The sequence below is a fragment of the Brachypodium distachyon genome, chromosome 1, assembly GCF_000005505.3.
Source record: "Brachypodium distachyon strain Bd21 chromosome 1, Brachypodium_distachyon_v3.0, whole genome shotgun sequence".
NCBI lineage: Eukaryota > Viridiplantae > Streptophyta > Magnoliopsida > Poales > Poaceae > Brachypodium > Brachypodium distachyon.
Genome location: NC_016131.3, coordinates 57,845,192 through 57,909,818, shown reverse-complemented (window position 1 = coordinate 57,909,818; position 64,627 = coordinate 57,845,192). Strand labels below are relative to the sequence as shown.

The window sequence follows — 64,627 nt, the reverse complement described above, 5'->3', positions numbered from 1 at the left end:
ACCTTGTTCTCCACCTTCTTCACTTCCTTATTCTCAACTACACAAGGTGTGAGGCAAGGGCCTCTATTTATAGGACTACATGGCCATTGGATCTTTGACATGTGTCAAAATCTTAGCCATTGATACAAACTATTTAAAGCCTTCCACACACTTCTACATAAATATCTAGATACTAGAAGGTTTCCTATTTATCTATTTTAAACTCCTATTCTAGAGTATTCCAAAGCTTCTTCATGCATATCTAAACACTAGAAGGTTCCCTCTTTTATTTATTTTATATTCTAGAGTATTCCATAGTAATGTCTTCTTTCTTGTAATATTGAGAACACTCTAGAAGCTTGCATTGTATTCTCCAACACTCCCCCTCAATGCAAAGCTTCTTTGGTGACCATGCCAAGAGCTTTTCGAAACTTCTCGAACTTTGATTTGTTGAGACTCTTGGTGAGGATATCTGCAGTCTGGTCTTCTGTCTTTGTTGGCACCATCTCAATTTCCCCCTTAAGGACATTTTCTCTGATGTAGTGGTAGTGCACCTCTATGTGCTTTGTCCTTGCATGGAAGACAGGATTTTCTGCTAGCCTTATGGTGGTTAAGTTATCACAGAAAATCCATACCTGATCTTTTGGAGTTTGATGAAGGTCTTCCATCAATTGTTTAAGCCAGGTGCTTTCTTGTGCTGCCGCTGCCGCTGATCGATATTCTGCTTCAGTACTTGATAGTGCCACTGTAGGTTGCCTTTTGCTGCACCATGTTATGGCTCCCGATCCAAGACTGAAGAGATATCCAGTGGTTGATCTCCGTGTATCACAATCTCCGGCATAGTCGGCGTCACAGTAACCAATAACCTGGCATTCTTTTGTTTTCTTATATAGGATGCCATAATTTAAGGTGCCTTTGACATACCTGAGTATTCGCCTTATTGCATCAAGGTGAGGCTTCTTTGGTGTGCTCATGTATCGGCTTGCCACTCCAACGGCATAGGAAATATCTGGCCGACTAAGTGTCAGATAGATAAGACTCCCGACCAGTTGCCGATACATGGTTGCATCCTCCAAGTTCTTTCCTTTGTCTTCTTGAAGTCTTGCGTTAGGATCCATAGGAGTGGAAATAGGTTTGCAGTCAAGCATCCCATACCTCTTAAGAAGGTCCTTCGCATACTTTTGTTGGCCTAAGAATATCCCATTCTTAGTGTGCTCCACCTCAAGTCCAAGGAAGTGTCTTAACTCACCAAGTTCCTTCATTTGAAATCTCACGGAGAGATTTTCCCTTGTCCTTTCTATCTCCTCGGAGTAATCTCCCGTGATGATCAAGTCATCAACATAGACTAGAACTATTGCTAGTCTTCCTTCCTTGGCCATCACAAATAAACTAGAGTCTGATGGAGCAACTTTAAAGCCATTGTGTACTAGGAACTCACCGATCTTTCCGTACCATGCTCTTGGTGCTTGCTTTAGCCCGTAGAGTGCCTTCTTTAGTTTGCAGACATGCTCGGGGTATTTCTTGCTCTCAAACCCCTTTGGCTGCTCCATGTAAATCTCCTTGTCAAGTTCTCCATGTAGAAAGGCATTCTTGACATCCATCTGCCACAATTCCCAAGACTTGCTGGCAGCCAATGCAAGCAAGACTCGAACTGTTGTGATTTTTGCCACCGGACTGAATGTTTCTTCGTAATCCAGTCCATACTCCTGCGAGAAACCTCGTGCCACAAGTCGAGCTTTATACCTTTCAATTGAGCCATCTGTTCGGGTTTTCACTTTGTAGACCCATTTGCAGGATATTGGCTTCACGTCCTTTGGCTTTGGCACTAAGTCCCATGTTTGGTTTTCCTTTAGTGCCTTAATCTCTTCTTCCATCGCCTTCTGCCACTCAGGGCCTCGTGCTGCTTCTTCATAGGAAGATGGCTCAATAGGTAAAGACTCATCGGCAAGAGCAGCATTAGCGTACCTTGGATTGGGCTTCCTGGGTCTTGTTGATCTTCGAAGTTCTTGATCATGCTCCTCGGTTTGTGGCTCTTCAGGTTGGTGTATGCCAGTCTTCCACGGACTCTTGGTCTTACTTGGTGAGCTCCTTTCTCCTTCACTTGGGGTTTCTAGCTTCTGATCTCTTTCTTCTTCTATAACCTCCTCCACGTCAGGTGATTCAGGAATCTCTTCTTTCTTAGGGGACCACCATGAAGAAGCTTCATCGAACACAATGTTCCTTGAGGTGTGACATTTACCTGTGGTTGGATCACAACACCTCCATCCTTTTTGAGCATCATCGTAACCAACGAAGATGCACCTCTTCGCCTTCTTTTCAAACTTGGTTCTTAGGTGATCTGGCACAAAGATATAGCATACGCAACCAAATACCTTGAGGTGGCTGATGGCTGGTTTCATCCTCCAAAGCTTCTCATGTGGTGATTTGAACCCCAACCTCACTTGTGGTAGCTTATTAATCACATGAGCTGCAGTCCTCATACACTCGGCCCAGAATCTTCCAGGAACATTTTTGGCGTGCAACATACTCCGACAAGTTTCCGCAAGGTGACGATTCTTGCGCTCCGCTACTCCATTTTGTTGTGGAGTATTAGGGCAAGTTAACTGCCTTTTTATCTTATTTTTCTTGAGATAGATGGTGAACTCATTGGATAAATATTCTCTCCCATTGTCAGTGCGTAGGCACCGTATCTTATACTCGAGTTCACCTTCTATCATATCCTTAAATTCCTTAAATTTCATAAAGGTCTCAGACTTCTCCTTCATAAAGTATACCCAAACGTACCTTGAGAAGTCGTCGATGAAGGTCACCATGTATCTCATGCCTCCAAGTGATATTTGCTTGACTGGGCCAAAGACATCTGAGTGTATGAGCTCTAGAGGTACCTTTGACTGATGCTGCGACTCCTTGTATGGCAATTGGTGGGCCTTGCCATACTGACATCCAGCACAGACCATGTCTGTACGGATATCAAGATCAGGAAGCCCCTTCACTACGTGCTTCTCCATCATCTCCTTCAACTTGTGGTAGCTGACGTGTCCAAGCCGCGCATGCCAAAGATCAGCCGTCTCATTCTTTCGAGTCTTGTCTACGTATGCTGACTCAGCAGAGAGCACAAAGAGTGAGTCTCTCTTTTTCCCTTCCATGATGGGTGTGCCGATCACCTTGAGCCTTCTGAAGATTGCTACTTCTTGTGGACCAAACAGAACATACTTCCCTTCTGCTGTCAGTTGAGGTACTGACAACAGATTCTTCTTCAAGCCTGGAACGTGATAGACTCTCTCAAGTTGGAGTTGTTGAGGACCATACCTTGGAACGGCTGTCTTTCCAACATGGGAAATCGATAGCTTGGAGTTGTTGGCTGTCAGCACCATTTTTCCTCCCTTGTACTCGGTCATATCTTGCAGCTTGTTGTCATCATTAGTCATATGGTTGGAGCACCCAGAATCAACGATCCAATCATCTTTATAGTTGATTTTTGGATCCTTGATTGCTGCAAGGGCTGACGCCTCCATGTCCTTCTCCAACTCTTCTTCATCCGTTGCAAAGACTGGTGGCTCCATGTCTTCCTCCAACTCTTCTTCATCCATTGCAAGGGCTGGCACCTCCATGTCTTCCTCCAAATCTTCTATGTCAACCTCTTGAGAGTATCCAGCTTCGGCGTCCCATTCTTCTTCGCTCATGGATACTTCTAGAGTGATCTCCTCTTTCTCCTTTGTGGTGGCCACATTCCCTTCATAACGCCTTCTTGGATATCGACATTCTCGAGTAAGGTGACCTTTCTTATCACAATTGGAGCATCCATCATTTGACCTCCTTGGAAATCGGCATTCTCGAGCAAAGTGACCTGCCTTGCCACAATTGAAGCATCCATCACTTGGTCTCCTTGCATTCTTCTCGTACCATTTTGGTCCTTGTCTTTCTCGTTGGTCTCCCCCTGAAGAGTTGCTTCTCTCCTTTGGATGTTCTTTCCCACCTTCTGTCCACTTAGGCTTGGGCTTCCATTGTTTTTGGTGTGGGCTCTTCTTCTTAGTGAAAAGTGCCTCCTCTTCTTCCTTTATGGTTATGCTCCCCATCTTCTTAGCTAACTCCTCTTGATTTACCAATAAATTCTCCAACTCCACTACTGAAGGTGGAGTAGGCCATCCCATCACCGCAGCCATAAACCCATTGTATTCGGGTCTAAGACCGTGGATGATGATTCTCTTCATTCGAGCCTCGCTCACCTTCTCATCCGGGGCAAGTTGGGATATCTCACGGCAAATAAACTTCACCTTCGAAAAATATTGACTGATGGATAGATTGCCTTGTGAGATACCTGCGAGCTCATTTTCCAAGAGCTGGAGCCGTGCTTCATTTTTCCTTGAGAATAGCTTCGCCAAAGTCTCCCATGCCTCCTTAGGTGTCTTCTCATCACGGATGTGCTCCAATAGGTCCTCTTCGATGGTCGTCTTCAATACAAACATGGCCTTCCCTGACTTGATCTTCCATTTCCGCAAGGCATCAGCATTCTCTGGAGGAAATGCTTCGGTGCCCGCAACGACCTCCCATAGGTCCTGACCTTGTAGGTAGGACTCCATGCAGGTCTGCCAATAGCCATAGTTGTGGCTATTAAGCTTCCTGATCCCGCTGCTTGAGCTAGCAAGATCCGCCATGGTGACTTGCGCCCAGCGTCAAGTAAGCTTTGGTCCCGGACCAGCTTCACAGTCCTAGACTGTGCACCAGCAGAGTCTCCCCTCAGCGCCTTCTTGTTGCACCGAACAAAGCAAGCACCCCGTGCTTACAACTCTTCCTCCAAATGACGGTCCCGGACCGCCTGCTCTGATACCAACTGTAGAGAATTCGAGGTGGACCTAACACACTACGAGAGGGCCTATTCACCTATACCAACTACTTTGGTGTAGTTGATTAGTCCCTTTTTATTTCTACTTACTTAGTGCAAGCTTCCGGGCGGCAGAGCCACTCACGTTAAAGCAAGTCTTGAATCCGGGCGGCTATGCCACTCACGTTGAAACAAGACCGTTGTGATTCCGGGCGAATCCGCTCACGTTAAATCACAACTTATATGCACCAAGTACTTAGAAATAACAAGGCCTAACCGGGAGACACATATGAACAAAGTAGTACTATATTGCTTTAGGAATATTAGTACAAGAGAGAGCATACACACCTTACACTTGCTCACACCTTGTTCTCCACCTTCTTCACTTCCTTATTCTCAACTACACAAGGTGTGAGGCAAGGGCCTCTATTTATAGGACTACATGGCCATTGGATCTTTGACATGTGTCAAAATCTTAGCCATTGATACAAACTATTTAAAGCCTTCCACACACTTCTACATAAATATCTAGATACTAGAAGGTTTCCTATTTATCTATTTTAAACTCCTATTCTAGAGTATTCCAAAGCTTCTTCATGCATATCTAAACACTAGAAGGTTCCCTCTTTTATTTATTTTATATTCTAGAGTATTCCATAGTAATGTCTTCTTTCTTGTAATATTGAGAACACTCTAGAAGCTTGCATTGTATTCTCCAACATGTGTATTGCGTATTTCTTCAATATCTGTTTTTATTCCGATGTAGCTTTATTTAGTTTATCTTTGAAGAATTTTGAAGCACCTGTTTACTGTTTTCGGTAGAAATTTTGATAATCTTTCAACTTTCTGTGTTGTAGTTTCAAAGATCCTACCTGTGAGAGGCAGGGGTAAGGGCAGGATGTGGAGTTACCTTACTGCAAGTGGGAGGAAGTATAGGTAATTGCTTACTTGATGTTGGCGTTGAACTATGTACCTGTGTGAATTTCCTTCTGTGATGAAGGTGAACTATCATGCTTTTCAACTATGTAATGCTGTCAAATTGGTTGTACTCAGGAATTTGAATGATGTCATATGTTAGAACTTGCTTGTACTCTATGTATGGAGTACATTCTTGTGGGTTGTAGTCTGAATTATCTGCTCTATGCAGCACATGCAACTTGGTTTGCCAACTGATTCTGAAATACTACTGCTTATCAATATGATGATGCAGACTGGTGGAAATGTTGTTTGCTGGGACTGAAATAAACTCCATTCACATTATATTCATTCAAAGTACTCAGGATTCAAACATTCATAGTAGAGAGTGTCAGGCATTAGTTGATCCATTACAAACCTAGTCCACACCTCTTGGCATTATGCCACACTGGAGCTTACAGATTACATGGCATTATGCCACACGACACATTACAACATTGGCATGGCATTATTCCACACTGGAGTACTGATTACAGAATACTGGATAGTACTTCCTCCGTTCCTAAATACTTGTCGCTGTTTTAGTTCAAGTTTGCACGTATTTAGGAACGGAGGGAGTACATATCAACTACAGATTATTACATTACATAGAAGGGCAACATGCCAATGCTGGAGTACAGATCAGTTGGCAGAGTTTCACATGGATTAATATTCCGCAGAAACTTCGCGACGCCAGTTTGTTGCTGGATGCCCGTCCTCGCGGGTGCTACAGCCATTCCCTCCGCGTTTAGCCAGCTACAGTCTTTCCACCGCCATTACGGATAGTCTAAGTCTAGTATCCGGAATTGCAACGAAATTTCAAAATTTCAAATTGGCATATATAGGAGTACATCCATCTGGCTATCTCCACCAAAAAAAAATTCTTCCGAAAAGGTGGTTGAAATCCTTGGCCTCTGCACCGATGCACACAGCCACACAATTTAAACTCTTTGTCTTCAAAAACTCGTAGATATCAGCCACCTCCTGATATTGCGACGTGAACCTTGCAAGATAGAGTTGGTGGCGGCGCCATCCCCGTGCTGCCGTAGTCGACAGGGGTGTTCAGTGTTATTAATAATTACCTTTGTTTCTAGATATCAGAAGTTCTACCTTTGTCGTGAGTCAAGTGTCGTAAAGTTTAACCAAGTGTTATAAAAAAATACTATGAATATATATATATATATATATATACATAAAAATGATCTAGAGTCGTAAATACTATTGATATCATTTTTATAAACTTGATCAAAGTTCAAGAAATTTGACTTGGAACAAAGCTATCACTTCTTTACGGTTAGGGACAGAGGCAGCAATACTGACCAGTGACCACCACAAATAAATGGAGCGATTTTATCATCTATATACCTACTGTCCTACTGCGTACTCCTAGAAAAATCAGAGCATGGTGCCTTCCGGGTCCGGCCATCATCATTCTCAAGCTAAGTGTCAATATCATGGAGATCAATCAGTGTCGTCCTTCCTCGCTATTTCGTCCCAACCTCCCTCCGCGTCTACTGTAGTACATTGACCCACTCCTTCTCTTCGCCAATAAGTACCCGGCCGAGCATAGCATTGCGTTATACTCTTTCCAAGTTTCTATCATCATCCATTCTCTTCTCCATCTAGCTGGCTACGTCCACGACATCGATTCTCTACCAGAGCATTTTCCACTACCCACAACGAGTAAAAGGTGAACTGATTTCTGCTTGCCCGAGCTTATTTCATTTTCTAATCCATCTCTAATTTCTTTCATGTGTCTGTGTGCATCAGTGACTGACACAGCGGCCAAATCCAAAGATGGCGTTGGCGACGGTGGGGGGATTCCTGGGTCAGGCCATCACCCAGGATGGGGTGACCAGAGGAGTCTCCTACATGGTCTCCAGGCATCAGGAGAGGGCCTCCATGGATGACACCTACAGCAGGCTGGAGATGGCGCATGCCCAGCTGAAGTTCGCGCTCGAGAGATCCGGCAAGCTGCCCATCACCGATTTGTCCTTGCTGGGCCAACGGAGGACCATCAACCGCGTCTTCCAAGAGTGTGATGTGCTCTTGAGAAGCAAGCAGCCGCCGGTTCGGGTTCTTCTGTGTGATGACCAACAAGCCAGGCAAGGGGTAATAGCAGCAGCAACAGCAGCAGCAGAAGAAGCAGCAACAGGAGTAGCAGCAGCAGAAGTAGCAGCAACAGCAACAGAAGCAGCAGCAGCAGCAGCAGCAGCAGCAACAGAAGTAGCAGGAGAAGTAGCAGAGTTCTTATGTTCATCCTTTTCCCCTATTGTCAACATTGCTCTTGATGCGGTACGTTCCATCTCGTCTTCCCTCGGCATCAACACAGACGACGAGATGAGCCTGAGCCGCGCCGATGTTCAAAGGTTTGAGCGGTTTGCTGAGATGGCTGATAGGTTCATCAGGAATGTGGAGTCTGGCTGTTCGCTTGCACACTACAGGTTTTTCAGCCCTCTCATCACGCAGCTTCTGCAAGGATTTACGTTGGAGTACAACATGGTGCAAGCAGGTCGAAGCCAACAACTTTGGATAAACCCCGTACACACCGAAGAGCACGGTGTAGTTGCACTGCTAGTGTTCAGTAGCTTTGATGAGAAGATACCTGCAAAGTGTTTTGAGACAGTAGTGTGTCTACAACTATCGGAAGACATGGACATAGTCGGGATTGCCATTCAATGCGTGCAATCACTCGGACCGCAGTTCAAATCTTTGGGCCAGGTTGCCATCGGAGAGCTCTCCCAGTTGCCTATACAAGACATGTGCGTTTCAGCTTATTCGTCCGAGACTGACACTTGTGAATCGCGTTTGTTCATCAATGAAATCAGGCCAGACCCGTTATGTTGCGAAGAAAATGATGTGCTGCGAAGGGCTTGTGCAAACAACGCCATGTCATCCAAACGGGAGTCATACAGATTTCCAGAACAGCTTCTCTTCATGGGATTTAGATGCACCGTTTCAGCTTTTGATCAGGACAACGTGCAAAGTTTAGCTGACAAAGAGGACACAAATGTCGTGAATGGCTGGCCACTTCTAAATGTGTTAGCTACATTTGCCCCTCATTATCGTAAAGGGAGCGGGGAGAAGTGTGCGTGGCAGACATTTGGTGAGCAGGACGAAGATTTGGATGCAATAACTAGCATAGAACAAATGGGAGAGATGCTACTGACAAATGCAATCAGTTGCTTCATGCGTGAACCTGAGCTAACTGCGTATAACATGATTTGGCAGTCGCCTCATGGTGCTGCAGTCTTCGTTGTTAACAAGATCAAAGAGAAGTCCGCCCAGAACCAACACCAGGTCCAAGATGTAACAGCCCAAGGAGAGCAGCAAAGGGAGGCCTGACGCCAATTAGGTGTTTAGTAAGTGTAAGAGTCAAGTCCAGATTTAGTTAATATATTTTATATATATATATATGCTTAATCAGCCTATGTGAGATGAAGATGTTAAAGTTCAATCAAGGAAGGTCCTCCTAGCTATGTCAGATTTAGTTAACTACTCCAGTAGATGTGAAGGACTTGTGTGCGGTCTGCTCTTTTAATTGAGTCTTGTAGTTTGGATGGTCTCCCATGTGTAATGCACTTGTTGCTTGATTGAATAAAGTGAATTTAGCATGCGCCGCTTCCTCCTGCACAAAACCGACGCCACCACCTGTGGCACCTAAATATATAATCACTTAATTGCAGTCGCCGTCCTCCCCGAGCACCAGCCGCCGACGTGTCTTGTGGGAGCATTTCTAGGCCGCTGATCAGGCCTCCGATGAGCACATGCCAATGTAAGTAGAGCAGATAGATACCTCGTGAATTCATCCGCTTCTGTGGTGTGGTGGGGATCATATTACGGAGTGCTTCATTTTGATTGATGCCGTTAGTACAGTCTAGGGCCACTTCAATTGATTATGTAGGTGATATTGTGTTACCAACCACTTATTTTCATTGGGAGGATTGTGACGATCAGCAAACAATGGCTCTGAAATGTTTGGAGATATTTTGTTTTTCTTTTTAAAATTCCGTGAGCTTATTTCGTTTGTGAAAAGAAGTAGATTTCTTTTTCAAATTCGTATCACTCGGATCCAAGTCCGAGTTGACGGGGCTAATCGGTGAAGCCACGGGCGAAAGAATGAAAAGAACTCAATGACAAATGCTATCCGATTTTCACAAGGTATTGTTATCTATTTTTGAGAGAGAGAAGTATGGTTGTCTTTTGAGAAGTATTGCGTCGTTTGGATGTTGGAATTGAGAGCCTGGAATTGAATTGCAATGGAATACCAAATCAGCTTGGTATTGAAATGGGCTATAATTCCAATTTCAGTGTTTGGTTGTACAGAACATTGCACTTGGAATCAAAACAACACGCAATTCCCAATTCTTGTTCGGATGTTCTGAGCGTTGAAGGTCTTCTTCATCCCCTTACTGCGTAGCAGCTCCTCATATCCCCCATTCCCCCAGTCTCGCTCGCTCTCTCCGCTGCTGCACGCCGCACGCCGCCGACCCCCAGGAGAAGTACGGAACCATGGTGTCTTCCGGTGGCCGACCACCTCCTCGACGACGCTGCAGCTCCGGCCATGGTGTTTGCCCGGCGGCCGACCTCCTCCCTGGCTGCCGACGGCCGACCTCCTCCCCAATGCGGAGTTTGAGAAGATGAGTTTGAGGGCGGCGGAGGCGGCCTCCGACGGCGACTGAACTCCGGCAGCGATGGTGGTAGGTGAAGAGGCCGGCAGCGGTGGCGGACCTGGCGGTGAAGAACGAAGGTAGGAGACGAAGCCGATTCAGCCCAATTCGGAGGGGCAGTGCTCGGTTTTGGGAACAAGCTATTTTAGTCGTGCTTCAATCCCGTGGAATTCCCTCTAAATTCCATCTCCCAATTCTTGAAACAACCAAACAGCAGAATTGGAAAAACCCAATTCCAATTCCCAATTCCGTCCTCCAATGTCAACATCCAAACACACTGACATTTTGACATTTTCAAGAAACCTTTATTAAAAGGACGTTTGTCGATTGTCAAAGAAAATCAAAAGGAATTTTTTTTGATGCAATGTCATCAAGTGTATCATTTTATTTTGTCGTCCCGTTGCAATACACGGACATTTCGGCTAGTTAATTTTGATGCGACTCACGGTTGATTTGCCAAGCTTCGAATTATAGGTGGCTATCCGGCCGACTCCGGCCCGGCCCGGTGAAGCCCGGCAATAGAGGGCCCGGGTTGGGCCGAAATCGCAACATCTAGGCCCAGGCGCGGCACCGAGCCCGGATGAGCCTACCTCGGTACGTGGGCCAAATTACTGGAAAAAAAGAACATGCTGGGTTGGGCCAGATTAAAGAAAAAACAGAAAACTAAAATGGCTTGGCCAAAAAAAATAGTGGGCTAAAATAGAAAAAATAGTGGGCTGGACTAGAATTGAGAAGGCTTATGTGCCAAATATGTAATCCTAAAGGAAATAAAAAATATATAAACGGGCCTTGCCGGGCCGGCCCGAGGGCCTGAGGCTGAAGAGCAGGCGTGGCCTCGGCCGGTCCAGCCCGATTAATTATGTGCCAGACCAGCCACAAATGGGACAAGCCCGCCGGGCTACCGAGCTTTTAAAAAAAGCCCGGTCCGATGCCCACCAATACTTCCAATCGATCGAGCAGAGTTTGTGTTCTAACCTTCTCGCCGAATAAGCGTATTTTATGATTCCCGCTTTGACGAGGAGATTGCAACTTAATTAAGTGCGTGGGAGTCTGAAAGATTCGCGCTCCGTCTACCACGAAATCTCCAAAACCCTGTTGCTTCTGGCGCCGACAGCCGACGAGACCACGCCGCCGCCGCCGCCGCCATGGCCTCCTCGTCGGATTACATCGACGCATCAGGGAGAGGAGGGCCAAGACCTGCTGGGAGACGGGGCGCCGTCGACGCCCGCGACGTCAGGTTAGGGTTCCTCCCACCCGCCCCTTCCTGCGGAATCGTCCGTACTGATGGTGAAGAACCCAGTAGGGCTCAAATGGATTCTGCAGTGAAGTGAAGTGGCTATCACATTAGCGTGTTGGAAGAGTTGGGGTTGAAATTTTGACTCCTTAGGAAACATCCTCTGCATTTCTCACCGATTTCCAACCGATTCCCAAGTACCAACTGTTACTGCACAGACAGCACAGTGTAACAGGATTAGCAGCTTAGCACCCTGGCTAAAACAGCTAGTATCTAATCCACCCGGCGACAATTCAAGTAGCGCAAAAAAAGACTACATCTTCAGATAATTAAACAAAAAGAGTGGTTCACAACATGCTTGAGCTCACCAAGATGATGAGGACTAGCTAGAGAGTTATCAATTGGATTCAGAATAGACACACGATGTTCTCATCATGTAACCGAAAGCTAATCCCATCTGTGATACTATTAATTATACTGTTTGTCAGCTGAAAAGCATTTCGGGCCATCCGCGTAACTTCTGAAAACGTGTCACCACCTTCAGAAGCAACGCAGCAGCTTCTGGCAGGCACATCATAATTAAATGCCGTGTAAAAACAAGCACCAGGTTTATTATCTCATTGGACTATTGGTAACCGGTGGGGACTGGCAGCCCTCAGCCATAACTAGCTGGTCATAGGTTAAGAACCACACATGAACTTACCCAGTTGAATAGGTCGATGCGGAGAACAACCAGCTAAGAGACGAGCTTACAAGTTGAGGGTGATATATCACACACATTGTTTTTCTATCTCGTTCAGTCTACTAATACCTGAGTAGAGCATTGTATTATACTCCCTTTATCATCTTCAACCATACTTTTTTTCGACAAGACCTGTTCTGCTACCTCAACGCACGCACTCCGGGTTAATTAGGAGAAGGTGACACACAACTACTTGGATTAATTTTTCTCTGTGTCCGTCTCTCTGCTATGCATTAGTGAAACTTCACTTAATCAATCTTGTTTTTGTTCCTCCAAATTGCTTTGCATCAGAGTCAGAGATGGACCAATCGCAATCGATGGGCTCCATGTTAGCGGGGATTGTGGCAACGGCTGTTGTACAGGAGGTGGTGAGTAGAGGATTCTCTTATGTGCTGGGCAAACGCAAGGAGAGGGCGTCCATGGGGATGGGGGACGCCTTGGAGAAGCTGGAGCTGGCGCACTCCCAGCTAGAGTTTGTGCTCGAGAGATCCAGCAAGCTGCCCATCACCAATGTGTCTTTGCTGCGTCGACGGATGATGATCAAACATGTCTACCACGAGTGCGATGTGCTCTTGAGAAGCAAGCGGCATGCTCTGAACGACCACCACTCCTCATCCTTTCCTTTGATTCTTGGTGCGGTACGTTCTTCCGCCTCGTCTTTCTTTGGCTTTGGCATGAACAAACTTGAGCTGAGCCACTCCGCTGTTCAAAGATTCGAGTCGTTCGCTGACAAGGCTGGCGAGTTCATGAGGGACGTGGAGTGTGGCTGTACACTTGTGCACTACAGGTTTTTCAACCCTCTCATCACACAGCTTTTCCAAGGACATAAGTTGCATTATGAAATGGTACAAGCAAGCCGAATCCACGTGGACCTTCGTATCAGTCCCCTACGTTCTGAAGAGCATGGTGTAGTGGCATTCCTAGTGTTTAGTGGCTTTGATGCCAAAGTACCAGCAAACTGTTTTGATGTAGAATTGGTGCTACGACTATCGGAAGACATGGACATAGTTGGGATTGCCATTCAATGCCTAGAGTCACTAGGACCTCGGTTCAAATCTTTGGCCCAAGTTGCCATCCGAGAGCTCTCCCAGCTACCTACACAAGACATGTCCGACACTTGTTTGTCAGATATTGATAATCGTACAATGACCTCGTGCCTGTATCGTGCGAGGCCAGACCCGTTATGTTGCAAAGCAAATGTGTTGCAAAGGGCTTGTGCCGACAAGGTGATCCCGTACGAACTGCTGTCATACAGATTTGCGGAGCAACTTCTCTTCATGCGATTTGAATGCGAAGTTTCAGCTTTTGATCAGTACAATGTGCAGAGCTCAGCTGACAAAGCCGATAGAAATGCTGTGAATGGTTGGCCACTTCTAAAGGTGCAAGCTATCTTTCTCCCTCATTCGCCTAAAGGGGGTGGGGAGATACGTGGGTGGCAAACAATTGGTGAGCAGAGGGAAGATATGAATGGAACTAGCGTGCAACAAATGGGAGAGATGGTACTGACAAATGCAATCACCTGCTTCATCCGTCAACCTGAGCTAACAGACTATCGGTTGGATTGGGTTTCGCCTCATGGCGCCGCAAGATTCGTTGTTGAAAAGCCCCTAACGGAGGTTCAGAGCCAAGACTTATTGGTGAAGCGTATTAGATTACTTTTTCTGAGCGAAGATGTTTAGGTTCAATCAAGGGCCTCCTATCCTACCTGTATGTAGTACTAATTAAGATGCGCCGTGGTGTCTGCTCCTGTAGTTCATACGTTTCCCCAACTGTATGCACTGTGCATGTGCTTGTCTTGCTTGATTGAATAAAGTTAATTTAATCAATCTTCTTGCTATGTGGAATTTCATGTGTTGTGAACTCGTTCTCTCACAGCAGGCCATTTCGGCGGTGGAGATCGATGTCGTCGGGCTGCCAGGCAGGAGGCACAGACGATGCAATCCAGACTTCCGGCCGGACCGGCTGGCCGGCTGGGTGAGGAGGAGGCGGTCATCTGATAACTGCGAGGCGAATAAATGGATTGTGCAGGTACGATCGATGCCGAGACCCATTATCTTCTGAATCTTAAAAGACTGCGATCGTTGCTGCTTTCGCTGGCTGGGCTTCTCTGTTTTACTAAATCTTTTCTGCTCTAGCTGGACTGCTCCGGTCACTATCTCTTCCTTCATTTAGCAGCTCCCATTCAATTATGCGACGAGACAGACAAAGAGGCAGACATTGTCAAATCGTACATTGAGATTGAACAGCCTAGGCCATTCTGTAACCAACAAGTTAGGAAGCCATCCACTGTGCTCCTCGTCTCTTGATTAATCTGGAAGCAGAGCCAGTGGGCTGGCCTTGTATCGTAAGGGAAAGAAGGTCATTCCGCTTGGCAATATTGAGCCCAGATAGTAGAAAATCATTCTAATTATTTGCTCTTAAATGCACCAATATGTTGATCAATGGTGATCACATTATATTCATTAGTTTCCAGCATGTATTTAGTTATATGCATCTCATTGCTTACTTCTGACACCTGCTGGGCTTGTCCTCTGATTGGGGACGCAAGTCTTATCAGCCACTCCGGTCCCAATTTGTTTTCCGAAGCTTCAAGCTTTTCCTTCAGTATTGTGGTAAAATCATCCGAACCACGTCAAGAGTGAAAGAATAAGAGTAACACCGACAGTAAAAACGAGATCAAACTGCAGTCAATTTTGAAATCTTGATTCACCATATAAGTGGTGCAGCTACTCAAATTCCACATATCTGTGGATTCACCAGATGCTTTGAACCAAACTTCTTCCCTTGGCAAAGTTACAACGAGTGACCAGCAGGACACAAACTACTGTGAGTTCACCATCTGATCAACACAGTTTCTGCCGTTTAATTTTGACCCTGAGAAGGCGTCCTGGAAGGTCTTTGAGTTTGAAGCCTACCATACCACACCCACTCTGCTTGGACACTGGAGATTGCTCCAATTGACAAATTAATGATCAAACCTGGCAGGAGATAACAAGCTGACAGAGAGTTTGCACGATGTGGCTACTGTACCAGCCAAGCATTTCTCAATGGTGGACTAAATTCCACAAAATTTCTACACGCACCATTCACGCATGGCTTATAAAATGCGGCAGTGCACTCATCTTGTTCTTCACACACTAATTTTCCAAGAAGGCGAGAAAAGAAACAAACATGAATTCCAATAGGGCGTCCAAGATACTGGTTGTGTTATTCCTGATCCTGCAGGTATCTCTCATGTTCATAGCACAGGACGAACTTGCTGCAAGGGACCTTGCCCAAAAGAGCGGTACTTGTGCTTCAAACTCTTCATTATTCCTGGCCATATATATAATTTTTATTCTGCCTTTCTTTGGAATAGTTGGCATGCAGTTAGTCTGATTAGATGTGTATTACATATCCTTTTTGGTTGTGAACTCCTACTGCAGGTGCATCAGACCGTGTAGTTGTGGAGTCAGGTGGGGCCAATGCAATGGGTTCGTCATATACGGGTAATCCTAATAACAATTATGACCCGCCTCAGTAGGTCTGAGCTGGAGCATCTGCGTACTATGAACACAACTCCTTGGGCCTGAGCCGGACCATCTATGCACTGCTCTCTCCATTCCACGATACAACGTGTATATATTTTTCTCATTTGTTCCACAATACGTCTCATTTTTCACTTGGTACGCGCACAATGTGGAATACAACCGTCAACGTGTATAGTCAATCATCTTGCGCTAATACAAATTTTTTAATCATTTCCAAAAATAATACGCGTTTTTCAAAAATCTCAAAAATAATATGCCCTCGGTCTGGGCGAGGCCGATTGGGCCCAGTCAGCCTGGCCCAAGCCGAGTAGGCCCAGTCGGCCTGGGCGAAGCCAACTGGCCTGCAATCAGCCTGGCCCAGGCCGACTGAAGCCCAGTTGGCTTCGCCCAGGCCGACTGGCCCAGTTGGTTTGGGCCAGGCCGACTGGATTCTGGCCAGCCAATTCCATTTTTTCCGATCGAACTAATTCCATTTTTTCCTGCGCAAATTCGAAGTAATTCCATTTTTTTCTTCGGATCCTTCCAGTCTTTTGAACTAAAATACTCGACAACATGGATAAAAGTAACACGCCGAATCCGATTGGAAGTAATTAGTCTTCGCTGCTAGTTCGTTGCATGAGCAACGCATACACGGCTGAGTCCCATTTTTTGTCTCGAATCCTTGCGATTTTTTGAACTAAAAGACTTGACAACTTGGATAAAGAGTAACATATATCGATAATTTGCTGGACAATTTCCGTGTCGATTCTTTGCGGTTTGTTTGAACTGAAAGACTTGACATTTGGATAAATTAACATACATCGATAATGTGTTGGTTACGGAACCAAGGCACGACTAAATTAACATACATTGGTAATACCGCAATTGGACATAATTAAATATAGCAAATACATTAGAAACACAAGCACTACTGAGTCCACTTAGGCCATTTTCCACTCGTATCGCCACATTTTTCTGCAGCCTTTGCCACGGCGGTCCTTTCTCTTTTCCTCTCCCTTTCTGCCTCATGAGCATCCTTGCGCCTTCGTTCCTCCTCTTGCATCTCAAGCGCTTTCTCTCTGTTTTTCCTTAGTGCTTCGTCAATCCAACGACGTTGTTCCTCCCTATGCTCTTTCATCTCTCTCTCTTGCTCCTCCTTCTCCTGGGCTGCAGCTTTTTCCGCACGCTCCTCCGCGTGGAAACGCTGCCATGTATTTCGGGACCTTGTCTTGATCTCTTCCACCGCGCAATCCGGCATCTCCGTGTCAATCCAACGATACCACATGCATAGGGGCGGAGGAGACTACAAAAAAGCCTACTGTTACAAATCTGCTATGACACAGAAAACATGTTTTAGAACACCTAAATGTGCTTACCGGAGGCTTGTCGTACGGCGAAACCGGGACAGGTGGTTCATACTCATAGTTCGCGCACATGAAAAACCTCATGCCCAGCTTATCTGAAAAATCTGTCACCTCCTTCACCTTGCATAGATTGCCGCACCAACACCTGAGATATTCCACCCCCCGAGGCAACATCGCATCTTTCATCCTTCTCGGCCTCTCGCCCTGGTCCGAGCAAGGCAAACTCATTTGTGGACACTGGAATATTGGAAAAAACAATAGTGGGAAGGATGCTTGGATGACTACCGGAGATAAGGTATTTATAGGCTCTCAAACTCATTCTCCCGCCACCGTTTCCCTCCTCTTTTTCCCGCCTGGTTTTCCCGCCTCCTTTTTGCGCCACCGTTTCCCGCCTCCTTTTCCCGCCTCCTTTTACCGCCACTGTTTCCCGTCTATTTTAAGTTGTCGGTTTTAATTTCAGTCTTTCTATTGCATATGTATTTAAGTCATGCCGTTATTTATATGCAAATGTAACTTGAATAAGAATGCGAAAATTAGTAACATGTCTCTCTCATACATAGGACCTACATCCAAATATCAGGCACGACGTCTGGGACGGCGTTCCGAGGGTGCCTGTGGCGTGGTCCAGCCATACCTATGAGGTGGCAATACATTGCGCGGAGGAATCACGGACCCATCCTCACGATACTGTGTATCCTCCTGTGTGGGGTCTGGTGGCGGAGTACTGAACATCCAGCTCTGTTGGACAGAATAGTCCTCTCCTTGAGCGTGATCCTGCTCACTACCCCACGAGGGTTCGGACAATGACGACTGATGCCCGTAGGCTCCTGCATGTGGGAAAGTACTTAGCATTACAATTGCGTAGCAGTCACGGTAATGAACACAATAGATAGAAATATACATACCCTGTGGCTGGGTCTGTGGAGAAAACTCGAAGTTCATCCTGGGACTCTGCTGGTGCTGCCACGACGAACCTCCAGCCTCAAAAGAGGGCTGATGCTGGTGCCACGCCGAACCTCCAGCCTCAAAAGAGGGCTGCTGCTGGTGCCAATAGTCGAAAGAAGACTGCGGCTGGTGCCACGACGAACCTTCGGCCTGCTCAGGAGGTGGTGGCATGGGCGTCGACTGCTCTGGTAGACGTGGATGCGGGTGGTGTCGGGGGTGCGGTGCTTCCTGCTGACGTGGCCGCTGCTGGTGCGTGGAGTGACGAGGGGGCCGTACGGACGCCTGGTGGTGAACGACGTCCGAAGTGCGGGTGCACGTGATAGCCGTGTAAACAGAGCGTAGCTTCTCCTCCATTCGTCTAAGCCAGGACCGGTGTGGCTCCCGTGGTAGTAGAAGTGGACCGGTCAAAAGCGAACGTCCATACGCAGCGAACTCGGCCTGTAAATCCTGTGTCAACTGAGCCTGCAATTGGCACGAAGAGTATTACATATATATGGCAAAGTACGTAACAAACACATGCATTATGTTAAGAGAAGATACTTACCGCGTGCTGTCTAGAGCCTGAAGTAGACTGGCTAGGGTACATATCTTGCAAACTCGGCTCGGCTATCTCCTGGGGGTGAGAGTGTTGAATGATGGTCAATCGGGTAGCTGTCATGTACCTCTGCAAATATCCGTTGAATAGATCGAGACCAAAGGTCGCCAATGGCCAAACCTGTGTCGTCGCAGTCTCCCACTCTGTGACGTACGACCGAACCCTCTGCAGCCACTGAGTCTGGGTCCTGGTACTTCCCTTCCTGGTAAATCTGAGATCGCAATAAAAGTTGAACAATTAAATTATGGACAATTCTGGACGACAATCATAAATTGGACAACTGCACATACCTGTGGACGACCTGTGGAAGTGGATCCTCCGTCGGTGGAGGAACGACCAACTGGCGTGCCCCAACCTGCCTCATGACCCTCTGCTGGGCCATCTCCTCCACGCAGATGTCGAAGATGATCTTTGATTTTGTCATCCAGTAAGCGTAATCTCTCGTGCAGACCGTGGACATCCCGCCAGGGTATCTATCCTCGATGGTGTCCTGTGTGTATGGCTCCCAGACAACCGCCTTCGAGTGCAACACGTTGAACTGCTCGTTGAATGATGGGTAGCAATTCCTGACCTGATCGTGTGCAAAGCGTCTCTGTAAAAAAAAAGAAGTTAGCTTCATTCATGGTTTATGTAAACTAATGTATGAATTTCACATTCGACATACCTTGCTACGTGTCCAAATTGTCGCGAAAGTAGGCAGGTAGATGTGTTCTAAGTCAAACAACTCCTGCTCAGGGTTAGGGTGATCACCCGTAACGTCTGGTCGGCCGATAGAAAACCTCTCCCACGACCAGAGCTGCAACAATAAAGGACATCCAAGCAGGGCTGACTTGGGCGACGCAAGCTGGCAAGCGTTGCACATACCTCGGTACATAGCAGCTAAGACGGTCGAACCCCAACTCCTCTGTGTGATGTCGTCACCACAAGTTGCATTCGCGATCTCCACTGCAATAGGGATGTAGCGTGCGCTAATGGTGGTGACGTGGTTCTCGGTGAACATCACCTTCCCGAGAAGCCACATTATATATGCCTCAAGGCTCCGAGTGATCTGAGGCTCAGTCATTTGGGTCTCTGGATACCCAAACTTCTGAATCTGCATGCAACAAAAACCAAGTGTTAGTAAACCCATGCAAGTATATGAGCTATGCTCTTAGATATATTAACTTAAAACACATCGATCTAACCTGGTAATTGAGCAACCAATCTAGCTTAGGTCCGTGAGCCTCCGAGGTGAGTGGCCCAGCTCCGGCAAGAATACCTTGAAAACGTAGAGCACAAATTAACACATAGTTCCACATAGAGTACAAATTAAAACACAAGGCACGAATTAACACATACCTTGAAAGCGTAGTGCCATACCCTCGTGCCAATCAGCTGGTGCCTGCAACGGTACTATGGGCTCACCCACCAATGGTAGTCCCAACAGCATCGACACATCCTGGAGAGTAGGAGCCATCTCTCCCCAGTGAAAGTGAAACGTGTGTGTCTCGGGTCTCCATCTGTCCACTAAGCAGCTCAGCAGCGAGTGGTCAATTTGTACCTGTGTAGAGTTCAAGCCTCGTCGCTCGCCCTCTACCATTTCCGCACGAGTTGCCTCAACAAGTCGTGCGAAAGGTAAAAGGCCAGCCCACTTCAAACTGCATAAATAAAATGGACATGCAAGGGATGAATAAATGAAATGTAAATGCAAAAGATTATTGAACGAAATGTACATGCAAGGGATGAATAAATAAAATGGACATGCAAGGGATGATTGAATAAATACCGCTGAATCCAGGTAGGGTGTATCATCCAATTTTCCTTAGGAGTGCGCGTGACAAGGGGCTCGACACTCTCAGGATGCGCCACCAATCGAGCAGCCCAATGCTTACTCTCAATCTCTGGAGATAGCAATGATACTCTCTCCATTTTGTGCCTGTAACATTTATAAACATAGTTAGACATACAAATTAAAGTTAAGCATAGTTAAACCGAGAGTACATATTAAAACATAGTTGAACAAAGCGTAAAATTAACACACAGTTCCACACAGAGTACAAATTAAAACATAGGGCACAAATTAACACTTAGTTTCACAGAGTACTAAATAAAACTTAGTTCCACATAGAGTACAAATTAACACATAGTTTCATGGAGTACAAATTAACACAAAGTTTCACATATAGTACAAATTAAAACATAGGGTACAAATTAACACATAGTTTCACATATGCATGATAAGCCTAGTTTCTTCCTCTCCCTCGTCGTCCACGTCTCCCTCTTCCACGGGCAGTAGCTTCACCAGTACCGAAAGTTGGACAATAAGTGTCCCTGTGGCCAAAATGGTTGCATAGAAAACATTGTCATGACGGTCCTCCGGCTTCAGATTCATCCATATCATTTCGGATGCGCCTGGACGGGAGTCTGCCTGTGCCTGTCCGCAGTAGCCCGGGGTCAGGGATGTACCGCCTTTCACCAGGAGTTACCTTGTTGAAATTGCCCATTGCACAAAACCCTAGCATCTCACCCGTCCATGTGCTAAGCACAGACTCTTTCAGGTAATAGGGAGACACAAATGAGATTGCGTCCATCCCTAGCTGCCCGCAAGCAGCAAGTACATGTGAGCAAGGAAGGTGAAGCAACTTTGGTTTGTTGCAGGTGCACTCACACGTTGGTCACGCTTCATTTCCAATCTTCACCTCCTGTGTCCTCAATTCATTTCCAACGCCGAACTTGTTAGTTGGCAGGCACACCTCAAACCTGTGTTCTTGATTACCGATGGCGACGACAGTATGAGACCTAGCTTTTTCCATCTTCATATCCATATACTTCATAATCTTTTCACAGTACGGTGTATTTGGGTTGTTCATCATATGCATTTCAGCTCTCTGTCGTCTTTCTCTAAAATACTTCACCGTGCCATGGAAAATACCCTCGACGATGGCTGTAAGTGGTAAAGCCCTATTTCCCCTCAGGACAAAGTTGTATGTCTCTGCCAGGTTAGTAGTCATGACGCCGTACCTAGCGCCATGTGTGTCGTGCAGCAAAGACCACCGCTCCAGAGGCTCGTGCTCTATCCACTGCTGAAAGTTTTTAATCTACCTCCCAACCCTTCTCCTAGTGCCGGGTGGGTCAAACCCTGGCAAGTCACAAAGCCCAACCGGTTCTTCCTCAGATGGTCCTGTTTCAACTGCTGTCTATGCAGCCACTGCTGCTACATCTGCTGCTACCGCCGCGTTTCATGCCGCTGTCCTCTCCCTAACATGTTTCTTCGTGAACTCATCAAGCTAACCACGTATCCTAGTGTACTTCCATTGTTGGTTTTGTTTGCAGAGTTTCTTGAATAGATTCATAAGTGACTTGTTCCTGAACTGCGAGAAGAAGTTGGCCCCCAAATGCCGCATGCACCAACGACTCTGCATGTCCTGCCATGGAGTCTGTTCATCAGGCCCAGGGTTTGTCAGTGTTCTTATCGCACTGAGTATGCCTGCATGTCTATCATGAAGGATGCACACATTCGGCTTATCATGCACAACTTCTCTCTTGAGCTGCCTGAAAAACCATAACCAACTTTCAGTGTTCTCACCCTCCACGAAAGCAAATGCGAGCGGAACAATTTGATTGTTGTCGTCTTGACCAATGGGCGGTCAAGATCTGCCCCCTGTATTTGCCAGTGAGAAAAGTTCCATCTACGCATAACACCGGTTGACAATGATGGAAAGCTTGGATGCATACACCGAAAGTGAAGAACAGTCGTTGCAGCACCCTCACAGTTGGATACTCTGGGTGCAGGAAGTGTTGGATGTCGACATAGGTGCCTGGATTACGGGCTTGCAGTGTATGGAGGAGGCGGACAACAGAGTCATACGAGTCGAAAAACAAACCAAATCTTTCCTCAAGAGCCCTCTGCTTAGCCCTCCAAGCCTTGCCATACGAAATGTTGTACTTAAACCTTACCCTGACCTTATGCATGATGGCCTTCACTTCCATTGCTTTGCTCTCCACTATCTCCGTGTAAAGCAACCGAGCAAGAAGCGTCGACGAGAGGTTACGATGGGCTTGAGGGATACGGGGAATGACACATGTGTGCAACACCAAATCACTCACAACCCAATCTGTGTCATACTTAGGAACATAGCCATGCACCCTCCTGGGACAATCTATTTGTTCGCACTCCATTGTCAGATATTTTTGTGAAGAGACTGTTGTTTTGAAAACCCTTTGCGTGGACATTGCCCAAGCAACTATGGCATCCTGCAGATGTTTCTTGTCAGGAAATCTGGCACCCTTCGCAATGTTGTTCTGATGATATTGCCATGCAGAGTCATGCCCATCGTTCACGATCATAGCTGAAGAGAAGTGTTGATTCCATGATGCAGGAATCGGCACCTCCTCTTCGTCCGACTCATGAGACTCATCGTCATAAGAACTATGACCATCTGTATCTTCATCATCCATCTTGTTCTGCAAGTGACCATCTTCTTCGTCCGCATCTGCCTCGCCAGTGTACTCATCCTCTCCTACTGCCTCGGAGCTCTGGCCTGATTCATAACCACCACCTCCAGCATTCGACACAGACTTTGCATTGGACAAGTCATAACTTGATTCACCCTCGCCTTCAGCTGGATTGGTCTCATGAGCGACAACCTGGATTAAGGTGACAGGTGTAGTTCCCCTTTTCTCGCAACTTTCTAACCAGCGCACCCACTTTGATGTCCGGTCTATCAGCCTCAAAACCCAAAAAATATTTGAACTTGACTTGGTCCACAATGCTTGCACACGGACGGTGTATGTTTCAGCATTGAGCGCTAAACATCGTACCAACCATTCCTGTAGCTGACTAAACGTCCATGTTTGAGGGGCCGTTAGATCCAACTCCACATACTTAAACTGACTCAGATCAGCTCCGTGCTCGGTTGTTAAGACAGTACCGGAACCGTAGTAAAAAACAAACTTCACTACACCAGACATCTCTGATGCCTAAAAAAATGTTTAGACGCGTCAAATACTAAGCAATACGGCATATTACAAATATTAATACGTGTCAAATACTTAGCAGTACGGCATATAAAAAATGTTTATACGCGTCAAATACTAAGCAGTACGGCATATAAAAAATATTAATACGCATCAAATACTAAGCAGTACGGCATATAAAATATGTTAATACGCGTCAAATACTAAGCAGTACGGCATATAAAATATGTTAATACGCGTCAAATACTAAGCAGTACGGCATATAAAAAATATTAATACGCGTCAAATACTAATCAGTACGGCATATAAAAAATATTAATACGCGTCAAATACTAAGCAGTACGGTATATAAAAAATATTAATACGCGTCAAATACTAAGCAGTACGGCATATAAAAAATGTTAATACGCGTCAAATACTAAGCAGTACGGCATATAAAAAATATTAATACGCGTCAAATACTAAGCAGTACGGCATATTAAAAATGTTAATACGCGTCAAATACTAAGCAGTACGGCATATAAAAATTATTAATATGCGTCAAATACTAAGCAGTACGGCATCCAAAAAAAAAATATTAATACGCGTCACATAGTAAGCAGTACGGCATATAAAAAATATTAATACGCGTCAAATACTAAGCAGTACGGCATATAAAAAATATGAATACGCATCAAATACTAAGCAGTACGGCATATAAAATATGTTAATACGCGTCAAATACTAAGCAGTACGGCATATAAAAAATATTAATACGCATCAAATACTAAGCAGTACGGCATATAAAAAATATCAATACGCGTCAAATACTAATCAGTACGGCAAATAAAAAATATTAATACGCGTCAAATACTAAGCAGTACGGTATATAAAAAATATTAATACGTGTCAAATACTAAGCAGTACGGCATATAAAAAATGTTAATACGCGTCAAATACTAAGCAGTACGGCATATAAAAAATATTAATACGCGTCAAATACTAAGCTGTACGGCATATAAAAAATATTAATACGCGTCAAATACTAAGCAGTACGGCATATAAAAATTATTAATACGCGTCAAATACTAAGCAGTACGGCATCCAAAAAAAATATTAATACGCGTCACATAGTAAGCAGTACGGCATATAAAAAATATTAATACGCGTCATATAGTAAGCAGTACGGCATATTAAAAATATTAATACGCGTCAAATACTAAGTAGTATGGCATCAAAAAAAAATCTATTCTACCAAAACATATTACTCCCGGCCATAATATTTAGACGCATCAAATACTAAGCACTACGACATTAACAGTGGTCCAAAATAATGAGCACTACCAAATGCTAAAACATACTTCTATATATACGTACACACATATCCTCATAAACATATACATTATAGGATAAATACGTGAGAGATTAGGATTTACCCTTGAAGCGTGCGAACCCCAACCTCGAGCGGCCTCACGGTCACCGAATGAGCACCACCACCACCTCCAAACTCCTCCAAACCACCACCATTGCCCCAACTTAGGAACACGAAATTAGCTCAAAATGTTCAACGAAAAGAGTAGATCAAGGTGTCATTGGGTGCTAAATAGCAAGGGGATGCAGTTTTGTGGGTTAAACGGGAACAAAACTCACTAATTTTGGCTACAAATTGGGGGCATTAGCAAGGAAGGAAGAAGGGAAGAGGAAGAACAGAAGGGAGTTGGCGCTGGCGCTGGGCTGCTCGGGCTCGGCCTGGGGAGGAAGAAGGGAGGGAATAAAGGAAAAAGAGAAAGGCAGGCGGGCCCGCGGGCGGTCGGCTCCAGTCGGCCCAGGCGAAGCCGACTGGCCAGTCGGCCTGGCCCAAGCCGACTGGGGCGCCAGTCGGGCATCCCGGGAGCAAGCGGCCTGCACTCGACCTGGCCGAGGCCGACTGGGCCTAATCGGCTTGGGCCAGGCCGACTGCCGAGGCCGTATTATTTTTGAAAATGATTAAAAAAATCCTATTATTTAAAAAAATTAGCATCATCTTGCTATGTGGAATTTCATGTGTAGTGAACTTGTTCTCTCACAGCAGGCCATTTCGGCAGTGGAGATCAATATCGTCTGGCTGCCACTGCCAGGCAGGAGGCACAGACGATGAGATCCGGACTTCACACAAGTTCACTACACATGAACTGTGAGACGAATCAACCCTGCTTTGCTGAGGCAGGAAGGGGAATAAACCCTGCTTTGCTTGTGGCCCGGGGACGCTCTGAGAGCCGGCGATTTGGGTTGGATTGTGCAGGTGCAGGATTTTCTTCTGATTCTTAAAAGACTGCGATCGATGCTGCTTTCGCTGGCTGGGCTTCTCTGTTTTACTAGTATAAATCTTTTCTGCTCTAGCTGGACTGCTCCGGTCGCCGTTGAAGGACGCGAGCTGCTGCGACGAGGCTTTGGGCTGCCCAAGGACACGCCGCGGCGCCCGTGATGGCGTAGGTAGCAGGCAAAGTTGAGGTTGCCGTTGGGCTTGCCGTCGGGGTCGAGCAGCTGATGGCTCACTTGGATGCCATTATAATTTTCACCGGTTGGAGATATGTCATTACAAAATGTTGACTTGAAGAAATGCCACTCTAACTTTTTATACCTTTATTCATGCCATTGTCCAATACAATCACATATATTGTCTAAATACGTATATACATAGCTCTATACGAACAGTTTTTTTCATCCCAAGTCAAACAGTTTTTTTCTGTCTTGCGCGTCCGCCACATTCGAAGGTTTCGGCATCCGAGGCTCCGTCATGGGTGCCGGACTCCTATTTCAAACATTGGAGTCCCTTCCAACTAGGCTACGGTTCAAAACAATGTGCACATTGCCATCAATCTTTCTTGAAGCAAATAACTCAAGAGCCTTGTATTGTGATTCTGCGACCGTCTCTTTGTATGCTGTCCAACGTTGCTCAGAAGAGATGCGCATTGTCTTCCAACCGAGGTGAGACCCAAACCCAACATTGTGTTTTTCCTCCAACTCAACATCACTTGGATCCATCCATTTCAACTCAATCCTCAATTCTTCCAATAGCTCTGCATATGTAGGACTAGAATCGAACACCGAGTCTATCTCCTCCAAATCCACCTTCTCATTGCCACCCAAAAAAGCCTTTTTGTCCACGTGGTGAACATGAACTATTCTTGCCATATAGAAAAGTATTACAACGAAAAACTTGCATCAACGCCACTAGCATCAACAGAATACTACAAGCATTCTTTTGAAAAATATTTGCACTGTTAGGGTTCCCCTCCAAACTAAACCTACCAACCTTGGGTTTCTAACACAGTATGGTTCGAAACATAGAGATTTCCCGGTAAACATGGAGTTCTCCAGCACATGATGACTCAAACCAACAATATACAATCATACCTCAAATAACCCCTTTCCAAAAACCACCAAACCCAACGAAATCTGCGGATTCTATTCGGACATAACTAAAGGAATGGGGGAGGGTACCTTGATGCACTTAGGGGGGGGGGGCGAAATCCCACAACGTAGCAGCTGAATGCAAGGATTTTTTGGGGGCAGTCTTGAGGTGGCCGACAGAACACCACCCGTGTTCTTCGGACTGGACGTGGGGAAGAAGAGCTCTAGGGTTTCGGCTCAGGCAGGATTTAAGCCACGGGTTATGTAGCGCCCATGTGCTACATGACCACCCTAGTGGGTCCTTGAGTGGCCACGCTGGCATCTCCTGCCAAGCTGGCTGGGTGTAACGCCTTGTTGTTGGGCGCTGAGAAAAAGGGTTACCGGCGTGAAATAGTTCCGCACCAAGTCTTTGAATTCTTTTCAGCACGAGGTCAGTTTTGTCGAAATCGACACTAGCAGGTAGTACATGATGTGTACATGATGCGACGCCTGTAGCTGGATAGGCAAGTCAGTGCTGCCCACCTGAGAACCTGAGCACATGCATGCTCGTAGGCGCCTAGCAGTGAGAGTGAACCCCTTGCCTAGCAGTGAGAGTGAACCCCTTGCCCGGTCGGTGCGAATCGCATGGAGATCGGACGGTGGGGGATGTACGTGCCAGTGAACGTACAGGAAAAATGCATTTCCCATTTCAGAAATGAACTATACAACTTCCACATGTAAACAACCTACAGTTAAGGCAAAGAAACCTGAGTCAACATTGTTCCACAAGCCTGAATACCAGGACTAGAAACACATATGAGATTGTAGTACACATTACTACAGTACTCCCAAGATATTTGGGCTAGATCATGTACCCGTCTGGGCAGCATAAAGGAGAAGGCGAGGTTTGCTGACAGGCCCTGCACCCAATAGGTGCAAATGGCATTTTTAATAGAAAGAACAACACCAGGTCCTAGAAGAATAATACCATCTTTTCCAAGAATAATTTAATCTTGTTTCCGGAAAGAAATCAGATGTGCCGTGTCATTTTTACCTCTCGGTTTCAAGACTTGCTTCTTAAAACAGTCATGATATATCTTCGGTTCCAAGTGGGATAAGGTATAGTCCAAACCCATGAAACATGAATTACAACTAAATCCTTACTATCACGAGTTTTAAAAATAATCCATACTATGCATGCTCATATTTTGCAGGTCAGCATCTGAGATTCGCACCTTAATGAAGACAGAAGCTCAAATAGGCAGCTTACCAATAAATTCCAGTTCCCCAATCCTGTCTTTTTCAAGATTTCCTTCATGTTTTGTTGTGTTGTCTAGCTGACTGAGGATGCGCATGCAGAAGCGATCCTAACTCTCAAATTTTCTACTCCAAATGAATGCCTTAAACTGTCAAAGTAATTATTCTTGGCAGCTTGTTTAAGAAACTAAACCAAACTACACAGAAACATAAACCTCAAGTTCCATGCAATGATGATCCTGAATGTGAAGGAAAGTATTTTGCTACTCCCTCCGATCCTAAATTGTTGTCAAAATATTACATGTATCTACACGCTTTTTAAGAATAGATACATCCATATTTGGGCAAATTTGAGTCAACAATTTAGGATGAGAGGGAATACAAATTAACAAGATCAACAGACATGGGAACCAATAATAAATAAGTGCATATATATTGTGCAGAAGATATAAACGAGCACCTGCACGTTACTAACAAACCACAGGTAGAGCAAATAAACCCCAAGTCCACATGGTTCCACAAATTATGCCTGAAGGCTTACCTAAAAGGCTAAAACGCAGCAGCAAACTCACATATTGCGCATCACTATTACCCATGTAATTCCGGCTTGGTTGGGAAGCCATTGCATAACCTCGAATTTTGCCATACACGGAATAATCTCCTCAGGGGTCGAAGTACATCAATCTTCTCCAATCTCAGAGTGTCCAGGAGGCAGCAGCTTCATGTCCCTACCAGAAAATAAACAGCTAGAAAATATGAGATTGTAGTGTCCAATTTAATTACTCCAAGTTTCCAGGCATATGTCCACTAACAGCATTAATTAATAATATTACTTACAGTTAGGCTAAATTGTTCACAAATTACAACAAAGCAAACGTATATATACCATCAGCACAAATTAAAAGATCAGAGCAATTAAGTATGGTACCTGGTGTGTAGAAGCTCATATAGGGAATGAGAGGCATTGGCTGGAGCACAGCCCTATGTTTGAGAAAACAAGGAATGATAGGATCGCCGGTGTTACCATTGTTGCACAGATTCCTGCCGGCTCGGCCTGACTTGAGCTCAACCGTGAAGATGCCGGTTTCCGTCCATAAGAAAACGACACCGACTCTCTCAGCGAAACCACACATCATGGGTTTGGTTGACAGGGGGCGAGGGGGAAGCAGAGTCTCGAGCTTGATGACTCTGGGCTGCACCCATGCCGCGGCTCCATCCTCATCTACTTCCCTCGACCAAAGATAGATGCTGGACTCCACTATGGCGGCCAATCCCAGTACGCCGTTCTCCACGACCATCTGGGCACTCAAACAGCCATCCGCTTGTGGCTTTTCGATCAGCGATAGTTCCCGGTCCGCCAAGTCATACCGTATTATTACGGGGCAATAATAACGGTCAAAATAGAGTGTGTTTCCCACAAGGATGCTGGGTGGAATATAATCTATGTTGGTGTCACGAGTCAGGTCCTCTCGATCATGGTCAACGTAGGTCTTGTCGCTCAAGGAGTCAGTCTCCGATGAGTAAAACTGGGTAGAGCACATGAACTCTTGGTCTCCGACTCCGACAGACACATAGGCCACTATAAATGGATGGCCATGGCAGTCAAGGTGGTCGCACCCCTCCTGGGCACAGAGCACAGCATACCAGCTTCCGCCCCATCGAGCGGGCAACGGAATAATGAATTATCCACTCTTGGAGCGTGACTGGGTCCCAGACGATTAATTCCGGGAGGACGTCCTCGTCCTCAGGATTCGTCAGGAAGAGGACGCGGCCGTGGCGGGCCTCGACTGCCTGCAGGTACCCGCGGCAAGGACCGGGCGGACAGAGCTTTACCGTTGGGACGAAGTGGGTATTGATTAGGAAATATGCTCCGGCTGTGGGCTGGTGAGGAAGCCGAGCACGAGCGGCGTCCGGTGGAGCTCGCAGTAGCGGCGGCGGAAGGCGGCGCCAGAGAGGCGACGGAGCAAGGACTCGCTGACGAGGGAGGCACGGAAGAGGCTCCTCGGTTCATCTGGCGGGAGGCGGAGGAAGATCCTCTCAACGAGGTCGTTCGAAAGCTCCGGCGGAGGCGAGGGCATGGCGGCCGCTCGCCGTGGATTTGGGGCTCGAGGGTTTTTGCCCTTTTTGGTGGGGATTGAATTTGCGGACGAAGAAGACGAAGTGAGTAGTGGGCTCCTTCTGAAGGTGCTTCTCGGCGTGGCTGTGAGTGCGTGGACCCGGTTCTGTACGGTTGTGGGGCTGACACGCGCAAAGGAAAAGCCGGTGCACGAGGACGCAGTCCACACGAGGAAGACGAAAGGGACGCAGCAGAGCGCAAGGCCGGTGAAGCTTCTGCTGGAAGGAAACGCCTGGGCCCCAGGTCTCATTGGGCTCGAAATCGAGCAAAGAAGGCCCGGAATTTGAAACGGTCCTTCCAAATTCCAACTACTCACACAAAAAAGGCCTTTTTTGGCACTAGTATTTTTAGAGTTTTATTTGTTCCACCCAAATTCAAAAAAACTAGAAACTCCAAATGAATTGTTTGGTATGAACCGATAACAGGGATATCCATAGATTTTTTTTCCACAAAACACCACATTTTTCTACCAATTAAAAACACTTCTCATACTATTGTCTCTGTTTCATAATTTTTGTCTCAAATTTGTCCAAAAATGGATATGTCTATTCCTAAAAACGTCTAGGTACATGTAATATTTTGATAAGAATTATGGAACGGAGAGAGTAGTGTTTTGTGGTGTAAAGGGTTTTTGAGAGTACTAGGTGAATACCCAATCCGCTCAAATACCTAATACACTAGTGACCGGAAAATATATTAGTGCCAAACAAGGCCTAAAGGACCTACTATCACAACTAGTACTCCCTTCAATCCTAAATTCTTGTCGTGGTTTTAGTTTAAAAGAGTGTACTCCAAAAGAATAAGATGACTTCCTACGTGACATTATTTTGAGACGCTTACAGTTTTACCCTCCTTTCCACAATATAAGGCACATAATTTTGTGTGCGGTCAACCTCTAATAATTTGGTCACTATTATATGACCGAGTATGTAAATTAAGTATGTGAGAGTAATATCATTGTATTTGTCTCGCAAAATATTTCCCTCTTTTTACAAAGTTTGGTGTATTTGGTTTCATTAAGACAAAACTTTGACCATTCGTGACTTTATAAATATGTAATTTATATCATGGTAAACCACAATTATTATCAAAAACTTTTGAAGACAAATCTATTGATATAAATCTCTAATGTCTTAGAAAACACATGTTGTTAGAGTAATTATTGGTCAAAGTTTTGTCTTAACGGAACCAAATACGTCAATCTTTGTGAAAAAGACAGAGTACTTATACGCCATATTTTTTTCCTGACTTATAAACATATACTCCCTCCGTCTTATATTAAGTGCTGAAATGTTATATGTATCTAGACGTTTTTTTAGGTATAGATACATCCGTATTTGGGTAAATTTGAATCACTAAATATGAGACCGAGAGAGTATAAGTTAAAATTATCATCTAAAATCAGAAAATTGGCTGCACGTAACATTATGTGTCTTCTATTTTGAAAAGACAGAGTATAGTGGGAAGCCATGAGATGGCGCCACCATGGCATCCAAGGTGGTTATTTAGGCGACGGTCATATTTCATCATAAACAGTGATGCTGTTGCAATTGTTGCCCAAGTTTTATCAGGCCAGCTCAACAATTTGGCCCAAATGCAGCCCACTGAACTTGGCTAATCTTACAGGCCATATTCCAGTTATTCCAGGCAAACAAAAGGCCCAGCCCAGTAAATAAACAGTATTTCCCTTAATAAAAAGTAAATAAACAATAATAACACGATTTACGTGCACAAGATTCATTTCGATTTATTTCCATCCAACAGCTACAGCTACAATAGTTCATCTCACAAATATTGACCTTGACTAATTCATCATTCACACGACCCTGGATGAATCAAAGTAGCTTAACATGGACACGACGATATATTTCTTGGTACATCTTGATTTCCTCGGATCTCTTCCTCACCTTAAGACCTGCAATTAGAGTACCAGAAACTGATTTAGTCTAATGGTAACACTCTTAGACATATATTTATATGCACCTTCAGTTTTATGTATGCTGTTCCGGACTGATGAAAAAAATCATACTCCAGTACACAAAACTGGCGATCACATGCAGAGAAAGACATAGACATATTTTGGTATTAATAATGGTACAGCACAATCTCATAAAAGAGATGGATGATTTTATTGACAATATTGTGACTAATAACCGCAAGCCATAACACCTGCTGTCATTGTGTTCACCACAACTCAGACTCTAAAAATACAATTGCATGAAAAATACAGCTAGCATGAGCTAAAAAAATATAGCAGTATATGCTTTGTCAAAAAGACACCATCAGATTTCACATGCATAAGCTCCACACAATATTACACTTCTACAAACAAATATGTCATGATTAAAAGTGACATGGACAACAAGCAAACAACATTCAAAATGTCAATCAACAACAGTTAACCGTCTAAAGTTCTAATGATCTACAGTGTTCTCTGAATTTGAATAAGAAAACTGTCTAAGCTGCCAATGCAGGTTGAAATACATGTCTATATATTTTGTAGGGTGTAAATATAATGTCTACTAACGATGGAAATCTTCTCTCCTTAAAAAACACAAATACCATAATGATGACAGAGCTTACAATGTCAGAGATCAAATGACAACAGGCTACTATACCAGAGGCATGCTCAAGAATAAAACCATGGTGCTGCTTGTACCTGACAAAAAATTAACGAGTACACGGATAAGAGTGTTAGGCCTGGATTATGATTAAAGAAAATAAGATCTTTTACTCTTTTCAGATGGCTAAAAGCCTAAAATCGACAACGCCAACAAAGCTTCTATTCTTCCTCTGGGCACTAAAGTTCCATGGAAGGTTGGAAAAAGTCATGTATGGAGTTTGACAACCAATGATAACTGACACTCTGACAGTGATCAAAGCACTTCTACTATTTTAGGATTTAACCGATGACACCGTTTAATCAAACAATCAGATCTAACAAACAAAGGGAACTGGGGGCCACCATGGTTTAATCAAACAATCAGATCCATGTTCATGAATATCTAGAGTCTACCAATAAGATGTAATTGCTAGAGCAGACTGCAAATTACTGTTGTTACCAAATTGGGTGCTCTGTCAAAAAATGGAGCATCACACTATATAACAGTGCATTGTCTAAAAACAGGGCATATAAGACCTAACTATCGGCTCGTACCTAGAACTGCGGACAGAGGCAGACACCAAGTATATTCACCTATGGCTTATATGATCACCAAAATGAGTGAAAATGGACAGCACTCCCAAGATACTTGAGATCCCAGCACAAGTTTAGCCACCCTTATTTGCAATTGGCATGGACTAGATCATGCATGCTTCAAGCCAGCATAATCATACAACCTTGGAGCTATGGTGCTCAGCAAATCACAGGAATCAATATAAGCACATAGGAGAATGTGAGATTAGCTGACAGGCCCTGCAACCAACAGGTGCAAACGGCATTTTCCAAGAATAGAAGAATAGAAATAACAAAACCAGGTGACCATCTGTGTAGAACAGCAGCATAAACGGTACTACCCCTGTTTCCATATATAAGATGTCCTGGCAGTTTAATTGGAACTACCAGAATGCTTTATATATGGGAACAGAGGTAGTATCATCTTTCTAATATGGGAACAGAGGTAGTATCATCTTCCTAGAAGAATACCCTATTTTTCCAAGAATAACTTAATCTTGTTTCTGAAAAGAAATCAGATGTGTTATGTCATTTTTACCTCTTGGTTCTAGACTTGCTTCCGAAAGACAATGATATATTTCTTGGTACGTCCTTGATTTCCTTGGGATCTCTTCCTTGCCTTAAGACCTGCAATTAGAGTACGAGAAACTGTTGAAGAAAGATCAATAAGAGAAAGGAGTTGGCACTGTGAAACTGAAAGAAGCATTTGAAGTCTAATTGAAATACCTCTAGACATATATTTATATACACATTCAAGTTTAGGTATGTTCTGGACTGATGAAAAAAAATCATACACAAAACTAATGATCACATGCAGAGAAAGACCTAGAAATATTTTGGTATTAATTGTACAGCACAATCTCATAAAAGAGGTGGATAATTTTATTGACAATATTGTGACTAGTAAGGACAATCCATCTGTGTAAGGCGACACCTGCTTTCTTTAAGTTTACCACAACCAAGACTCTGAAAACACAACTAGCATCAGCTAAAAACGAATAGCAGCATGGACAACAAGCAAACGACAGTTCAAGTGTCAATCGACAGCAATTAACTCTCTGAAGTTCTAATGATTTACAGTGTTCTCAGAATTTGAATAAGAAAAATGCAGACGCTTTCAAATGGAAATGGTTGCTTGCAAATCCATAAACAAAAGTTCTACTGGATCTTTCTTATGAATCAGTTTTTCAATCCATGTGGTGGGCATGGAGGAATTAGCTTTAAATCCATGTCACCGATAGTGAGATTGATCAGGCAACATGACGGCATCCTGCCGCTTCCGCTGTGAGCTGCTTCGGTATTGCTGCTGCTACTTTGTTCCTGCCAAGTCACATTATCCATTTCATAAATCTGGATTCCTAGCAGAGCAAGAAAATTATGTGAGAGAACTGTCTTAAAACAAATCATTATTTAGCTGATACGATGACAAGAGAATATGTATAGCCTCAGAAATTTGAGATGCTAATCTCCAAAGATACAACTGCGGTTAAAACTTAAACAAAATGCTCATGCTACTTATGGCCTTGCATCTAAAAGAGGACCAAATTTTGAGCGCCGCTTTCCATTAATTACGGGGTTTTACAGAGAATTAGGGCTCAGCCAAACTTAACAAAAGAAGAAAAACTCCAACAATCTTCAGTTCCAGGTGGGATAATCAAGCAGGACAAGAACACCAACTAGGATAAGCCATAGTACAAACCCTTGAAATATGAATATCAACTGAATGCTATGCAAGCTCATATTTTGCAGGTCACCACCTGACATTCATACCTTAATGGAGACAGCAGCACACATAGGCAGCTTACAACGATTGTCAGTTCCCTAGTCCCGCCTTTCTCAAGATTTCCTTCAGGTTTTGTTGTACCTGACTAAGGATGCGCATGCAGAAGTGATCATAACTCTCAAATTTTCTACTCCAAATGAACGCCTTAAAAGGTCAAAGTAACTACTCTTGACAGCCTTTTTAAGAAACAAGCTCAACGACACAGAAAGATTTTTCAGAAGAAGAAAAGGGTAGGTTGAGTATATAAAGTTGTATGCGATGATCCTGAACGAAGAGTGTGTCTACGATGACAGAGCAATTGATAATGGAGGTTGAGCTGTGGTGTTCAACCTTGTATTCTGAGAATATATATTATGACTTACACTCCATGAACCTTATGTAGCTACCATCTGGAGCTATGCTCCTTCCATTAATAAAAAAAGAAACTTGCATGCGATTATTCTTAATGAAGAGTATGTTTCCCATGACAGAGAAATGGAAAATGGACGTTGGGCAGATGCATGGAGCATTGGAAATGAGATAAGTGCTAAGATAGAAAAAGGAAAATATTTGGAAGACACAATCTGATTGCAATGATCTTCAAATTAACAGGATTAGTAGACATTGCCACCAATAGCAAATGAGTTTAAATTGTGCAGAAGATATATAAGTGCATTACTAACAAACCACAGGACAGGCAAATAAACCCCCAAATCCACATTGTTCCAAAAATTGTGCCCAAAGGCTAACACCAAAAGCACAGAAGCAAACTCATTTTGCCCACGAAGTAACACCTCTAGCATCACTATTGCCCATGTAATTCTGCCTTGGTCGGGAAGCCGTTGCAACGGCATCTTGAATTTTTTCCATACACTGAATGACCTCCGCAGAGGTTGAAGTGCATCAAAGTTCTTCAAATGCAGATGGTCCTGGAGGCAGCGGCATTATGTCCCTACCTGAAAATAAACAGCTAGAATATGAGATTGCAGTGTCCTATTTAATTACTCCAAGTTTCCAGGCATATATCCACTAACAGAATTAATAATATTACTTACAGTTAGGCTAAATTGTTCACAAATTACAACAAAGCAAACATATATATAACCAATTAAGTATGGTACCTGGTGTGTAGAAGCTCATATAGGGAATGAGATTATTTGGCTGGGGCACACCTCTTTTTTGGAAAAAAGAAGGAATGATAGGATCGCCGATGTTACCCTTGTTGCACAGATTCCTGGCTCGGGCCGACTTGAGCTCAACTGTGAAGATGCTGGCTTCTGTCCATAGGAAAACAACACCGACTCTCTTAGCGAAACCAATAATCATGGGTTCGGTTGACAGGGACAGAGCGGGGAGCAGCGGCTCGAGATTGATGATTCTGGGTTGCACCCATACCGCGCCTCCATACTCATCAACTTCCCTCGACCAAAGATGGATGCTGGATTCCACTATGGCGGCCAATCCGAGTAGGCCGTTCTCCACCACCACCTGGCCATTCATGCAGTCATCCGATTCTGGCTTTTCGATCAGCGATAGTTCCCGGTCCGCCAAGTCATACCGTATTATCATCTGGGGGGAAAAACAGTTGAAATAGAGTGTGCTTCCCAAAAGGACGTTGGGTGCAACACCATGAAGAGTGCTGCAATTAGCCAGGTCCTGATCATGGTGGTCAACATAGGTCTTGTCACTCCAGGAACCAGCCTGCGATGAGTAATGGAGGGCAGAGCACCTAAACTCATCGTATCTGACGGACACGTAGGCCCCAGGAATGGATGGCCATGGCAATCAAGGTGGTCGCACCCCTCCTTGGCACAGAGCACGGCGGCCCAGCTTCCGAACGAGTGATCGGGCATCTCAATTACCCACTCTTCGAGCGTGATTGGGTCCCAGACGATTAGTTCCGGGAAGTCGCAGTCCTCGTCCGCAGGGTCCGTCAGGAAGAGGACGCGGCCGTGGCGAGCGTCGAGCGGGCGCAGGTACCTGCGGCCAGGACCGGGCGGGCAGAGCTTTACCGTGGGGACGTAGCGGCTGTTGTGGTTGCCTGAATCTCCGACTGAGTCGCAGGTGAGGAAGCCGAGCATTGGTAGCGTCCGGTGGTGCTCACTGTAGCGGCGGCGGAAGGAGGGACCAGCGAGGCGGCGGAGCCAGGGCTTGCTGACGAGGGAGGCAAGGAAGAGGCACCTGGGTTCATCTGGCGGCAGGCGGAGGAAGATCTGCTCCACGAGGTCGGCCGGAAGCTCCAGGGGAGGCGGGGGCATGGCGGCTGCTCGCGGTGGTCGGTGTAAGGGGATTTTTTTTTAGATGAAAGGGGATTGGAATTGGGGCGAACCGGCGAAGAAGAAGAGGAAGCGAGTGGTGGGCTGGGCTTTTGTTTCCTGGTGCTTCTCGGCTATGGCTGGCCAATGGGCCGGCCCGGCCCGGCCCGCCACGGATACAGGGAGTTTTACCATCTGATCAATAAAATTCCTGCCTTGCGCTCAAAAAAATAAAAAAAATTCCTGCTGTTTAATTTCGGTCCTGAAGGCGCCCTGAAAAGTCTATCGAGTTTGAAGCCAATTGACAAAAAAAAAAAAACGACAGAAGTTTGCAAATGTGGCCCTTGCACTCTTGCAGATGCTGAAGGTGGCTACGATACCAGCCAAGCGTTTTCTCAACGGTGGACTAAATTCCACAGAATTTCTACACGCGCCACTCACACATGCCATATAAAATGCACCAGTGCACCCAGCTTGTTCTTCACACCAATTCCAAGATAAAACAAACATGAATTCCAATATGGCCTCCAAAATACTGCTTGTGTTCTTCCTGAATCCTGATCCTGCAGGCATCTCTCATGTTCACTGCACAGGACGTGCTTGCTGTAAGGCACCTTGCTAAAAAGAGCGGTACTGTTTTTTTTCTCTTTCCTTTGTTTGGAGTAGTTGGCAGTTCATCTGATTTGATGTATTATATATCCTGCTTGGATGTGAACTCTTGCTGCAGGTGCATTAGACTGTGTGGAGACATGCGAAAAGAGTACTCCCTCCGATCCTAAATTGTTGTCGAAATATTACATGTATTTAGACGCTTTTTAAAAATAGATACATCCATATTTGGACAAATTTAAGCCAAGAATTTAGGATCAGAGGGAGTACATGCCAAGGCCAATGGTCGCCAGGAGGTTATGGGAAACCAATCAAACCATAACCTTACCCAACTTATTAGGTCTGAGCCAGACCATCCATATATGTACTATGAGCACCTCCTTAGGTCCAAAAAAAACGGTCCGAGTCGGACCATCTATGTACTATGAAAAGTGTTGGGATGATGAATAAATTGGTGACTGTAATAGTTCTTGATTCCGGAGTACCAGAATTCAACAAATTAGGAATGTGAGTGGGAACCGCTTATCTTCCTCTTATATACCATTAGAAATTTGTTAGTTCAAAAAATTTGCTTCTCGCAATTTGAATGTTCGTCTAGAAGGTGAACATATGTAGGATCCGCTTGCATCCGTACAACCAAGCAGGAAGGAAGCAGCTCTATTCCAAATGCTGTAAAGTAGCACTACTAAAGACTTCTGTAGATTTGGATCTTTAATCTAGAGAAGAACATGTAACCAAAAGTTTGGCTATTTAGACTGTTGCAACAATTATACATCACAGAAACTCAACATGGAACATGTCTTGAAAAAAACAGTTTGAAATTTCAGAAATGACAAATACAAATTCCACATGTAAACAATCTACAGGTAAGGCAAAGAAACCCTAGCCAACATTGTTCCACAAATTAAGCCTGAAGGCCATGACTAGAAACACATACGAGATTGTAGTACATATTGCGAGAGTACTCCCAAGATATTTGAGATCCCAGCAAATATGTCTAGGTCTTTCTCTGCATGTCATCATCAGTTTTGTGTATTTTTTTTTTCATCAGTCCAGAAGAACAGCATAACTATAATTGAAGGTGCATATAAAATAACAGCTCAATCTCATAAGAGAGATGAATGATTTTATTGACAATATTGTGACTAATAAGCACAAGCCATCTGTGTAAGGTGACACCTGCTGCCATTGAGTTCACCACAACCAAGACTCTTAAAACACAATGGCATAAAAACACAACTAGCATGAGCTACAAAAATATAGCAGTGTACTATGCTTTGTCAAAACGACACCATCAGATTTCACATGCATAAGCTCCACACAATTTTACACCTCTACAAACAGCGTCTACAAACAAATATGTCATGATTACAAGTGACATGGACAACAAGCAAACCACAGTCAAAGTGTCAATCAACAAAAATTAACCGTCTAAACTTCTAATGATCTACAGCATCCTCTGAATTTGAATAAGAAAACTGTCTAAACTGCTGATGCAGGATGAAATACATGTCTATATTTTTTAGGTTTATAAATATAATGTCTACTAACAATGGAAATTTTCTCTCCTTAAAAAACAAAAATACCATAATGACGACAATGTTTGCAATGTAAGAGATCAAATGACAACAAGTTACTATACCAGAGGTATGCTCAAGAATAAAAACCATGGCGTTGCTCGTACATGGCAACAAATTAACGAGTACAAAGAAAATAAGATTTTCTACTCTTTCAGATGGCTAAAAGCCTAAAATCGACAACGCCAACAAAGCTTCTATTCTTCCTCTGGACACTAAAGTTCCATTGAAGGTTAAAAAAAGTCATGTATGGAGTTTGACAACCAATGATAACTGACAGCGATGAAAGCACTTTTATTATTTTAGGATTTAACCGATGACACGGTTTAATCAAACAATCAGATCCAAGAAACAAAGGGAACTGGGGGCCATGGTTTAATCAAACAATCAGATCCATGTTCACGACTCTCTAGAGTCTATTAACAAAATCAGAAGACATGATTCCTAGAGGAGACTGCAACCTTACTGATGTTACCAAATTGGGGGCTCTGTCCAAAGAATGTAGCACCACACTATGTAACAGGTCATCCGTCATTGTCTAAAAACAGGGCAGATAAGACCTAACTATCAGCTGGTAGTGGTTTACTACCTAGAACTGCGGACAGAGACAGACACCAAGTACATTCAGCTATGGCATGGAAGTGCCTTGTTCAAGGGAAACCAAAAGCACAGGCCCTTTTTTTCTTTTGACGAATGTAGCAGCACCACTCTGCATTGATTAAGTAGGGTTATTTACAGAGAATTAGGGCTCAGCCAACATAACAAAAGATGAAAAGCTCCAACAAGATATGACGACAGAAGCATGGGATAAGGTCTAGGGTAAACACAACTCAAGCAGGCGGATTGTGAGGTACGAACTACGAAGGAATGAGTCACTTTCGCAAATAGACCCCAAGTCCACATTGTTCTACAAATTAACACAAAAAATGCAGCAGCAAACTCACATATTACCCACCAAGGAACACCTGTAGCATCACTATTGACCATGTAATTCCGCCTTAGTCAGAAAGCCATTGCGACGTCATATCGATTTTTGCCACACACTGAATGATCTCCTCGGGGGTCGAAGTACATCAATCTTCTTCAATCTCAGAGTGTCCTGGAGGCAGCGGCTTCATGTCCCTACCTGAAAATAAACAGCTAGAAAATATGAGATTGTAGTGTCCAATTTAAATACTCCAAGTTTCCAGGCATATATGTCCACTAACAGCATTAATAATATTACTTACAGTTAGGCTAAATTGTTTGCAAATTACAACCAAGCAAACATATGTGTACCATCAGCACAAGTTAAAAGATCAGACCAATTATGTATGGTACCTGGTTTGTAGAAGCTCATATAGGGAATGACAGTTATTGGCTGTGGCACATCCCTTTCTTGGAAAAAAGAAGGAATGAGAGGATCACCGATGTTACCCTCGTGGCACAGGTTCCTGGCTCGGCCCGACTTGAGCTCAACTGTGAAGATGCCGGCTTCTGTCCTTAGGAAAACGACACCGACTCTCTCAGCGAAACCACACATCACAGGTTTGGTTGACAGGGACAGAGGAGGCAGCAGCGGCACGAGATTGATGACTCTGGGTTGCACCCATGCCGCGGCTCCATGCTCATCAACTTCCCTGGACCAAAGACAGATGCTGGACTCCACTATGGCGGCCATTCCAAGCACGCCGTTCTCCACCACCATCTTGCCATCCTTACAGTCGTCCGGTTTCTTGATGAGCGACAGTTCTGGTTCCGCCAAGTCATACCGTATTATCGCAGTGGTGGAACGGAAGTCAAAGTCGAGTGTGTTTCCCACAAGGACGCTGGGTGGCATAACACATATGGTGCTGCTAACAGCCAGTTTCTGATCACAGTGGACAAAATGGGTACTGGGCCTCCAGTAACCAGCCTCCGATGAGTAAAGGGTGGCCGAGCACAAAAACTCTTCCACGATCACGCAGGCCACTTGGAATGGATGGCCATGGCAGTCAAGGTGGTCGCACCCCGGCTTGGCACAGAGCACGGCGGGCCAGCCTCCCCACAACTGACCGGGCTTCTGAAATACCCATTCCTCATGCGTGATTGGGTCCCAGACGATGTACTCCGGCTCCGGATAGTAGCCTTCGTACAAGCAACCGGGCGGATCCGTCTGGAAGAGGACGCGGCCATGGCGGGCGTCGAGTGGGCGCAGGTACCCGCGGGCAGGCGCAGGACCAGGCGGGCGGAGCTTGAGGGTGGGGACGAAGAGGGTGGATACGTGGTCCTCTTCTTTGGGGGAGTGCCTGGTGAGGAAGCCGAGCATGGGTGGCGTCCCGTGGAGCTCGCAGTACTCGTGGCGGAAGTCGGGACCGGCGAGGCGACGGAGCCAGAACTTGCTGACGCGAGAGGCGCGGAAGAGGCATCCGGGTTCGTCTGGCGGCAGGCGGAGGAAGATCTGCTCGACGATGTCGGCCGGGAGCTCCGGAGGTGGCGGGGCCATGGCGGCTGCTCGCGGGATTTGGGCTCGAGGGTTTTGGTTGGGGATTGGATTGGGGAGGAAGAAGAAGCGAGTGCCTTTTGCTTTTGCTGGCGCTTCTCGGGCTCTCGACGCAAGGGGCGAGGGTGCGCGCGGACCCGGTGCTCGGCTGTTGTGGGGGCTGACATGGGGAAAGAAACAGCCGGTGCACGAGGACGAAGTCCACCAGGCCTAGGAAGGCCAAAGAGACGCAGCGCAAGGGTGAAGCTACTGCTGGGCCCCAGGTGTCATCGGGCCATGTCTCTATCTCTGCGCCGTTGGTAGGATTCGCGCCGAAAACAGGCGGGAAAACTTTTTTTTCTTCGAAAACAAGCGGGAAAAGTTTTACTCAAACGCTCCTTCCAAGTTCCAGACACATTGAAAGGATCTACAGTTACTCCTTCCGCTCCACTACGTCCAGGTTTTTTAAACGACTATTTCACTCTAGTTAACAAATCGGGATCATATTTTTTAACTGCGGGTGTTCAAACCTGTCAAGTACTCATTAAGAACTCAAGTTTAACATCTGATTTTAGCAGTTTTCAAGTACGATGTCTAATCTGCAAAAGCCTGCCAAATTCATATATCAACGGTGCATTTTCCTTTTTTTTGAAGACTCTCACTCGAAATGTGATATTAACAAACTAATGTCTCTTCGCATGCATTCACAAATCCAACATGGTATTCAGCCGGCGGTTAGATTTCATCATAAACAGTGCTTATGTGGCAATTCTGGCCCAAGTTTATCTGGCCAGCTCAACAATTTGGCCAAAATGCAGCGCACTGAAATGGGCCAATCATACGGTAAATATTCCACTTGTGCCAGACCCAATAAATAAACAGTAAAGGCACAAAAAAATTTGAACGGGAGAGCTCCATTACTTCATCACCCAAACACGATTACAGTGTTCATTACAAGAAAAATTGAGGCAACGAAGCAGAGCGCCAACAAGTGCACCACCTGCTTGGTTTGTACGGCTAACGCTAGCAAGGTCGTGAGCCAAACTATTACAATTTCTACCCACATGATTAACAGAAAAGTCAGGAAACCTCTTTAGCAGTTCCTTGATGTCATCATACAGACTTCCGAGCAAGGAGAGCCGCATGCCATTATCTTGCAGAGCCTTCACAAGCAACAAACAATCAGACTCCACTTCAATTGCTTTATCTGAACATAATACTACGATAGTTTATATTTATTTCCATCCAACAGCTACAGCTACGATAGTTTATCTCACATATCTTGACCTTAACTAATTCATCATTCACACGAAACCAAGATGAATGAAAGTAGGTTAACATGGACAACGATATATTTCTTGGTACATCTTGATTTCCTTAGTTGGATCTCTTCATTGCCTAAAGACCTGCAATTAGAGTAACTGACTGTTAAAGTCTAATGTAACACTTTTAGAATTTATATACCTTCAATTCTAGGTATGCTGTTCCTCTGGACTGATGAAATAGATCATACACAAAACTAGTAAGCACAAGCCATCTGCGTAGGGTGACACCTGCTGTCATTGAGTTCACCACAACCAAGACTCTGAAAATACAAATAGCATGAGCTAAAAAAAAATAGCAGTATACTATGCTTTGTCAAAACCGCACCATAAGATTTCACATGCATAAGCTCCACACAATTTTACACCTCTATAAACAAATATGTCATGACTAAAAGTAACATGGACAAAAAGCAAACAACAGTCAAAGTGTCAATAAACAACAATTAACTGTCTAAACTTCTAATGGTTTACACTGTTCTCTGAATATGAATAAGAAAACTGTCTAAACTGCCGATGCACATTGAAAATACAAGTATATTTTTTAGGATTATAAATATAATGTCGACCTAACGATGGAATTTATCTCCTTAAAAAACACAAACACCATAATGATGATAATGTTTGCAGTGTGAGAGATTAAATGACAGCAAGTTACTATGGCAGATGCATACTCAAGAATAGAACCATGGTGCTGCTCGTACATGGCAACAAATTAACTAGTACATGGATAAGGGTGTTAGGCCTGGATTATGATTAGAACAAAGAAAATAAGATTTTCAACTCTTTCAGATTGCTAAAATTGACAAGGCAGCAAAGTTTCTATTCTTACTGCAGTGTGGGCACTAAAGTTCCTTGCTACCTTCCAGGGAGATGACGTTGAAGGTTGGATAAAGGCATGTATCGAGTTTGACAACCAATGATAACTGACAGCGATCAAAGCACTTCTACAATTTAGGATTTAACTGATGACACGGTTTAATCAAACAATTAGATCCAACAAACTAAGGGAACTGGGGGGCATGATTTAATCAAACAATCAGATCCATGTTCACGACTATCTAGAGTCTAGCAACAAAATCAGGAGACCTGATTGCTAAAGCAGACTGCAACCTTACCGATGTTACCAAATTGGGGGCTCTCTCCAAAAGTAGCATCGTACTATATAACAGCTCGTTGTCTAAAAACAAGGCAGATAAGACCTAACAATCGGCTCGTAGTGGTCTACTACCCAGAACTCCGGACAGAGATAGACACCAAGTATATTCAGCTATGGCTGCTAAGTACCTTGTTCAAGGAAAACCAAAAGCAGAGACCTTATTTTCTTTTGACTAATGCAGCTAGCAGTGCCGCTTTCCATTAATGAAGTAGGGTTTTTTTACAGAGAATTAGGGCTCAGTCAGCATAACAAGGGTGCCAAACTGCTCCCTCTCTGCCTCAGACGAATATGATTCACAGTTTTTCTCCCACCATCAGAGAAGTGAGGGCTCATTGATATCAGGAGCAATCGTTAGCAACCTATACCGCAGCAGCAAACTGCTCTGAACCTGTTTGGAGTATGAGCAGGCGGCGAACAGGTGCAGAGCAGATTCTGGATGGCAGCGACAAAGTTGGCAAATAGTGTTATACCGAATATTTCTGAGAGCCAGCCTATCCACTGTGAGACATCTTCCCTGGACAGGCCTTTTTTTTTTGGGATTTTTGAAGATGTGCATTTGTGGTGTGGGGGTGACCAACTCAATTTATTTCCACTCTTCACTGTGTCAAACATGAATTTGGCAAAACCAAAAACAAGCTGAAGGTGAACTACAAGCCCAAAACATAGTTACCACAGTTGACGCATCAGGAAGTTGGATGGCAAGAAGTCAAGAGCCATAAATGACCGCTATAACTTAGTTTTTTCTAGGTAAACTGCCAGACAATAAACATAATACTTGAAAGCATAAGAAATAGTTACAGATAAATTGACAAATTTCAAAAGTTTCTAGATATCATCATCAAGCAGCTCATAAATAAATTACTGTCTCCTACCTAACAATGGCGATTTGCTCCACACACTATCAGAAAACAACCATGTAACAAAACTTACCGACAGATAGGGCCTACCAACAGAAACCAACAACAGCATGGAAAGTAACCAAGTGCAACCAAAACACCTTACTACTGAAATATATAATTCTGTACCGCATAGCACGAGACCTAATTGCCTCCAGGTGATCATCTTTCCTGTTGATGAGTCACACACATCATTAAGCTCTATTCGACGCCTTCATTTGTCACGCAAATGGAAAATGGAGGTTAGGCAGATGTGTGGAGCTTTAGGAGAGATACAAACAGTGTTATAAAAAAGGAAATAATTTGGATAAGATTTTCTGGTTGGAATAGTCTCTGAATTGACATGAACAACAAAAATGATTACCAAAATGAGTGAAAATGGGCAGAAAGGATCTATGTAGTACAAATTACTACAGTACTCCCAAGATATTTGAGATGCCAGCACAAGTTTAGCCATCCTTATTTGCAATTGGCATGGACAAGATCATGTATGCGTCAAGACAGCATAATCACACGACCGTGGAGGTATGGTGCTCAGTGAATAACACAGGAATCAATATATGCAGAAAGGAGAAGGTGAGGTTGACTGACAGGCCCTGCACCCAAGAGGTGCAAAAGGCATTTTCCAAGAATAGAAATAACAAAACCAGGTGACCATCTGTGTAGAACAGCAGCATAAAAGGGACTACCTCTGTTCCCATATATAAGACGTCCTGGCAGTTTAATTTGAACTACCAGAATGTCTTGTATATGGGAACAGAGGTTGTATCATCTTCCTAGAAGAATACCATCTTTTTCCAAGAATAATGTAATCTTGTTTCTGAAAAGAAATCAGATGTGTTGTGTCATTTTTACCTCTCGATTCAAGACTTGCTTCCAAAAAACAACGATATATTTCTTGGTACATCTTGATTTTCTTTGGATCTCTTCCTTGCCTTAAGACCTGTAATTAGAGTAATAGAAACTGTTAAGGAAGATCAATAAGAGAAAGGAGCTGGCACGGTGAAACTGAAAGAAAATCAATTTACACCTCTATAAGCAAATATGTCATGATTAAAAGTGACATGGACAACAAGCAAACGACAGTCAAAAGTGTCAATAAATAACTATTAACTGTGTAAAGTTCTAATGATTTACAGTGTTCCCTGAATTTGAGTAAGAAAAATGCAGACTCTGTTACCAGTACGTTAAATGAAGAATTATACTTATATTACATGGTCAAATGGACAATGGTTGCTTGCAAATCCATAAACAAAAAGTTCTACTGGATCTATCTTATGTGTCAGTTTTTCAATCCATGTGGTGGGCTGGGAGCACTTAGCTTTAAATCCATGTCGCTGATGGTGAGATTAATCAGGCAACATGACAGCATCCTGCCGCTTCGGCCGTGAGCTGCTTCGGTATTGCTGCTGCTGCTGCTTTGTTCCTGCCAAGTCATACATCCATTTCACAAATCCAGATTCCTGGCAGAGCAAGAAAAGTCTGTGAGATAACTATGTCTTAAAACAAGTTAGATTTTCTGCAATCATACAATGTTAAAAGGATATCAAATAACTGTGAAAAAAGACTCGCATGACACAGATATAAAATTCGAAGTCAAGGAAATTACAGTTCTATAGCACTTCATTTGGCTACTTTTTGCTACTTATACAAGTTTATAGTGCAACCAGGAAGCAAAAAGATAGACAGTCTGTGGAGACAAATTATTCAGTTTCTGAAAATAAGTCATGTTTACTGAAATAACTGCTTTCGAAATAGAGTAATTACTTTTGCATCATCCAAGTTGAAATGCATGTCAATATTCTTTAGGTGGTGTATAAATGTAATGTCTACCAAGTACAAACGACGTAAATTTTCTCTCCTTAATAAACACAAATACCATAATGATGTCAATGTTTGCAATGTTACCAAATTGGGGGCTATGTCCAAAAAACGTAGTATCATACTACATAACAGTTCTTGTCTAAAACCAGGGTCGATAAGACCTAAATATCGGCTCGTAGTGGTCTACTACCTAGAACTGCGGAAAAACACCAAGTATATTCAGCTCTGGCTTCCAAGTAAGCACATGCCTTTTTTTTTTCTTTTGGCAAATGCAGCAGCGCCGCCTTCCATTAATTAAGGGGGTTTACAGAGAATTAGGGCTCAGCCAACATAACAATAGAAGAAAAGCTCCAACAAGATATGAAGAAAGAAGCATGAGATAAAAGGTCTAGGGTAAAAACAACTCCAGCAGGTGGAAGGTGTGGTATGAAGGATCATTTTCGCAAAAAAAGAAAAAGAAAAAGTAGGACAATGGAGGTGCAAAGTCATCAGCTTGCCTAGCTCAGTTCTTAAAGACCCTCCGGTCCAGTTCCAACCAAATGAACCACCAAATGATCATCACAAGGGTGCCAAACTGCTCCTTCTCTAACTTTGACGAGTATGATCCACAGTTTTTCTCCCACCTCCCGAGAAGGGGCTTATTGATATCAGGGGCGAGGCTCGGTGATAACCCATACCGCGGCAGCAAACTGCTCTAAACCTGTCTGGAGTATGAGCAGGCGGTGAACACGTGCAGAGCAGATTCTGGATGGCAGCGACAAAGTTGGCAAATAGGGCTATGTTGAATTCTGAGAGCCGGCCTATCCCATGTGAGACATCTTCCCTGACAGGCCTTTTTTTTTGTCGGGATTTATGATGATGTGTATTTGTGGTTTTGCAGTGACCAACTCAATTTATCTCCACTCTTCACAGTGTCAAACGTGAATTTGACGAAACTGAAATCAAGTCGAACTGGTGAACTGTAAGCCCAAAACATAGTTACCAGAGTCACCATGTCAAGAACTTGGATGGCAAGAAGTCAAGAGCCATAAATTACCGCTATAACGTAGTTTTTTCTAGGTAAACTGCCAGACAGTAAATATAATACTTGAAAGCATAAGAAATAGTAACAGATAAATTGACAACTTCCTAAAATTTCTAGGTATCACGTCAAGCAGCTCATGAATGGATTACTGTCTCCTCCCTAACAATGGCTATTTTCTGAATGAAGAGTATGCCTCCCATGACAGAGAAATGGAAAATGGACGTTGGGCAGTAGAGATGAAAATGGGTCGCCATTAGGGTACCCTCCAACACTCTTTAGTTGAAACAAATGAACTTGTGACTTTGGAATTTTAGTTCTTTTGATTGAACTAAAGAGTGTTGGAGGGTACCCTAACGGTGACCCTTGCATCTCTATTGAGCAGATATGTGGAGCATTAGAGAAGACTATGATAGAACAAGGAAAGGATTTGGAAAACAGTTTCCGATTGCAATGGTCTCCAAAGTAGAAGGATCAGCAGACGAGTTTAAATTGTGCAGAAGATATAAACGTGCATGTGCACGTTACTAACAAACCACAGGTCAGGCAAATAGACTCCAAGTCTACATTATTCCACAAATAATGCCTGAATGCTAACACCGAAAGTGCAGCAGCAAACTCACTTATTGCCCACCAAGCAACACCTCTAGCATCACTCTTGCCCATGTAACACCAAGTTGGTTGGGAAGGCATTGCAACCGAGTATCGGATGCCTTACACTGAATGACCTCTTCAGGTCTCGAAGTAAATCAATGTTCTTCAAACGCGGAGGGTCCAATGGCATTATGCCCCTGCCTGAAAATAAACATCTAGAAAATATGAGATTGTAGTGTCCAATTTAATTACTCCAAGTTTCCAGGCATATGTCCACTAACAGAATTAATACTAGTATATTACTTACAATTGTTCGCAAATTACAACTCAAACATATATGTCGGCATATCCAGTGAAAACCCTCATTTGGTGCAAACTGTGCAAACTTCATAAAAATCATGTATAAAAGTTTCAAAAAATTCCTACAAAAATACCATATGTTGGAGGTGTATGTTGGAGGTGTGATGTTCTACAAACGTGCAAAATTTCAAGTTGAAAATCAAATATATTTGGAAGGAATTAAAAAGAGAAATACACAAATAAGTAGTTTCAAACAGTATAGGACCACTATTCATGCTGAATTTGTTTTTTTTTCAGTGCTACCAAACACAATTGAGTTTGGACTTGAAATTTAATTTTACACATATATAAACATCACTTCTCTAACATATGTAATTTTTTTAGAAGCTTTGAACTTTTTCGGTAAAGTTTGCACCGTGGAGGTGGTTTCCACCGGATACGCGGCCAAAGTATATATAACATCAGCACAAGTTAAAAGATCAGACCAATTAAGTGTGGTACCTGGAGTGTAGAAGCTCACATAGGGAGAGGATCGTGAGTGTAACCATCTTTGCGCAGGTTCCTGGCTCGGCCCGACTTGAGCTCAATCGTGAAGATGCCCGGCTTTGTACGTAGGAAAATGACACCAATTTCCTCAGCAAAACCACACATAGTGAGTTTGGTTGACAGGTACCTAGGGGGGAGCAACGTCTCGAGCTTGATGACTCTGGGTTGCACCCATGCCGCGGCTCCATGCTCATCAACTTCTCTCGACCAAATGTAGATGCTGAACCCCAGTATGGTGGCGAATCCCAGTATGCCGTTCTCCACCATCACCTGGCCAGACATATAGCGACACACATCTGGCTTTTCGATCAGCGATAGTTCCCGGTCCGCCAAGCCATACCGCATTATTACCGGGGACAGATCACAGTCAAAGTACAGAGCATTCCCCACAAGGACGTTGGTTGTAATCTCATGGAGGTTGCAGAAGTGATTCAGGTCCTTGTCCTCACCATCAAACTCAACAGAGGACCTGTCGCTCCAGTTACCATTCACGGACGAGTAAAGATACGCAGAGAAGGAGTTAAAATCGAACTCATCGACGAAGGCATGCGCCACTCGAAATGGATGGCCATGGCAATCCAGGTGGTCACACCCGTCCCTGGCACAGAGCACAGCAAACCAGCCTCCAATGGATCTGCTGGGCATGGGGATGGGGATCACCCACCCCTCGTGGGTGATCGGGTCCCAGACGAGGAAGTGCTCGTGAGGCGCAGGCTTCCTAGGGACATCCTCGGCAGGGTCGGCATCCATCTTGAAGAGGACGCGGCCGTGGCGGGCGTCGAGCGCGCGCAAGAAGGCGCTGCTGCCGAGGCGGGGCGGGGAGAGGTCTGCTAAGGTGCGGACGAACCGGGTGTGGTAGAAGGTCTTGCGATCGTTGTGGAAGATGCCGAGCATCGGGGGCGTACCGTGGTGGCACTCGCGGTAGGCCTTCCGGAACGCGTCGCCGGTGAGGATCCGGAGCCACAGCTTGCACACGAGCGTCGAGCGGAACAGCGACCTGGGTTCCTGCGGAGGGACGCGGAGGAGGATCTCCTCCACGAGCTCCGAAGGCAGCGCCGGTGGAAGCCGCGGCATGGCGTCGGTGGCTGCGCCCGCGCCGGTGGGAGATGGGTTTTGGATTCGGGGAAGACGAAGGAGCCTCTTGGAGCGCTGCGGAAGCCGCGGCATGGCGTCGCGTCGGCTGCGGCCGGTGGAAGAGGGGTTTTGAATTTTGGGGAAGACGAAGAAGCAGCCCCTTGGAGCGCTTTGTGGATTGGTCTTCTGACTTTGCTTCTCTGCCTTGTGAATTTTGGGTCGCTGCTCGCTGGCACTGCACACGTGATCTGTGTGCTCGAGTGACTGACACGTGGGACCCACCGCTGCACAGCCGGTTTCGGTGCTAGTACCGATGCGTGAGTAAATGTACCGTATTTAATTCGGCGAATTCGGTTCAAACAATTGAATGAGGTGGAATAAATGACAGAGCGTGCTGCCGTGCTTGCGGCCTGGAGACTAGCGTCTGGAACCAACTGCCAACCAATAGAAAATTCGTCGCCAATCACCTTGCACCGTTGCAGCAGAACCGTCCGTTTTGAGATCCGTATGCGGCACATCGCTCCAGGACGCTAACCTTCTGACCGCGAGTTGTGTCTTTTACCTTGTGGACACTGCCAGCCGACCACGGTGACTCTAACTCCGATCGCAAGAAAGCATACCATTATCTCATCAAGATATGGAAACAAGGAAGAATACTTGGATGAAAAGAAAAAGAATCTTCTTTGTTCATAAAGTTGTGAACAAAATTGTGAAACGATTCCTTAATCTACGAGGCCAAGAATGCATCTCCATGAGGTGCTATCCTGACATGACAACCCGGAGGAGCCAAATATTGCTCTTGCATACAGGGAGACCAAGGAAAATTGGGCATATTCCAGCCTATGATTTGAGGATGGGGAAAACGTGGAACCATGCGACAAGTACCACATCATAATTCAATGGCAGCTATACAGAAAATCCTTGGAATCCAAACCCAAGTCCGACCAAATAGCAATTTTGTTTGCAATTATGCGTCAGGATATCATGATCACACAAAATCCGTTTAGAAATGTCGAAGTTTAGGATGAAGATAAGGCGACGACTAGAGTCCTAGCGTGCCGTCAGACCAGTCGATGGTCACTGGATCAAGCAGCTGAGACCAGGTTAGAACAATATATCTCCAAAGAGCATCTCCGGCCGCGCCCCTCATTTGGCGTCCGGCGCAGCCGTTTTTTAGTCCCTTTGGGGGGCGCTAGCGGGTTTTTTTTTTTGGGTTCCGCCGTGATCCAGCCGCGTCCCCAATAAGAACCCTCCCAAAATTTGAAAATAGACAAAATTTAACTAAATTTGGCGGAAGTAGATGAAATTTAACTAAACATAAAGTTTTTCAGTATATTTACATAATTTAAAAAAATTAAACATAAAGCCAGGCCGCCTAGTGGTCGAGGTCGCTGAAGTAGGCGAGGTCCGCCTCGTCGGAATCGTCGGAGTCGATTTCGATCGGCTTCGTCTTCACCTCCGCCGCTGGCCTCTTCCCTGCCCTCTTCTTCTCGGCGGCCTCCCTCTCCGCCTCCTTGGCGCTCCACGCCGCCGCCTCCTCGTCCGTCATGGCGATGCCGAGGCGTCTTGCCTCCTCGCCCTCGCTCTCGCTGGCGCGCTCCGCCGCCGTCTGCCCCGGGAACTCCTCGGGGTCGCCGTCCTGCCGCCATTCGAGCGCCAGGCGCTCGTACTCCGGCGCCGGCGCCCACGGCTCCGGCTTTGGCCGGACTAGGCGGAGGAGGCCGCGAGGTGGCTCCGGCCCCCGTCGGCGGGAAGATGCCCCCGGCTCCTCCTTGATGCGCAGCACCGGCGAGGAGGCGCTGTGAGAAGATGCCGTACCGGGGGAGCGGGAGGCGCCGGAGTCGCCGTACCCGTACCGGTGCCGTCCTGCCGGAGGAGGTGGGGGCGTCTCCAGGCGGGGGTGATCGCCGGTGACGATGTGCGCTAGCACCGCCGCCACGCTGTGCCCTCTCCAGAACCGCAGTCGGGCTTCGATGTTGAATCGACCCGGCGGCGGGCGCTCGCCTTGGCCCTCGTACCAGGCGATGTCGACGGCGTGGCGGTCGGCGAAGAACGCCGCCCAGTTGGCCCCGGTGGGCGTGTGAACACGGCGATAAACGCTTCCGCGTGGCGCCTTGCCAGCGACCGCCATTAATTTTGACTCGGGGGCCGAGGAGGGGCCGGTGAGAAACCGGTGCGGACGATTAATTGGTCGCTGACAAGGCGGGCCCACCGCGATAACACGTTGCGCCGGCACCCCCGCTCGCCCCCCCCCCATGGGCTGGGTTCGGCCTGGGGGCGCCGGATAACTTTTTGGGCCGCACCGGATGAAAAAACAAATTGGGGAGGCCGGCTGGGTGGGTTTTTGGGCGCCGGCGCCCCCCAAGCCTGTTTAGGGGGCCTTTAGGGGGGCCGAGTGGAGATGCTCTAAATGTTCGGTCCTCAATCTGGCCAATCATGATTCAAAAAATGGACGTTTCTACCTGTTTCCATCATCATGATCTCCCATTCCCCGCAGCTCGAGCGTGTTAGGATCAGGAAGGACACTCTAGCAAATTCCCCACAAAAACAAAGTGTACGTTAGCCCTAATTCTGATTCATGGGGAACTATATATGTCGAACACTCTAACATTAACTGTGCTGCATAAAACTTGAGAGCCTTTCGTTGGTTCTAAAATTCCAGTTATTTGTAGCAAATAGAAACGATCACACAAGCCTGAAGCCTCCCTCAACAAGACATGGCTGTTAGAAGCACAATCCGTTTAAACTAGAGATAAGGAGATAAGATAGACTAGATTTAAACATAGCATTACTTGTCTTGTACTCCAAGTTTATCTTCCTTTGTACCTATATAAATATCCCATACGAGGGTCAGATCAATACAACAATATCAAAATATCGTGGAATTAATACAATTAGAGTTCCAATCATATTTCTACAATGGCCACGCTCTAGGTCGCTGATCGCGGCCGACCCGCACGGCGGCTCATCGGTGTTTTCGAGAAATCGAGCCAGAGACGAGCATGCATTGGACATGAGAATATAGATTTTTCATTGAAATCAACTTCACACTAAACATCCAAGTACAGTATAGCATTAAACATCCCGATTCAACCTTCAAACGGCACATTATATAGCAATAGGAGATGACAGCCTCAGGAACAATGTAATGCCTCGATCAATTTTCACATTTTCTCCGCTGCTTTGCATGCCTCCTACAATTTTGCATCTCAAAGTGTCAGCCCAGGAGAGACCACCTACAACACACGGTTCGTTTACCAGCTGAAACCAAAAATGAAGGCTTGGTTACATGCTGATTGAAAGGTTAGACCAACTCAAGATGAATAAACGCAATCATCCAAGGCTAGAGCTGATGCCTTCAAAGTGCATTTTTGTTGGCTATGGCAAGTCTACATGATTTTTATGAAGTTTAGTCAATGTAGACTAGAGCTTTTGCCTTCATCAAAGTGCATTTTTCTTGGCTATGGTTCTGATTGAAAGCTTAGAGTTGATGCCTTCACTTTGATTGAAAATATGGCATTACATTGTTCCTGAGGCTGTCATCTCCTATTGCTATATGATGTGCCGTTTGAAGGTTGAATCGGGATGTTTAATGCTATACTGTACTTGGATGTTTAGTGTGAAGTTGATTTCAATGAAAAATCTATATTCTCATGTCCAATGCATGCTCGTCTCTGGCTCGATTTCTCAAAAACACCGATGAACAAAACCCTGAATGATGCCTTCACTTTGATTGAAAATATGGCAAGTCATGATGTTCGGTGGTCCAGTGAGAGGACAAGTGCTCCACAAAAGTCAGGGATGCATCAAATCTCTTCATCTGATGCCCTAGCAGCTCAAATGGAAATTATGAACAAGATCATGTCACAGATGTTATCTTCTATCAAGTCAGTTGGGTCTGTTGCTACCTCAGTTGTTTCACAACCAGCTCCTGCTCCAGTTTGTAGCATTTGTGGTGTTCCTGGTCATGGGGGAGAGTGTATTGGCATCTCAGTTGCAGAATCATCAGCTCAGTCAATCCAAGAAGTGAATTATGCTCCGTCTCAAGGTCCATATTCTCATAATTATAATCCTCAGTGGAGACAACATCCCAATCTCTCTTACAAGAATAATATGCCAGCCCAATCATCATTTTTCTCAAGTGTTTCTCACCCAGCTCAGCAACAACCTCAATCTCAAACAGCAATTGAGAAGCTTATGGAGAAGCAAATGGAGATGATGGCTAATATGAGCAAAACCCAGATGGAGATGATGTCTAATGTGAGTAAAACTCAAATGGAAATGTTGAATGCAGTTCAGAAGCTTGCAAATAAGATGGAGGACATATTTGTGAACAATGGAAAAGGAATAGCAGAGGCTAGATTGCCTGCTCAAGCTAAGAGCAACCCAAGGAACATGTGTGGTGCTATCACAACAAGATCTGGTAGAACAACAGAACCTTTATTACCCACACCAAGCATTCCTAGAAACTATGTTCCACCTCAGCTGAGAACAGAGAAAAATAGTAAAAATGCTGCTGAGGAAGTTGTGCAGAAGAAAAGCCAAGCTAGTACAAGTGAGAATTTGATTGATGAAGCAATTCAGAAATCAAAACAGAAGCTCCCTTTTCCAGAAAAGAATGATAAAAGCAAAGAAGACAAACACTATGCAAAGTTCATTGAAATGATGAAAGAGGTTCAGATCACAATTCCTATACTTGAGGCAGTGCTCCATGTGCCCATGTATGCAAAGTTTTTCAAGGAATTACTGACTAAGAAGAGAAGCATAGATGAGCCAGGGATTGTCACATTGACAAAGGAGTGCAGTGCCATGATTTTAAACCAAATGCCACAGAAGCTAGAAGATCCAGGGAGTTTTGGAATTCCCTGTGTTGTGGGAAACAGAAAATTCAGTGCCTTGTGTGATTTGGGATCTTCTGTCAGTGTTGTTCCTCTATCAGTTTGTCAAAGTATGAAATTAGGAGAATTAGAGTCAACTCCCCTCACATTACAGCTAGCAGACAGAACTCTTAGGAAACCAGCTGGAGTTCTTTTGGATGTCCCAATTATTGTGAATCAATTTGCTTATCCTGTGGATTTTATTGTGCTTGGGATGGAAGACAAGACAGAAGCTGTAATCCTTGGGAGACCTTTCCTCGCTACTGCTGGAGCTTTAATTGATGTGCAGAAAGGGAAGTTAACTCTGAAATTTGGTGAAGATGAATTAATCTTTGATATGAAGCATCCAACTAATTTACCTCATTGTCTTGAGGAGTGCTTATCTGTTGATATTATAGATGAGTGTGTTGCTGAAGGATATAAGGTGGAATTGAATCAACCAGTTGAAGCAAAACTAGATGAAAAGTGGCTGAAACTTCAGGAAGTTCAGAAGAAGAATCAGGAAGTTCAAAAAACAGAATATGTTTCTGCAGTGATGATTTGAATGAAGGAATTGTATCTGTTGATGCTAGTCTTGTGCCCTACACTCCAGTAGAAATGAAGCAGCTACCAGAGCATCTCAAATATGAATTCCTTGCTGCAAATGAACAATTTCCTGTAATTACAAGCTCAGCTCTGAAATTTGATCAGATCAAAATGCTTGTTGATGTGTTGAAAAAGCATAGAGCTTGTATTGGTTATTCCATTGATGATATGAAGGGAATCAGTCCTACTATGTGTATGCATAGAATATTTCTTGAAGAAGGAAAGAAGTCAACTAGAGAGCATCAAAGGAGATTGAATCCTCATTTGCAAGAAGTGGTGAAGAAGGAAGTTGGTAAGCTTTTGGCAGCAGATATAATATATCCTATTTCTGACAGTGAGTGGGTCAGTCCAATTCATATTGTGCCAAAGAAAGGTGGCATGACAGTGATTGAGAACAGCAAAGGACAACTCATTCCATCAAGAACAGTCACAGGATATAGGGTGTGTACTGATTACAGAAAACTCAATGATGCCACTAGGAAAGATCATTTTCCTTTACCATTCATTGATCAGATGCTTGAGAGGATGGCCAGGAAAGAATACTATTGCTATTTGGATGGATATTCTGGATTTTTGCAAATTCCAATCCATCCAGAAGATCAAGACAAAACCACATTTACTTGTCCTTATGGAACATTTGCCTATAGGAGATTGCCATTTGGGCTATGCAATGCTCCTGGTACCTTTCAGAGATGTGTGCTCTCAATTTTCTCTGATTTTGTGGAGAAGATCATGGAGGTGTTCATGGATGACTTCACTGTTTTTGGGGACAGTTTAGAGGATTGCTTGAAGAACTTAAGTACTGTGATGCAGAGGTGTACAGAAAACAATCTTGTTTTGAAATGGGAGAAGTGTCATTTCCTGGTCAGAAAAGGAATTGTTTTGGGGCATCTTGTGTCAGCTAGAGGAATAGAAGTGGATAGAGCTAAAGTTGAAGTTATTGCTAAGTTGCCACCTCCTATTAATGTCAAAGGGATCAGAAGCTTTCTTGGACATGCTGGTTTCTATAGAAGATTCATCAAAGACTTCTCCAAAATTTCCAAGACACTCACACATTTGCTAAATCATGATGTACCCTTTGTGTTTGATGCTGAGTGCAATGAAGCCTTTGTGAAGTTGAAAGAAGCTCTGATTTCTGCCCCTATAGTACAGCCACCTAATTGGGAATTAAACTTTGAAATTATGTGTGATGCAAGTGATTTTGCAGTAGGGGCAGTGCTTGGACAGAGGAAGGAGAAGCAGCTCAGTGTGATCTATTATGCTAGCAAGACTCTAGATGAAGCACAGACCAACTACACAGCCACTGAGAAAGAATTGCTTGCTGTAGTGTATGCTTTTGATAAATTCAGGCCATATCTTGTTGGTGCCAAAGCAATTGTGTACACTGATCATGCAGCAATCAAATATTTGTTGAATAAGAAGGATGCCAAGCCCAGACTGATCAGATGGATACTCTTGTTGCAGGAATTCAATATAGAGATCAAGGATAAGAAAGGGACAAAAGATCTTGTTGCAGACCATCTCTCTAGGCTTTCTCACATTAATCAAGATCACAAGGAGATAAATGACAGCCTGCCTGGTGATCAACTCATGAAAATCAGTCTCAAGAGTCCTTGGTATGCTGATATAGTGAATTATTTGGTTTGTGAATACCTGCCAGCCAGCTTGAGCTCTCATCAGAAGAAAAGGTTTCTGCATGATGTGAAAGAATTCTTTTGGGATGATCCTTGCCTCTATAAGCAGTGTGGAGATGGAATAATCAGAAGATGCATTCCAGAGGAAGAAGTTCAGAGTGTTATATGTCATTGTCACTCATCTCCCACTGGAGGACATGCAGCCAGTTCAAAGACATGTGCAAAAATCTTGCAATCAGGTTTCTTTTGGCCCTCAATGTTCAGAGATGTGCAGAAATATATTCAGAGCTGTGATCCTTGTCAGAGATCAGGAAAAATGTCAAGGAGAAATAAAATGCCACAACAGGGAATTCGTGAAGTGGAGTTGTTTGATGTTTGGGGAATTTATTTCATTGGACCACTTCCACCTTCTCAGAATTTCAAACACATTCTTGTTGCGGTTGATTATGTATCTAAATGGGTGGAAGCAATACCCACAGTTCATGCAGATGCCAATTCAGCTTACAAATTGTACAAGAATGTCATCTTTCCAAGATTTGCTGTTCCAAGAGTTGTTATCAGTGATGGAGGAACACACTTCAATAACCAGCAGCTAGAGAAGCTTCTAGCAAAGTATGGAGTGCATAGCCACAGAATTACAACTCCATATCATCCTCAGGCTAATGGACAAGTTGAGCTTTCCAACAGGGAAATAAAACAGATTATGGACAAAGTGGTGTCAAAAAGCAGAGGTGATTGGTCTTTGAAGCTAAATGATACACTTTGGGCCTACAGGACATCTTACAAAACACCAATAGGCATGTCTCCATTCAGGCTTGTTTATGGAAAAGCTTGCCACCTCCCTGTTGAGCTAGAACACAAAGCATTTTGGGCAGTTAAGAAGTTGAATCTTGATCTTGATGCTGCTGGAGAGAAGAGGAAGCTACAGTTGTGTGAGCTAGAGGAGCTGAGGATGGATGCTTATGAAAGTGCAAGAATTTACAAGGTGAAAACTAAGAAATGGCATGATAAGCAGATCTTAAGGAAAGAGTTCAGTCCAGGACAGTTAGTGTTAATATATGATTCCAGGTTTCATCTGTTTCCTGGGAAATTCAAGTCCAGATGGTTTGGACCTTGCATTGACAAGAAGGTTATGAGTAATGGTGCTTTGGAAGTTCAGAGTCCATCAGAAGGGATATTTTCAGTCAATGGGCAGAGAGCAAAGCACTATTTTTCTGGAGATCCTATACCAGAACTTGATGAAGAAGAAGATGAAGTAGAATTGGGGCAGCCTGTCCTCAACACTGCTAATGCTACCTGAGTTCTACCACCATTGTCAAGCTAATGACATTAAACAAGCCCTACTAGGAGGGAGCCTAGAAATAAATTCATTTCTGTAGTGATTTTCTTGTTGAAAAGGTTTGTTTTATGTTTGTTTTCTTTCTTTTTGTTTGCAGGAAATAAATGGATTCAATGGAGTGATCAGTTGCAGAGAAGAAGTAGAGGAGCTGTGGAGATGGAGTTGTGGAAATTTCAGAACATCAATTTTGAAACTCAATTGTCAAATCTTGACGCAGTTGCTTGATGGATGCTTTGATGAGCTGTTTCTGTATTCCAATTTACTCAGTGTTTATATGCTTTAATTTGATTCATCTGCTAAGATTCATCCCATCCTGAAAGAAATCAAACTTCAAATCAAATGTTTTACTAAAAAAGGCCTCAACACTGTTTACTGTAATGTATTGTCAAGAAACACTTGATTGCAGTTGCAAGTTGCTAGTTTTCTGTTCAAAATGACTTTATAAACTGAATATCTCAAATTTTAATGATTCCCGGTGCATCAGTTCTGATCTTTGATCAATTTAGTTCAAAAAGACTTAAATTCCACTGTTTAGTACTTTTCTGAGCTAAAAGCTTATTGTCACTAAGTAGATGTCATGATCCTGGAATTGTGATATTTGAAATCTGTGTCATATGAGCTTAGTTACTCTAGTTGTTGCTATCTTTTTGAATTTCAATAAGTGGCATGGTCCACAAGTGTTTATTCTCTCTCAAATAAGTGACAAATGTCACATTTCTGCAATAAGTGGCTTTGCCACAGTTCTCAAAAGTTTACAAATTCAATAAGTGGCCGTGCCACATGTTTTAAGCTTTCAATAAGTGACTCAAGTCACAGTTTCTGTAAATAAGTGGCAGTGCCACAATTTTCCAAAGTTCCTGAATAAGTGGTTCAACCACATTTTGCATTTGCTGTTTTCTGAACTTTTGTAACACAGCTCAGCTAAGTACTCTATTTTAGAACTCAAAGTCTTTACTGATTCATCCTAGATCATTGCTTGATGCCCAGAAATGATTGAAAAGTTTGATACTAAATTTATAAAGATGTTTTGTCAGAAAATTGAACTTGTAACTCCTCTGATTTGTTTCTGAAACTTGCAAAGCTATGAATTGTTGTTGTTGGTACCTATTTTCCTTGAGGACAAGCAAAAATTCAGGTGTGGGGGTATGATCAGTGCTCACTTTACATATATTTCAAACTCATTTAGTACTGATCATGTTTGAATTTTGGCAGATTTGAATTTGAATTTGAATATTTGAACCAAATATGCCCAAATCTGCCATTTTACAACACTGTGACATTCATATGCAGGTTTGGTGTGCAGAGGCACCTTTTCCCTCTCCATCGGCATGTTTCAAGAAGAAAAGAGAAGAAACCAAAAAGTAGAGGAAAAGGAAACCAAGTCATAAAGCAAAATAGGAGAAGAAGAAACTCCCTGCTGGCTGTGCTTTTGTGCAAAGTTGTCACATAATCATCCATCAGCAAGCAACAAGGACTAGAAGAGAAGAATTAGAAGAAGAAGAAGAAGAATTGGTCAGCAGTCCATAAAGCAGAGAAGAAGACTCAAGAAGCTGCCCTCATATGTAAAAAAATGCAGAAAAGGAGGGATGTGCTTTGCAGCTAAGGAAGAAAGCAAGGGTGCTGTTTGCATAAGCTTAAAGTTGATGCAGACACTTGCATTGCACTCATGACAGCCAAGGGAGAGGATATAAAAGCAAACCCAAGCCTCCCTTCGAATCCATCCACCCCTGCCTCTCCACTTCAGAACAGACCAGCCCTAGGAAGGGTTGGTGAGATCCAAGCTTCTAGTTTGCTTTTCATGGCTGCCATCTACTTCCTCCCCTGCTCCTCCACTTGTTCTTAGAGTTCTAAGCCACAAATCTCTCCCTTACCTCCTATTTGTGATGTTCTTCCTCTGCTAAGCACTGTAATCAAACTTAACTCCCTCTCTTCTTACTCCTCTATTTCTGTATTGAGTAGCTGTGTTCCTTGCCTCAGATCTGAAATTCTGTCGTGTAAAACTTGTTCATGTTCATGTTAAACTTGTTCCTCGTGATGTATGTGATGTGTTCCATGTACTAGATCTTCTCCTTGTTGTCCTAGTAGCTTAATCTTTGTGCTTGTTGCTGTCTATGTATTGCTGTTTTTACTGTTCTTGTCACCTTTTGTAGTTCTTGTGTTTAATCTGTCGATCTGTGTTGTTTCTTGTTAGATCCATGTTTCTGTCACCTTCCTATATATGTTTGTGATATATTAGAGTGTTAAAGCCTAGATCTTTTCTCCCCAATCTCTCAATCATCTGTCAACTCTCTCTCCCTGTCCAGTTTCTGAAACTTTTTCTGAAAACCCTATTGTTCTCCCCTTTCTTCCCCTAATTCTGCTACTTTCTCCCAATTTCCTTCTTTCCCCAGCCTTAGATCTTTCTTCTGTACCCTGTTTACATCCTATTCTTGCTGTCCATCACTTCTAAACCTCTTAAACCTGCTTAAACTCCTCTGATCTTAACTCTGAACCTCTCTCTGTTTCTGCACCAAGTAGCCTCCTAAACCTGCTCCTACACCTCACCTCTTCCTTTTTCCAATCCTAAACTCCTGCTAATTCTCCTTCCCCAAGTCCTAATCTTCCTATCCCAGGTTGTTTCACTCTCTAATTCCTCCCCAATTCTTCTTATTTTCCCTGTCTTTGCTGTTAAGTTTTACTGTCTGCTATCTGTTTTCAGTTCCTGACAAGTTCTGTTTTCAGATAGTAGATAGTAATTTCAGAAAACCCAAAAACATAGTTGTAGCTTGTTTTTACTTGCTTAGTTTAGTTGTTTGCCACTCAAATTTGCTTGTTTAGCTATAGATTAAGTTAAAAATATTGTCGCTCATCTAATCCCTGTGGAGAACTTCATTAAAATTACTGCTAAACTACAGGATTAGCTGAACTGCAAATCCCAGTGTCGATCACTAAGCTAAGCCAAAAAAATCAATTTTTTTAGTTTAGAGGAAATAGTTCTGAGAAGAATTTACATTTACTCATTCACTAGCACAAACTGTTCTGGCAATAGGGACCACCATTCAGTGCCAACGCTGGACATGCATGGTCTCTCTTGCTGGCTGCCGGCCACACCACGCGTCCACGCACCTGCTATGCGTGTAACTTACTTCAGTAAGTTCAGATGCTGATGATTGTTTGTAGTATCTTTTATATCAGTTAACGAAAAAATAGGGGCAACTTTTTTCCTAGTAAATTGTTCAAGCACTTATCAGCACATGAGATGTTGTTGCCACCTTATTGCTGCCTTGCTTATCTAGTATCTAATTTGCAGGATCAGTTATGTCAGCCCCTCAGGAACATGTTTCTACGGATGTTCAGACACGCTAACATTTCAAGTCGCCGGTGCTGCCAATTGTTAGCTCTCCGGGGATTAGAAAGTACTTGTCACCATCATTGTCAAGATCTATGACTACAAGGCAAAGGGGGTCTCCATCTATAAGGCAAAGGGTGTCTCCATCTACAAGACAAAGCGGTTTAAGGGGGTCTCCATTCGTAAGGCAAAGGGGGTCTCCATCTGCTGTGATGTCTCCAACAAGTCCACAAAATTCAGTTGAAGCTCCAGAAGGTAATTTCTTTTTAGATTTTTATGTATATTCATAAATTGGGCTAGTACTTTAGTACTAATACCTTGCTGATAATATATGCTTCCTTTGTCATGATGTAGGCCTCTCAGGCAGCAATCCTAAGAAAAGAAAACTCACTTCTGATATATGGAAGGAGGATTTCATGCCTATCTATGATGATGAAGGCAAGCTTATGCAAGGTGAGTGTAACCATTGTGACGTTATCTATTCAGTTACACAAAAGTTTGGATCCAGTCAATGTCGTAGGCATTTATTAGTTTGCAAGGAGAAAGCTCGGTATGATGAGATGATTGGCAACATGCAACCTGGTGATGCAACGATACCAGCTCCAAAAAGGTTTAAGTATGACAAAGAAAAAGCACGCTGAGAACTGGTTAGAATGATTGTTTTGCATGAGTTTCCTTTTCGCATAGTCGAGTATGAGGGCTTGTAGCGATCCCCCCGTACAGGGTTCGATCTCTGTGCTTATTTGTGCTAGTCCCTGGATCGACTCACTAGCACACACAGTTTCAAGATGTAATATCAAGATACAAAGGTCAAAAGTACTTTATTACATCGTATCATCCAGAACTTAACTGTACTTACAATCTTGCATAACCCCTTGGGTCAGCATAACAAATAGAGTTCCAAAATATCAAGATATTGTTTCACAAACGGCAGCGGAAAAGGTGGAGCAAATGGGCCACATGTACTCTCAGAGGAGAGAGCATGTTGGAATGTAAGCACATGACCCAAAGAACATTGACGAACCTCACTCTTCGTCAAATTCACCTGCATTATTAATTGCAGCCACTACGTGGTCAATACATTGAATGTATTGGCAAGTTCACCTGGAAGTTATAACAGATCCTACCAAGTATATGCAATTGAGGTATAGTGGGGTTCAGGCTTTATGGCGTGGTAGCAAAACATAGTTTATCCTACTACAATTGAATGTTACAATATTGTTAACTATTGGACACGGGGTAGAAACACCCATGCTCCTATAAACCTAGAGCACATTGAGTAGATACATCAAGTGCCCCTACCTTGTTCAAACCATTCATTTTATTTAAGAAATTGGAATGAGTGAGACTTTCCTTACAACCCCAATATCTAGTTGCTCATAATTGTCCGTAACGGGGGACACGGCTAAGTACTTAGTTTGACACTCTCGAGAGGTTGTACACATTCCCCACAGAAATCGACGTGTTAATCCCTTGCTGTCCTCAGGGTAGAGTAGCAACGGCATTAATTACAGGAATTTTCAGACCATAATCACCCGGACCACCTGAGGGACCTACGTTCCCACCTACACGGCTACATTTGCACAATCCCTCGGATCCAGGATCATATGTCTTACATCCATCCTGGCAGAGCCCATATTACCATGTGGTTGTACTGGAAGCTACTAAACAGGAAACTAGTCCAGTCTCTGATATCCTAGGTGGCATTCCACATTTGCAACGCAGGCGCTCCCATAGAAATGGTGAGACGACTCATAGAAATGGACCCATAGAAATGGACCTGACGTCGCATACATCTCCAATTTCTCAAAGCAGC

General features: G+C 44.2%; 5 protein-coding genes and 4 long non-coding RNA genes across 33 annotated transcripts; 5 read left to right on the top strand and 4 right to left on the bottom strand.

Annotated features, from left to right (window-relative positions):
- The first annotated feature begins 7,273 nt into the window (after window positions 1–7,273).
- LOC100840383 lies at window positions 7,274–9,371 on the top strand. Its single transcript, XM_003561429.3, has 2 exons — window positions 7,274–7,445; window positions 7,526–9,371. Exon 2 carries the CDS (start codon window positions 7,553–7,555, stop codon window positions 9,098–9,100), a length of 1,548 nt encoding a protein of 515 aa, XP_003561477.1. The 5' UTR covers window positions 7,274–7,445; window positions 7,526–7,552; the 3' UTR covers window positions 9,101–9,371.
- Window positions 9,372–11,468: 2,097 nt separating this feature from the next.
- Window positions 11,469–16,110, top strand: LOC104581740. 7 transcript variants are annotated; one of them, XR_001407513.2, is made up of 5 exons: window positions 11,675–12,579; window positions 12,693–13,039; window positions 14,280–14,429; window positions 14,537–15,687; window positions 15,827–16,110. XR_001407513.2 is itself a non-coding variant. In XM_014902082.2 (4 exons), exons 2-4 carry the CDS (start codon window positions 12,701–12,703, stop codon window positions 15,842–15,844), a joined length of 510 nt encoding a protein of 169 aa, XP_014757568.1. In that variant the 5' UTR covers window positions 11,675–12,579; window positions 12,693–12,700; the 3' UTR covers window positions 15,845–16,110. The 7 variants fall into 7 exon arrangements, 3 of the variants coding, with proteins under 3 accessions (XP_014757551.1, XP_014757568.1, XP_010228435.1); XR_002962201.1 differs by having other exon boundaries at window positions 14,277–14,429; window positions 15,387–15,687; XR_001407514.2 differs by having other exon boundaries at window positions 14,277–14,429; window positions 14,577–15,687.
- A 9,715-nt stretch (window positions 16,111–25,825) lies between these two features.
- LOC112269939 lies at window positions 25,826–26,442 on the top strand. Its single transcript, XR_002962200.1, has 2 exons — window positions 25,826–26,030; window positions 26,129–26,442. It is a non-coding gene; the product is annotated as an uncharacterized LOC112269939 (long non-coding RNA).
- Window positions 26,443–28,551: 2,109 nt separating this feature from the next.
- Window positions 28,552–30,538, bottom strand: LOC106865779. Its single transcript, XR_001405111.2, has 2 exons — window positions 29,307–30,538; window positions 28,552–29,106 (listed from the first exon to the last, which is right to left on the bottom strand). It is a non-coding gene; the product is annotated as an uncharacterized LOC106865779 (long non-coding RNA).
- Window positions 30,539–32,163: 1,625 nt separating this feature from the next.
- On the bottom strand, window positions 32,164–36,333 carry LOC100837418. 7 transcript variants are annotated; one of them, XR_002962070.1, is made up of 3 exons: window positions 33,652–36,333; window positions 33,078–33,153; window positions 32,164–32,409 (listed from the first exon to the last, which is right to left on the bottom strand). It is a non-coding gene; the product is annotated as an uncharacterized LOC100837418 (long non-coding RNA). The 7 variants fall into 7 exon arrangements; XR_002962073.1 differs by having other exon boundaries at window positions 33,078–33,909; window positions 34,208–36,333; XR_002962074.1 differs by having other exon boundaries at window positions 33,078–33,840; window positions 34,208–36,333.
- A 1,803-nt stretch (window positions 36,334–38,136) lies between these two features.
- LOC112269862 lies at window positions 38,137–38,773 on the top strand. The gene is made up of 2 exons (XR_002962076.1): window positions 38,137–38,316; window positions 38,414–38,773. It is a non-coding gene; the product is annotated as an uncharacterized LOC112269862 (long non-coding RNA).
- Window positions 38,774–40,548: 1,775 nt separating this feature from the next.
- LOC100840080 lies at window positions 40,549–42,467 on the bottom strand. The gene is made up of 2 exons (XM_003561428.4): window positions 41,193–42,467; window positions 40,549–40,998 (listed from the first exon to the last, which is right to left on the bottom strand). The coding sequence occupies exons 1-2, from the start codon at window positions 42,334–42,336 to the stop codon at window positions 40,946–40,948; spliced, it is 1,197 nt and encodes a 398-aa protein (XP_003561476.3). The 5' UTR covers window positions 42,337–42,467; the 3' UTR covers window positions 40,549–40,945.
- A 741-nt stretch (window positions 42,468–43,208) lies between these two features.
- LOC100839779 lies at window positions 43,209–51,290 on the bottom strand. Of its 13 annotated transcripts, none has more exons than XM_014900522.2 (6): window positions 49,930–51,284; window positions 49,158–49,329; window positions 46,545–47,152; window positions 45,819–45,901; window positions 43,777–43,897; window positions 43,209–43,475 (listed from the first exon to the last, which is right to left on the bottom strand). In XM_014900522.2, the coding sequence occupies exon 1, from the start codon at window positions 51,139–51,141 to the stop codon at window positions 49,945–49,947; it is 1,197 nt and encodes a 398-aa protein (XP_014756008.1). In that variant the 5' UTR covers window positions 51,142–51,284; the 3' UTR covers window positions 43,209–43,475; window positions 43,777–43,897; window positions 45,819–45,901; window positions 46,545–47,152; window positions 49,158–49,329; window positions 49,930–49,944. The 13 variants fall into 13 exon arrangements, with proteins under 13 accessions (XP_014756008.1, XP_024313222.1, XP_014756024.1 ...); XM_024457454.1 differs by having other exon boundaries at window positions 45,834–45,901; XM_014900538.2 differs by having other exon boundaries at window positions 45,819–45,860.
- Window positions 51,291–54,849: 3,559 nt separating this feature from the next.
- LOC112270692 lies at window positions 54,850–56,469 on the top strand. Its single transcript, XM_024458722.1, has one exon. It carries the CDS (start codon window positions 54,850–54,852, stop codon window positions 56,467–56,469), a length of 1,620 nt encoding a protein of 539 aa, XP_024314490.1.
- The last annotated feature ends 8,158 nt before the right edge of the window (window positions 56,470–64,627 follow it).

Coding starts and splice junctions, on each gene's coding strand:
- LOC100839779 (XM_024457449.1), bottom strand. CDS start 51,141: ATGCCGCGGCTTCCGCAGCGCTCCAAGAGGCTCCTTCGTCTTCCCCGA.
- LOC100840383 (XM_003561429.3), top strand. CDS start 7,553: ATGGCGTTGGCGACGGTGGGGGGATTCCTGGGTCAGGCCATCACCCAG.
- LOC104581740 (XM_014902065.2), top strand. CDS start 12,701: ATGGACCAATCGCAATCGATGGGCTCCATGTTAGCGGGGATTGTGGCA.
- LOC100840080 (XM_003561428.4), bottom strand. CDS start 42,336: ATGGCCCCGCCACCTCCGGAGCTCCCGGCCGACATCGTCGAGCAGATC. Junction 40,999..41,192: donor TATGAGCTTCTACAAACCAG/GTACCATACATA, acceptor GTTTATTTTCAG/GTAGGGACATGAAGCCGCTG.
- LOC112270692 (XM_024458722.1), top strand. CDS start 54,850: ATGCATCAAATCTCTTCATCTGATGCCCTAGCAGCTCAAATGGAAATT.